The following is a 70,587-nucleotide window of genomic DNA, read 5'->3' as shown; positions in this document are numbered from 1 at the left end:
ATCAAATTAAGGAAGATCTTGATTGTTTTGTACTTGAGAATACCATGCAGATGAACAGGTTACATGCTATACCAGAAACAATGTCACCGTGTTTTTTTTTTTTTGGGTTGGAAAAATCATTCAACGAAGTTTTTTGACAAGCCATGTTTCTTGTAAAGTATTTTAACTCAGCTAATTTGACATCAATAGTTTTTACTACACAGCTCAAAGAATTTTGTCTTTTTGAATGAATTTAGCCTTTTTCTGATAAATATGGTTGGAGAGAGAGAGAGATTTCCATCCTAGTGGGGATTGATCTTTGCAATCTTTGAAATGTGTCTTTTTGAAGAGGAGAATTAGTAACCTTCATACTTCTAATATTTTAATTTACACAACCTACTCCTCTACTAGCCTAGATCTTTTGTCACAAGGTTTGAAATATGCTCAATTCAATAAAACAGCCTCTTCTCTTTTATCATACTCCCCCGTCATCCCCACCATCTCCATCATCTGCATCACCTTTATCATCTCCACCTACTGACCCTTCACCAGCTCTCAGAGTTTCTACTAGAAATAAAGTTCCTCCTCCTTATTTGCAAGATTATATTTGCAATATTCCTGCCAATTCACATGTTAATAAAAGTCATGTTCAATATCCTATTTCTAATTTTCTTTCTCATACACACTTGTCTAACCCTCATTCCATTTTTGCTATGTCTCTGCTGTCCTACACTGAACCTAAATTATATGCTGAGGCTATCAAACATGACTGCTGGAAACAAGCGATGCAAAATGAACTTATTGCTATTAATCAAACTGGCACTTGGAAAATAGTGGATCTCCCACCATCAATCAAACCTATAGGGTGCAGATGGGTTTATAAGGTTATGCATAATGCTGATGGCTCAATTGAGAGGTACAAAGCTCGTTTGGTTGCAAAAGGTTACAACCAAATTGAAGGTTTGGATTACTTTGACACATTTTCATCAGTTGCCAAGGTCACCACAGTCAGATTAGTTATAGCTCTTGCATCTATACATCACTGGTTTATACATCAATTGGATGTAAACAATGCTTTTCTTCATGGAGATCTTCATGAAGATGTTTACATGACAATTCCTCCAGGAGTTTCTACTTCCAAACCAAACCAAGTTTGCAAGCTATCTAAGTCTCTCTATGGGCTCAAGCAGGGCCAGTAGGAAATGGTATGATAAGCTCACTGGCCTCCTCATCACAAATGGCTATCAACAGGCAGCTTCAGATGCTTCCATGTTCACCAAGCAAGCTTCTGACAGTTTTACTGTGTTGCTAGTTTATGTTGATGACATCATCCTCATTGGTGATTCACTCTCTGAGATATCTTTCACCAAAAATGTGCTGCATCAGGCTTTTAAAATCAAAGATCTTGGCACTCTCAAATACTTCTTAGGTCTTGAAGTTGCTCATTCTCAAAGTCGAATTTCTTTATGCCAAAGAAAATATTGTCTGGATTTGTTGAATGATTCAGGTCTTCTTTGTTCCAAACCAGTTTCCACTCCTTCTGATCCATCCATTAAGTTACATAGTGATAGTTCAGCTGCTTTCACTGATGTTTCTACTTATAGAAGGTTGATAGGAAGACTAATTTACTTGAATACTACCAGACTAGACATCACTTTCATCACACAACAACTCAGTCAATTCTTGAGCAAGCCTACACAAACTCATTACAATGCTGCTATAAGAGTGCTCAAGTATCTTAAAGGTTCACCAGGTCGTGGCAGGGCTACACAGATGCTGACTGGGCAGGGTGTAAAGACACCAGGTGCTCTATTTCAGGTCATTGTTTCTTTTTGGGGCAATCACTCATTTCATGGAGAACTAAGAAACAACCCACTGTGTCAAGATCTTCCTCTGAAGCTGAATACAGAGCTATGGCCTCTGCCACTTGTGAACTTCAATGGCTCCTCTATCTTCTCAGAGATCTTAATATCCATTGTGTTCAGTTGCCAGTTTTATATTGTGACAATCAAAGCGCTGTACATATTGCAGCTAACCTTGTTTTTCATGAGAGGACAAAACACGTTGAAATTGATTGCCTCATTGTGAGGGAAAAGCTTCAGGCTGGCCTCTTCAAGCTCTTGCCAGTTAATACTCATGATCAGTTAGCAGATTTTTTTACAAAGTCTCTGTTTCCACAACCTTTTACTCATCTACTATCCAAGTTGGGCTTGTTAGACATCTACCACTCTCCAACTTGTGGGGGGCTATTACATAGTGATAGTTCAGAGTGCAATAAACAAAACTAGAAGCTTTCTTGTACTTCAAGTTCAGTTTGAGAATTGTACTACCCTTCTAAGTATAGTACAATAAGGGATAGTATATATACTCTCTTGTACACTCTTTCACTATTAATGAATCATTTTCTCTTTTCCATTAGATTCTTAATATTTATCATTGAACAAGCTTTAGATTTTTACTATTAAGAGTAAACTACATAATGCATATCATAAATATTGCAATGATTTTCAAGGCAACCATAGTAAACCATTACTCTAATTGTAATGAACATAAATTTCACTTTGTACAACTGTTATAAAAAAGTAGAAACAATTGTACATACTGGATTTGTACAAGTCCATAAATAAATTAAATATATGGACATAGATTGCAGATATTATTTATAAACAGAAAATTACATATTAAAACACCATAAGCTAATTACATCACATCACTTATGTTATTTTCAATCTACATTTTCTCTCCTTCACCAGAAGACAAGATCAGTAACAACACTCTCTAAACACAGGATCTATGTTGCTTCCCCACTTGTTATTGTACATCTCCAAAAGCTTTTCAGCTGGTGTCATACCTGGCCACAGTTTCATCTCATGAAAGGTTTCTTTGAAAAAGATAGAAATGAAGTTAAAAGTAAACTAACTTAGATACCTGTTCCAACCACTTCAATCAATGGATCCAGAAAAATGGTTTCATTTAAGCATCTTCTGTCCAAACCATCCTACAAAAAAAGATTGATTGAATTAGACTTCTAGATAATAAAATCAGAATAACAATTAGCATTGACCTTAAAGATACCTTTGCCCACTTCAACACATCTTCAGCAACATGTTGTAACATTCTACCTTGAAATGGAGTCTTTAATCCGGTAAAAGGAACCTAAACATTAAAATAGAATGATTGAAGTCCCTAAGGTCCTAGAAATTTTAAAAAACAAGAATACAAATCTTTGAATTGGTTGTTTTTCATTACCTGATTTCTCAAATACTGTCTGTCATCATCGGTCCAATCAGCAATCATATCTAGAACATTATGTAGTGAAACCTCATCATAGAGTAGACCGACCTGACATAGGAAAGATTACCATAATAAACCAAGGTTAAATTAATCAAAATAACAACATTAATTGTGTGAATTAATTAGGACTAAAGTTAAACTCCGACCACATGCCTTGTTCACCAAGGCAATTAAGTTTCACAACCTTTGATCCTTAACTCAAGTTATATGCACTATAATTCTAAAGACAAATTAAACCCAATTTTACAATGTATATATTCGATAATGCTGTGTAAATAGAGATGAATTACCCAAAAAGCAGGCAAAGCACATAACATGTTCAAAGGCCCCCCATCAGCACCTCTCATTTCCATGTATTTCTTTAGCCTGACCTGCATCAAATTTAACACGTACAAACAACTTAACTTAGTCTTATGGTGTCGACATTGAGTGATTACATTCAATTACTTCTATTTTAGATAGTATCAATGTTGTGTCCAATGTCCATATCTATGTCAATGTTTCATAGATTGATAGTGATATGCAAATGTCTTAATAACCTCGGGAAATATTGTTGTGAGGTGATTTTCCCAATCACTGATTGTTGGCACTTGACCTCGAATGGCAGGGAGTTTACCAGCCATGAAGTCCTGCACAAAACAATAGTACAACATTGATTAAGTACAATTAATCATTCTTCAAAAATTAATCACAAACAGCATTAAAGGAAAAGATTACATGTAATGGATAGATAGTTTAAGAAATAAAAGATAATAACCCGGAATGACATGCCACCACATGGAATATATTTATTTTTTCGATACGCAAATATCATCGGTACATCAAGAGCATAATCAACAAACTGCTCAAACCTGTTGCAAAAACACACACCAAATCAAACCACACTTCTTGCATTTGAACTTTATTTAAAACTTGGAAAAGTATAGATTAACATACCCAAAAGTATCATAAAAAACAAACGGGAGCATTCCAGTACGACGTTTATCAACCTGACCATTCACATGGCTGTTTGAACAAGCAATGGAAAAAATTAAATTAAAATTCATAACAGAAAACAGTTAATTAAGGTGCCTAAATAATTAAAACAGTTATACACCTTCTAAAGCTGACGTAACCGTTTGGAGCTCCTTGCTTGAAAGGTGAATTTGAAAATAAGGCTGTTGCTAACTGGTTTATTTAATTGTTGTACAAGTAAGATTAGATACATTAAGAATCAGAAAATTTTCAGTAACATTGGAATGGAACGAACGGACATTATTAAATTAAATTTCTCACCGGCTGCAAAGCTAGACTCGCGCGCATTTTCTTGATCATGTCTGCTTCTGAACCGAAGTCCAAATTTACCTAAATCCGCAGATGATTTGTATCTGTTAGTATTAAATTTTGTCTCTGTAATTTAAATAATAAAAGAGATAAATGTGTCACAAACTATGTGTTGTAATTAAAATATAAAATTGAACTCACCTGAACTGAGCATGTCATTAATAATGATTGAACACCAAGTAACCCAAATTTACTGAAGTAATTTTGCATAATGTTGTAACGTACCTAGAAGAGATCAATGTACAAGTGAAGTATTGAAAAAGGAGAAATTAATCAAGTGAAACCAAATATCAGCAACCATTCCAATAATCAGAATCTTAAGAAGCATTTACTCTATTAGGATGAACAATAGCTTATATAAATGGTGGAAGTTTTGTGCATTCCAATCTTATTTTAACAAGTCCATCCAGCTAACTATGCATTCAAATATTGATAAGTAAATCACCACATAAATATTATTTACCTTTGGCACTCTAGGTATGTCTTCTAGTCTCCATTTAGGCTGAAAACCTAATCCCATAAATCCAATTCCCATTTCCTCTGCAACAGTTTTAGCCTATCAAACATGAGATCAAAATAAAACAAATTGTGTTGCAGTTTACATTCTCATAGTCACTGCCTTCAAAATATGATGTTGCATTGCAGTCCATGATACATATGGTAATAGGAAATATTATATTTGAAGCGTATCCATATTTTGGAGCCGGAGTTCATAATTTAAATTCCATAAAATGCAAATACTAACCTGATAGAGGTGCAAGTTAATCTCATCATAAGTCTCATGCAATGTTTTGAATGGTGCACCACTAAGCTCAATTTGTCCACCAGGCTCCAATGATATGCTTTGCTTCCCCTAGGTACAAATGATCAATTTAGCCTAAATTTTTTCATAAAGAAAAAATGAATCAAAATATTATATATATGGTCTTACAGTTTTGAGTCCTATGATGTTGTCACCTTCCATAATTTTATCCCAATGAAACCTTTCAGCAATGCCATTAAGTAAAGGTGATATTTGTTTGTATTTGATTGGACGTAAAGTATCAAACTCAAAACCAAACTTCTCATGTTCTGTGCCTATTCTGCAGTCACACATTCATAAATTTGACATTAAATTCCATACACAAGATTAAAAAATGGTAAATATTGGTGAATTAATGTTGATTTTTTTTTCTACCTCCATTTTGCCTTAGGCTTGCAACCAGATGCCATGTAATCAATTAAATCATCCTTTGTTAATGGCTCAGTGGCAATAACTGGAGCCTCTATGGCTGGTCCAGTGGCAACAATAACACTTCTCCCTTTTCTGCATTTTAATATCTCTCTATCTTTGTACAAAAACTTATAATGGACTGAACCACTACATAGGGAAGATAATTTAAAATATGCACCTTCCCTTCGGTTGTTTGAATCAACTTTCCCTAAAACCATGGATGATGATCCTAATGTCCCTTTAAGGCTAAGGAGTCCCATTCTGCCTCACTGAAATTAACAACATATATAATTTAATCAAATATAGGTGTTTGTATATAATTTATTTTTATGAGACATAAAACAAAACTGTTTTATATAAATTAAAAGTTATTTTTATATATAAGCTACCCTAAAAATGATTAAACTCTTTATATACATGTCATAATTTTTGTTTCATAAATTCTATTAAGCAAGCGTAAAGAAAGTTCTAATAAACAATTTCACATGTGTTATTTTATAAATGAACACACGTAAATTGAAGCAAAGCAAGTTTAATATTAATATTGATCAAAACAGCTTGCTTAATTTGAATATGACTAATATTATAACATAGAGACTACACGTGATGAACTATATATAGCTAAATGCATGCATTGATATTATTTTTTGACTAACAAGTACACGAAACAAACATTTTCAGCAGATTGCAATTAACTGATGAAATGAAAAGTTAAGTTACCAGGTAGCTAGAATTAATTGGATTGGATTATTCAAATGTGATTGTGAAAGGAGTGATCATAGATGTTACTAAAATGGTTACCAAGTACAGTTCTAATCAAAACAATTAAAATTGAACAATTTATACATAGGAATGGTACGGATTGTTTGGTCTTGGTTGTGCAACACGTGTCACTTGACTGACACGTCAGCTAGCTAGTTTGGCTTATGTTATCAACGGTGCCCCCCACCTTTGCTTGACAAGTGTTATGTTCTTCTCACTTTGGGATATACAGTGAATCCCTTTTGGTCGGCTATCGGTGAGACTCACACTATTTTATTCTATTTTAAAGATAAATCAATTTAGCTAGATATGTGAGATTGAAAACATATACCGTCCCGTCAGTTGCTAAAGACAATACATAATATATACAAAGTTTGGGATTCGAACCTAGACACCGCAGCCAATTAAAAAAAAAAAAAACCTAGACACCGCAGAAAAAGAAGATTGAAAACATATACTTACTTGCATGATGGAAGAGTAATCTACTCTGCAACTTAAAAGAGGTTAAAGATTTTTTTTTTTTTTGGGTTAAATATGTTTTTAGTCCTTATAAATATGTCAACTTTTCGTTTTAGTCCCTCTAAAATTTTCATTCGACTTTTAGTTCCTATAAAATTTTGAATCACTACTTTTGGTCCTTATTTTTAATTTCATTTTTGTATTTTTTAATGAAATTGTGCAGAAATGCGTAAAGTATTCTAAAAAAATTTCCTAAAAAAAATTAGAATTTTTTAACATAACACAAATTAAATATGAATTTTTAACCGTAAAAAATATAAAAATTCATATTAAATTCATGTTTTGTTAAAAAATTCTGAATTTTTTTTGGAGTGATTCTTATAATAATTTGAATTTTTCTGGAAAATTTTATTAAATAATATGAATTCTACATATGATTTTACTTTAAAAGAGGGACCAAAAGTGAAGATTGAAAATTTTATAGGGACTAAAAGTTGAAGGAAAATTTTAGAGGGACTAAAACGAAAATTTGACATATTTATAGGGACCAAAATCATATTTAACCCTTTTTTTCGTGAGTATGACTCAGCTGTTCAAATTCCGAATAAAAAAACTTTTTCTTATTTATTTAAGGAATTAAAATAGATAACTTGTTAAAAAAACACTCTTGTACATTCTTTTAAAAAAAACTTTAGTATATTTTTTTGTTGATTAAGATAACTTTAGTTCACAAAAGTTTTGTATTTATTATTTTGACAAAAAATTGACTTATATTTCTAAAAAATATTCTTCATATGTGTAGTGAATTCAGACAAAACTCACACTATTAATTTGAGGTGTTGAACAAAATTTAACAACAATCAAAGTTAAGTGATCAAAGAATAACATACAATAAAAGAAAGGTAAAGGAGAAGAATGAAAAAACACCGAAACTTATTCACCAAGATTCAACTGATAATAATTATTTGATACTTAATTATTCATTGATAATAATTATTTGATAAAAAAAATTATTCATTAATAATTATTCTTGTTTCAATTTAATTAAATTTAAATTTTTGGGTCCGTTTGAATTGACTTATTTTCAAGCTTATGAAAAATTGTTTATGCAAATAAATAAGTTTTTATGTTATTCATAAATTCTCAATAGCGAATTATTGTATTTCAATAATCAGTTTTTTCATAAATTATCTTGACAAACTTATGAATAATACATAAAATATTGTTTATTTGCATAAGCTAAAAAATAAGTGAATCGAAACAGACCTCCTCATCCGAAATCCCAATTTTTAATTTTTACCTGCTTGACCAACTCTTAATTACCTTTTTTAAGCCTAAGGATCTGAAGAAGGAAAAATCCTTTAGAACTAATCCCATAGGATCCATGGAAATATGGGTACCTAAGTCTGGAATTTTTTATGCTTTAGATATGATTTATGGGAGAATCAAAGCTCCAGTCATGGTACGTGGACAATGGATGCTCACGACATATGACAGGAGAAAATGATATGCTCCGAACCCTAACCTTGAAAGATGGAGGAACCGTGGGATTCAAAGGAAACAAGAAAGGCAAGATTATTGGTATGGATACTATAAAAATGTTTGTCATTTTTCCATTCGGTACCATTCGTTCATGATTCAACTGTGGGTTTTCAATTTTCCAATCCATTCGATAGAATTGTTTTTTCTTTATGGGTTATGAAGAGAAAAAAAGAAAAAAAAAACTAACGACGAATAAACTTTACACCCAAAGCATCCGTTAGGAGAATGGGGTATAGATCAAAAGAGGGTCCGGTAAAACAACAAGTCTTGAATAGGCTAAAACACCTAACTTAACCAAATAATCTGCTGCAAAATTTCCTTCACGTAAAGTATGAGTCAACCCGACATCTCAATCCAAAAGAAGAAGATGCTTAGTTGTGCGACAATTGTTTAACAGAAGGATCAAGAAAAAACATTTTAATTCATATTTGTTTACTCAAGGCAAGATTTTCTTTTTTTTTACTAAACTCAACGCGAGATTGTTAATGCGTATAGTTTATATTTTCCTTTTTTATTTATTTAATTTCTTTTTCGTTTTTAATGGAAATTACGTGATGAACATAGGTCTCGAATTACATTAACTGGAACTCATAAATTACATAACTTAATCCACACGTTATATCTCGATTGATAAAAAAATGTCGAAATTGTTAGGTAGACTCCGTGATCAGGGTTTAAACCTTGATTTCTCAACTTATTTATGTAGTTTTCAATTATGTCATTTCGTCTATCGTCCAAAATAAAATAAAATTTCATTAGCTCAAATAGTTTTAAAGAGGTTCATCTCAAATCTTCTTCGATGAAACATCTAGAAATGCAGACTTTACAATATTTCCCAAGTTGTCTTAAACACAATTCTTCATTGTTTATTATCTTCGCACTTCATAACATCCATATATAAGAGTACCAATCTTGATTGATCAACCCGACTTATCAATATAAAATGACAAGCTAGTTTAACTTTTCTTAAAGTCTTGAATCTTCCTAGTGTCAATTTCGAGGGATTTTGTTTTATTTTGAGCTAAGTAAATGGGTTTAGATCTCTTCTTCATTTAATGTAGATGACAGTTACTAATTTACCCTTGGGTCAGGGTCTCAATCTAACTTTGAGACACACGTTACTTGTTTGCAACATAACCTGTCGTGAGTCAAATTCCGTGTTCATTGTTTGTGAATTGTAACAGTGAGAACAATTCAAAGCGGTTGTGTGAGAAATGGTGAATCGGCGCTTCACTCAGGTGGCCACAAGTGATGACGAAGAAGACGAAGCACCACCGCCACCTCAGCATTCAAAGCTTCGCAAACGAAAGAAGATGAAGCTTATAGACGAAGAAGAAGATGAAGAATCCAACGACAATAGCAATAACGATAGCGATGCGAAGGAAGAAGAGAAAAAGGATTCGCCTCAAACTCCAGAGGATGCAAAGCCGATTGGTGAACCCCTTAGGGTTTCGGGAAAAGGAAGAGGGAGGAAGAGACATTACGAATCGTTTGAGTTTGATGGAAATCAATATTCTCTTGTAAGTTTCGTAACGTTTTTTTCCGTGATTTGATTTCGTGATTCAAATGCTATAACGCAAATTGTTGTTTTTTGTAGGAGGATCCTGTAATGCTTGTGCCTGAGGATAAAGAACAAAAACCATATGTTGCTATAATCAAGGTAATTAATTAATATGCCTAATTGTGATTTAGAATTAGGGTTGAAAGATTGAACATTTTGATCAGTTTTTGATGAAGGTAACTAGCTTATAGAATGATTGAACATTTGGATCCTCCTTTCATGCATTCTAAACCCTAAAATGTTGTTGAGGGTGCAGAGAAAAATTATAGGAAGGATCTAAACCCTATCAAAAATTTGTTTGCTAACTTAGTAGATACACAACTCTAGCTGACATGTTATTGTTATGCGACATTGTTTACGTTGTTAAGTTTTTCCGTTTCCATTGTCATGCTTTGGATTTAGCATTAGGATATTGAAGCTAATTTGGTTTTTAAGTGGAAATTTTTATTCTGTTTGATTAATTACGTGTTGATATTGATATCTGATCCATCAGGACCACCACCAGTAGTCAAGTACAATATCTGTAACTCTGGTATAGGAAAAGATTAATAATGCAGAGCTGTGATATAATTTAGGAAAGGCATAATGTAATAATGTCGTACAATTACTTTAGTTTGTGTTACGTTGATGTTGTAAAGGGTTTCCCTCCCCTTATCAGCTCCATCTAACAAACGCTCCATTTAGTCCATTTATGTTCTTGGGTGAAAGCCATGTGGCAAAAAATAATTTAAGGGCTGAGATTTATTTTAAGTTAAAAAATTTAACATTTGTTTTTATTAAATCAAAACCAAATATGTTTCCTCTTCCGTCGCTGCCCATCGCCGCCAACCTCCTCTCACTGTGTTGCGCTTTCTCTCCTCTTCTCATCTTTGTCTCGCCGCTGCCATCACAAACGAATCCATAGCTCTGTCGCCGCTCTCCCCTCTTTAATTATCGGGGATCTCCTGGATTTTTCTCCGATGAAAGTAACGATGTTGGGCTGTGAAAAATAGATCTGATTTGTATGGTCAAGTTGGAATTAGTGATTTGATTTTCGATTTGTATTATTGGGAATCTCAGGTTATCAGTTTCGAATTCGATATCGAATCTCAGGTTATCTGTTTCCAAGCGTTGCTGGACTGATAATTCAAATGCGAATGATTTGAATCAAAAAGATGTGCCACATTGGGAGGTTCAAGGCGGCGGGAGGAGGTTCAAGGCGGTGGGCTACGGTGGAAGAAAAAGAGTGATCATAAGAGAGAAGAGGAAGATATTGTTTTTATTGTTTTACTAAGCAAATGTTAATTTATTAACTTAAAATCTCAGCCCTCAAATTTTTTTTTTTTGCCACATGTCTTCCATCAAGACCCTAAATGGACTAAATGGAGCATTGGCTAAATGGAGCATACCTGAACTCCTTATCAATATTTATTTTTTACTCCTTTCTGCTTTTCTTGATTTTCTGGATTAATACATCCTTTCAATCTGAGTGTTTTGATATTGCTTTTCTGTCAGGACATTATACAGTACTTTAGTGGCAGCATAATGGTGGCTGGACAGTGGTTTTATCGTCCTGAAGAAGCTGAAAAAAAAGGCGGTGGAAGCTGGAAATCGTGTGATACAAGGGAGCTTTTTTATAGTTTTCACCGTGATGAGGTTCCTGCAGAGTCTGTTATGCATAAGTGTGTGGTGCATTTTGTGCCCTTGAACAAACAGTTTCCGAAACGTAAGCAACATCCTGGCTTCATCGTACAAAGGGTGTATGACACTTTGGAAAGGAAACTCTGGAAGCTGACTGATAAGGACTATGAGGATGTTAACCAGCAAGAAATTGACGAGCTTGTTCAGAAAACTATGAAACGCATCGGTGATCTACTCGACATTGAGCCTGAAGAAGCCCCTCCTGCTGTTCAGGAGGACATGACAAAAAATAAAAGAAGCTTAAGGAGAAAGAGCATTTCTCCCATTGATGTTTCAAGGGAGGAGGAAGGAGTTTCTAAGAGTGACCAACATTCCAAGCCTGAAACACCTGGGAGTTGTGTTAATAATGACTCAGAGCATCATCGCATATTAGTAAATTTCAATGCACTAACTGGAAACATTCATCGTGACAAATGGTTGGAGAGGTTGCTTCAACACATTCAGTACATGTGTAATAATGATGATAGTACAGAAAAGGAAAAAGGATCAGGAAATGCCGAGTCTGATGCAATCAAGAATAAAAGCAATGATAGAACTTCAGAAATAGCAAATGACTCTCAGGACAAGGGTCAGAAGGTATAAAATTTATGTTTTATTTGGGTTATCAATTATTTATTTTCTCATCCTGTTCTTACTTCCCTTTCCTTAAGGAGTATATGAATTCTGTCTTTTTTTCTCTTTACAGAGTTCCGAGTCTTTTGTGTGGCCAGATGCTGCTGTTTCAGCCATAGTTGCTCTTGAAAAAACTTCCCATGAGGCTTTTTCAACAGATTTTCAGAAGTATAACCAAAAGTTGCGGCAATTAGATTTTAATCTCAAGGTCAGAAGCTGGCATTCTGCATATATAAATTATACCCTTGAAATAATTATAATTATTATATTTGAGTCATTGAAAAAATTCATATTGTTGCTACATTTTAAGGTGTGGGTTTCAATGTATTGATTTCTGTTCTTATTATCTTATAAATTTATATTTATCTCTAGGAGGTTAAAAGCTCGAGATAAAAGTATTGTCTTTCTATTCATAACATAATGAGAAACAATGAGTTGGAATGTTGGATGATCATGCTGTAGCATACTAAGTAATTATATGTTTACAAAGCACACAGTAATGTTATGTGCATTATCTCTTAATGTCATTGAAAAGAAAGGGAAAAAGAAGCTAGCTGTAAATTTTCTCAACCTACCTCTTATTTATAACTTTACCATTGTCACATCCAATCCTCTTGCGGTGTTTTTGGCTTGCGAAATCAATGTGGCAGCACCATGGTTATAACGACGTTTTTGGCTTGAGAATTAATATTTTTTTCTTATACATGTCATTTTTTCTCCGCAGTGGTAATGATGAACTGAATATTTTATTCCATTTTTGTGTTCTTTGCAGAACAATGCATTGCTAGCACGCCGTCTGTTAAATGGAGAGTTGAAACCTTCTAAAATTTTGAATATGACACCCATTGAATTAAAGGTACGAGATTGTCTAGATGTGGTATTTTCTAAAATGTTCAATGGAACTTATGACCTGTCAGCTGAATGAAATGAAGTTGCTTAGTAGATTTTTGACTACTATTTTCCAATTTAAGCTAGCAGCATTCAGTTTTTTGTTTATATCACTGAATTTCTATTAATTCGACCTTCTACAATAGTCTCCAAAATGTTATGCTCCTTTGATTATTTCTTTATCCTACTAAAAGAAATGAATATACAAGAAGCAAGAAAATTTGATTGCTCAAGACTTTTATTTTAGAAAATATTAAGTTGGAGCATTTGGAACTTTTTCTAGGGGGAAGTGGATGATTACAAACCTCTTCCCTTGTATCCTTGAAAAATGTCGACCACCCTCCCCCCTTTTTGTTGCATTTTTGTAGACTGTCCTTATTGGGTTAAATGACTATAACATTGCATAGTATTATTGTTGGTTGGAGATGAACTTTCAGCCTTGCAGAAAACATTCACGTAGAAACTGTAATCCTCTTCGATGCTTGTTTTGTATGGAATTGCTTTTGTAGGTTGATTCTATTTAAAACAATGGTGTAGTTAATATAAAATAGATAAACTCTCAGAACACTGGAAATGGCTCATGCTTTCAAACGGTGCTTGAAATCTTTTTTTTTTTTCCTTTCATTTAAACAGCAAGTAATCATTTTCATTTAAACAGCAAGAAATAATTTTTTCTTTCATTTAAAGCTATTTGCGCTTTTTCTTTGATCTAAACAGCAAGTAATGCATGCACTTCATAAACAACTATTAATTGAAATAATAGTGCTTCCTGTCCTCAATAAAAGATGCTTTTGAAAAGGTTAAACTGCATATTGATTGTTTGGTTTCGTATGGTCATCTACTAAATATGAACTTCAGGAGGGTTTGACTGCTGAGGAAAAAACCAAGAAGGAGCCTGATGAGAAACAACACATGCAAGTAAGTTTTCCTTCCTTTCTCCCACTACAATTTTTTCTCTGTTGTGTGAAAATCTGCTGACTTCAGCTTTCCCTTTCCCTCAAATAGATGACAGATGCCCGCTGTTCAAGATGCACAGATTCTAAGGTGGGCTTGAGGGAGATTATCCATGCTGGACATGATGACCGTTACCAGGTTTGCATTTTTTACTTGAAGTCAAAATTCCAAACGGACCAATGTGTCCTATAGCTTTAGAGCTTGGTTTGATTGCTTGCTGTTCTGCCTTTTCTTCAGCTGGAATGTGTTGCCTGTGGTAATTCCTGGTATGCCTCCCGTGATGAGGTGTCTGCACTGACCATAGATGCATTGGATTCAAAGAGAAGCATGAGCACAACACCATCTTCCACTGCAAAATTTGAAGATGTTCAGAAGAAGCTGGTGAGCCCCCGTGGCTCTGAAAACTCAGCTGATGACCTCTCTAAGAAAACAGGTGAACCATCTATTCCTGATTTGGCCGCCCAGAAGTCATTTGGCAAGCCCAAGAAAGATGACAATGTTGAGGCCAAAAGACAGGCTGATAAGGAATGATTTATGTTGTGCTCTTTAGACGTTGCAATTTGTTTACTTTGAGGCTGAAACCAGCAAAAGTTGTGTATGTAGAGTTCTGCTGTTTCATCACTTGCAGACAGTGATCTTTTGGTCCTAAAGGGTAGTGTTAATTGCATCATAGCAATATTTATTTGAGTTTACTTTGAGTCTGTAGTTGTAAACCTTTTGAAATCGTTAATAAACAAAATAGAAAATTTCAATAAATAAAACTCGATGTTCTTTTCACATGCTCTGTACTTATTTGACTTCATCAAGTAGATGCATTACAACATCCCAGCGAGCTTGGTTCCCTACACTTGAGCATACACTATGTTTGGATATCTGAAGTAGAAGAAAATGGAATGGGATAGTCTTAGAACTTTGGCTTATGGCCTAGTTGATTACCACAAAAACATGTAAGGTAAGGGCTATCTCCCTATGTCTAGATGACCCCCACCCTGACACAACACACTAAAGGTGTAATAGTGTTGTGAAGGTTGGCAAAGTGGCTCAATCGAGAGAGTTAGACACATCTGATAGGTAAGTGGGATCCACTAAAACACTAATATATTTTTCATGTATGTCTCATGTGTGAACAATGAATGAATCAAATACGAACTCAATAAAAGACCGTAGATGTTGTCGGACTAAGGTGAACTCAACTCATTAAAAGTTGTTACATTTCTCCATCTATCCCTTATTATAACCAATTTCATGAATCTTATTACTTTTTTAGGTGTTTCTTATGAAATCTTATTAAAGTTGGTAAGGAATAATAGGAGCGAAATTTCCCTCTCATGTTAGGGGCAATTTAGGAAGTTTGTGCTTTCTAATCCCGCTTAATCCTCTTTAAGCCCGCCTAAATCCACTGTTTAACCACTTGACCTTTCCTTTTTACGGTTAGCCCAATTTACTTCGTTTTAGTGGCAACATCACGGGTCTTTTGTCGCTCTCAATATCCTCTTAAATCATCAAATTAACCAGGCTTAAATATGTTAATTGTCTTTGTATGTTTGCGTATTTTTTGTTTTCGTCTCTATATCTTTTTTTTTTGTCTAAAACAAACCTTGTAAGTTATAAATGTTTTGGTTTTGGTTCATGTTGTCATCATTTGTTACAAAAACTTGTAAGTGAAAAACGAAGGATGACGTGGTGGTGTGTGACGTGACAAAACCAAAAGGCAAAAAACAATGTGAAGTGGATGATGAGTCACATAGTGAGAGATCGACCAAAACAACAAACAAAAAATTCGTAGAGGAACCAAAACCCAAAAAACAAAATTCATAGAGGGACCAAAACCAAAAAACGAGAAGACGAAAATTCAAATTTAATAACCTAGTTCTTCCATCTTCTTCTTGTTTTTCTTCCTCCATTTCCAGTGGAGATGTGTAAAGAAAATGTGCATATGCTTACATTGGTTCCCCAGGCAATTATTAAGGATAAATTGCTGAATGCAGGGTAAAGGGCTTAAAATATGACATCTTACGGTTTTGTTAATAGAAAATGAAGTTCACGGCTTAAAAATTTTGTATTAAACTATTATAGTTATCTTATTCTAATCATTGAATTATATAAGAGTGGAGAAACACATATAATCATCCAGTTGTTGACACGTGCACTGCAGATTGCCAATGAATCAAAAGATGGTGATTTTACTGTCAGGTGCTGCTATAACTCAATTCTAGGCACTGCAGAGGTAAGAGATAATGTTAAAGCTAATGATGCTAGTTATCACTCTATTATTGATAGACTATACAAAGGGAGAACAAGAAGTGTTGTTATGATTAAGATTATACAAAATGTGGATGAGTTGCATGTTGAACATTATAATCTTGTTACGAATAAATAATTAAACAACAACAAACTATTTAAAGTGGACTTGTTTGGTGAAGCATTTACGTTATCCAAAGACAATCGTTGGTTTGGTTTGGTTTCATTCCTGATGATGATATGGTATTGTAACTTTCAGAACAATAAGGCGCAAACTCTCTATGTAAGATATATAGAAATAAGCTAGGATAGTGCACAAAAAAAAAAAAAATGCTTTTGTAGAATGTAGATTATATGCTCTCTAGTTTTCTACTTAAAAGACCGTGTGTGAGAAAAGGGTCAAAATCCTCTCCATAACTTTTTGCAATTTGAAGAGAGATAGACACATAAAAAATAATGATGGTGGGATTCACTTAGTGATAGGACCCACCACTTATTTTTTTGTGTCTATCTCTCTCCAAATTGCAACAAATGGAAAAAGTTACAAATGGAGAGGATATATGCAGGTTGTTGAAAAAATGCGATTAATTACATTTGATAATTTGGTAGATAGTTATTGATTTTAATAAAGGAAATATTAACGACTGCCTCTAAAACACTTTTTAAGAATCTTAAATCATAAGTTTTTAATTCAGTGCATCAAAAATTAAAATGTTTGATTTTATTGAATAATCCAGGGCCGTTCCTATGAAATAGGAGGCTCGGCTTTCTATTTAAAATAGGCCCTCGGTAAAATAAAAATGCAAATTTTTTTGTGTAGCTAAGCTTCATTAAAAAAAAAATCTGAATGAGAAGAACTTCTAAACATGAAAGGAAATAAAAAAAATTAAGTGAAAGAGAGGTGAAATTTACCTAATAGTGTCGTTTGGATTTGTCACTCCTCCGTTGTGGAAAGGAGAAAATGAATGGTTTATGCAAAAAAGAAATGATTTAGATGATTCTTTCAATGAAATAGTTTTTCAAATTGATTGATTAAGTGATTATACAAATTGGGGGTGGTTTGATAGCACCAAATTTATGTCCAGAAAGGAGAACTGGAGTGTAGAAAAATCTCAAACATGTACTGAAGAAAGAAAAGAAAGTAACATATATTTTTTTTTATTTAAGTAGGGGTGAGTATTAGACTTAAATTTATTTTTTGAGACCCATAACATTTGGAAGGCCCGGCTTAGTTGAGCACCTTGCACTCCTAAAGGTTCGGCCCTGAAAGAATCATTACTTAAATTAAAATGCTTAAAGAGTGTCATGGAGACACTCTAAACAAAACCCTTTTAATAAAATATCAATTTTATAAGATAAATAAAGGAGTTTGCAAGTACAAATTACATGGTAGTTGCAAGACCTCTAAGATGTTGGAGGTGTATTTACTATTTAGAGTGATTTTAACTCTTTCAAACCAAAATAAATAAATAAATAAAGTAAGTCAGTCATTTATCTTACCCCAGGAACATAGTGAACAACCTTTTAGTTCAGTTGGTAGGGACAATGCATAATATATGCAAGTTTCGGGGTTCAAACTCATGTGACCATAAAAAAAAGTCTGTCCAAAGTTGTTTGTTACTATTATGGTTGGGTGGCTGGCATGGATGAGTGGTCCTACCCATATGGTGAGGTAGACAAAAATAAAGGTAAATAATAGAAGAGACAAAAGAAACACTATGATGGTGCTTGTAATGAAAAAAAGACATATATATGTAGCTTTTGTTTTTTAACCGGAGACATGTGCACAAGATCATCACTGCGCTGTCTCTTGTTTTTCTCATGTGTGAGAGAATTTTCAGTCCTTCTCTCTTGTCTCTACCTTCTTTTGGCGGCACTTTTATTTTGTATAACTGCTTATTCTTTAATACCTTCAAATTCAGTTCAACTTTGAAGATAAACAATGAATGTGTAGTGCAGTGCAGTGTATTCACATTGCTTTTCTTGTTTCTAGTTCACTTCTCCAAGATTCATTTCAGTAAGCTCTTTTCCTTTTCCTTTTCCTTTTTCCTCTTTTTTCACTGTTATTACGATTTGATATCAAAGAAACTTTACTACTGTTACTATACTCATCATTTGCACTACAATTATCATCACTTTCCAAAAACATATCTGCGTTACATAGTTCATCCAGCATTTTTATTTTTCTGTTTTCTTTGCAATTTCCTCAATATAGTATATCATAGGTTCTTTTTACTCCATCTTAAATTGTTATTTTCATGTTTTTCTGTGATTTTTCTGTTTATGCTGAATGAGAAGCTGAGCTAAATATATGTGCATTATTTTACTTGTAATAGTACCTTAGTAAGATTTAAAGTATGTTGAATGATAAACTGTTGCTGTTCAATTTTACTCACCCTTGAAAAAAACTAATATCTTTCCTCTTTTTTTTACTATTGTTTTTCCTTTATATAATAGTATAATTACAGGACTCTGGAATTATTGATGGGACAAGAGTTGGATCTCAATGACAAGTCTTCTGTGAGTCTCAGTCCAAATTCTGTTCTTCCATCTCATCAAAACTGTTCGAATGTGAAGACGGAGAAAGCATGTAGAAATGGGAAATTCAAAGAGGACTTTGCTGAGATCAATTCTTCATGCAAGAGCCTTCCATTTAGATCTCATAAACAAGAAGGGAATATAGAAAACAGAAAAGGTTCCATTTATCATAGTTCAAATCAGAAGAAAATGGCCACAATTCATGAAAGGAAGAAGATAGAAATTTCAAGTAGGACTAGTGACAACTCTTATTCTGGTAGCATTTTTTATGCATTGTGTGGTTCAGATGATGAAGGTTCTGTTGAGGTTGAGACACCTTCTTCAGTAATATCTCAGGATTCAGAATTGAGTTCTCAATCTCCATCTGTTTCTTGTTCCTGTGCTTGTATGGAACACAGCATATCAAGTAGTTTTATTGAATTGTGCATAAATTCAGGTGTTTGTGATAAAAAATCTAGTATAGTAGAAGTAACAGGTTCTGTAAATTCAAAGATTAGAAGTAATAAGGTTAATGATTCTCTTGTAATTGGTAATAATTCTCCTCTTAAAAAAGTGGAAATCTCCAATTCTCACCAACCATATCCATCAGAAAGTGATTGTTCATCAAGAGTGAGTTCAAAAGTCCCATTCACTCCAATCAGAAAAAGGCTAAATCCTTTCACAAAGTCAAAAAAAGTTGCAAGAAACATGGCTTGTCAAAAATCTTTGTTGAATGACTTCTCCAACACAACAAAAGATGCTGGCATTGTTTCTGAATTTATCAATAGAGAAATTAAGGATTCTAGTCTAGCATGCTCACCTGTTCATTTGCATGGTAATCTCAAGTTGAAAAACAAACAAGGACATCCTTATTTTGAGTTTAAGGTAAATTCCCCTGAACATGCCTTTGTTGCAAAGACATGGAGAGTAGGTAATGCTTTAAATTGGGTATATACATTTCACTCTGTTGATACTAGAACGAAGAATAATGCAGGCTTGGGAACTCAACATTGTGACAAAGATTCATCATCAATGGTAGCACAGATGCTAGTTTCTTGTAGTTTATGTTCTGCATTAGAAGATGGAGTAATTGGAAACTATATGGTTACAGAATTTGTGTTGTATGATTTTACTCATTCAAGAAAAAGTGTTATACCAAAGAAAAAGTCTTATAGCCAACAAGATGCTTCGAAAACTCTGAATGCTTCTAGCCTTGAAAGTGCTGCTATTGTTTTGCGAATACCGTTTCATAAGAGAGAAAGCTTGAAATACAAAAGAGGTGATAGAATGAAAACTAAAGCATATTCCAAACCAAGTGCTATCTCTTCACTAGTAGAGCAAGTGAAGGTGGTATTACCAATTGGAAACCATGGTTTGCCGAGTGCTGAAAGTGAGGGTCCTTCATCGTTACTTGATCGATGGAAACGTGGTGGAGGTTGCGACTGTGGTGGCTGGGACATGGCCTGCCCTCTTATTATTTTAGGCAATCCTAGTGTTCAATTTCATGAAGATCGCCCTCTTGTGGAGAAATATCAACCACTGGAACTTTTCTCTCAGCCTCAGGTAAAACATGAAATTCATATGAAGTCTTAATATTTTGAATGCGTTTTTGGGTGAACATTTGACGAATGTGATTTTGAGTGGATTTGATTTTATAAAATTGATTTGGTTAAATGTGTGTTTTCATTTGAACTGATCAAATAACATGTTTTATAGAAGCATGCTATTAGTTTCCCTGCATCGATTTTTTGGGCGATTTAAAAGCATGTTTGGTTAAGCACTTTTGTTCGAATTGGTTAAGCTTAAATAAACAGGTACTAAATCGTCATAATGCAAATTTTTTGCTTCTCTACTCTTACGATAATAACGTGTTTTATAGACAATTGATCGGTCAGCACAGAATAATGGAGCCACAGTAGTCAGAACATTCTTTAAATTAGCTTGGAGAATTCTATCATGTTACTTGTCTTTAGCTAGTATTTGGTATAAAGATAAAATGCATATACAATTGGATAAAAAGCAAAAAGATATTGGACAACAAGCTAATTCCATGAGACCAATGTACATACTATATAAGATTGTATGCTACAACAATGTGTTTTTGATTGGATCTTTCACTGTTTCATTCAGTTTTTCAGTAACATGCTTCAATTACGAGCCTCTTTGATTGTTTTTTCTTGTACTTACATTTTATCTATTTTTGGAGCACAGGGAACCAAAGAAAGTACTCCTACCTTTGGCATGACATTAGTTGAAGAGGGTCTATATGCAGTTGATTTCCATGCAAAATTATCTTCATTACAAGTTTTCTCCATTTGTGTCGCCATTTTGCATGGCACCTCTGCCTTTAGCGCTAAGGCAGAAGACGCGAAAAATCAACGGTTATCTCAATGCAGTTCATTAAATACACTAATTGAAGAAGAAGTAGAATTATTCATCAAATCAGTCATAACAGAGGAGAAGACGACAGTGTCTAATATTCACAAGGGAATTCATCGACCCTCTATGCTGAACCCGCCTTTTTCTCCTATTGGGCGAGTATGAAGTGTAGTTTACAGCTCACACTTGAATTCCAACATAGCCTGATTGAAGGCCGCAACTCGAGCGAAAATGGTTATTGCCAGCTATGAGTCCATATTGTATGCAATTGTTGGTAGAACCTGAAACATAGTCACAGAATTCGTTACCCTAACAAGGAACCGCGAATTGGTTCGTACGTACCGGTTCGCGGTACTTTTGCGAACCGGTTCGTCCAAATTCGTGTGGAATTCGCGGAAAACAGCGTACCAGCAAGATTGAAGAGAGATCCCGTAAAAAATCTCAGTTTTTTTCATTTTGCAGATTTGAACCCCAAATTAGGGTGAAGGAAAGGGTGAAGGAAAGGGTGAATTTGATGCTCAGTTTCACCCTTTATGTGATTAATTGCAAGTTGGTAGTGAGAATTAGTGGAGAAAGAAAAACTGAAAAGAGATGAACAAGAAGATGAACAGGGCAATTCTTTTTTCACAGAGAAGAAGATAACGGGTCAAGAAAGAGAAAGATTTATCTTTTTTTTTTTATTTAAAAAAAAATAAAAAAATTGGGTTCAATTAAGTATCATTACTATTCACCTAAACAAAAACCACGTTTACACCTTCTCAGTTTACAAGGAAGCCTTTCACTAGTCACAACAAGTCAAGAACTATTTATTATTTAATTTAACTACATTTCTTCAAAAGAAAATTAATTTAACTACATGTGGATTGGTAAAAAAAAAAACATTTCGTATGGTTCTTTAATTTTTATTAATGAAATTAATATTTTCTAATATATTTTTAAAACTAATTAGTTTTATTAATTTACCATATTCAATGTTTTACCTGAACGTACCAAATAGCGAACCGGCTCTGTATACCCCCCGCGTACCGAATTCTTTGACAGTTGGCGTACCGCGTACCCGAATTCGTACCACGTACCAAAGAGAACCGCGAATTGTGTGACTATGACCTGAAATTTGGTTAGAAGTGAACATGGTGAGGATGAAATTCACATCAATATAAGTAGAAGATGCTCTAGTTCTTTCTTATTTGAACATAGACTGGTTTATTAGGATTACTCATCATGTCAATAGAATAAGAATATATATTGCTAGATAGAAGAGTGAATACTCAGCTCTCATGGAGAAAATGTGGAGTGTCTAGTGGTGATGCCCAGGAGGGAATTGTGTGGGAAAAAAAGCCTCTCATTTTTAGAAGCATTTTTTTTATTAAAAGAAAATAAGAATAAAAAGACCATTAACTTATTTATCTTGGATAATAGTCGATGTTGTTACAACCTAGTGGTTTGGATGTGATGATATTTTATGTGGAATTTTGGGTTCGAATTTAGATCATCAGATTCTCTCCCTCCCTCCCTCCCTCTCTCTCTCTTCCTTTTAAATTCAAGTTTTTCTATCCAATTCTAGCCGACTCAATGAATTAGTCTCTACAATTACCATTAGATGATACATGATTCAAAAAAAAAAGGAAAATAAAAGGAGACTTTTGTGTTTTCTTCATTTTAAGTCTTAAACGTAGAAAATAACCAGAGCCATTTTAATAACTCTTCACTTCGTTCCCTACATTACTTTGCCTTGCTCCTTTCCCTCGCACTCTCACATAAATTCTTGTTGTACAATACACATCACTTTGATGGAAGAAGAGAAGGGAGAGTTCATACACTTTTCTTCCAATTTCTTAGTTTGTTTACTTGATATTACATAGCTTCAATTTTAGTTTGCATAGAAAAGGAAATTATCTATTAAAAATTTGATCTTTTTCGGTCAAAGATATGAGTTCGGTTAAGTAGCAAAGAGAAAGAGAGAGGGCTAGGCAGCCTAGGCCAAACCAACTCAGAGACACAGTTTCCTTTTGTGTAACATTGAGGCGGGAATGTCACGCGACACTCTTCAACCACAATGTGACATGTGGCATCCTCATTTTAAAATAAAATAAAAAAACAAAAAAACATTGTAAAAGAGAGAGAAGAAAACAAAAAAAGGTTAAGCGTTACATTGTGGTTGAACAATATCATGTGATATTTCCGCACAATGTCACACAAGTGGAATCTCGATGATACGATCTTTATTGGGCTTGGCTAAACCAACTCACATCTTACACTCTAGCACAATCTAACCCAACCCAACCAAACATACTAGAGAATTGCTTTTTTGACATCCATTATTTCTTAGAAACACATGGAAATGACCAAAAACACCCCTAACTACCGCTGGCTTATAACTAGAAAACCGACGGTAGTTAACTACCGTTGGATTTTTTGGTCATTTTCATGTGTTTCTAGGAAACAATGGATATCAAAAAAGCAAGCCTCAACATACTAAATATTAATTGTAACCAACTCTCATGTCTTATTTCGCATAATAACTCTCAAACTTTCAAGTCTCGCACTAGGAACTTAGCTCTCCAACTCCAACTAAGGTTTCTTATCGGTATGAGAAATGATAACCGCATGAGTGATTGTGTTGTGGTGTGAAATGAGAACTAAGATAATCGGTTAGGAATTTATATTTAGTAAATTAGGGGTTGAGTTAGATTAGGCGTGATTGATAATGGTTGAGTTGGATCGACTTGGTTTAACCAAGCCATTATTGAAAGGAAAAAAAATAGTTAACTATTATTGTGGTTTAACCAAGCCATTATTGAAAGAAAAAAAAAATAGTTAACTATTATTGACGAAGTTGATATTTTTTTTGTTAACAAAATACTAGCAAACTGATATAATTAACAATTTTTGTGACGTATATCATGGACCGTTAGCAATAAAACATATAGGAATAGTGATTGTACCATTTCCATTATCTTTTATTAATTTATATTCATTTAATATGAATTTCTACTAGTATCTCCTCATGAATGCTTCTATGCTTGCTTTCTTGTTGATCATTATGATCTTCTTCCATATGATTCCATGATTCATAATAATAACCACCATACATAATAATTTGCTTTTGCATTGCAGCATGAGAGAGAGCGACGTGAGAAAGAGACCTCGCGGTGGCCGACCTTTTGACCGTTGGTAACCGCACCGGAGCTTATCTCCGATTGAGAGAAATATTGGGGGGGTAAGGGGTCCAGCCTGGGTGGCAGATATTGGGGGGGGGGGGGGGGGGGGGTAGGGGAGATTGGTCTGTAGTTAGGTCACGGAAGAGGAAAGCGATGCAAACGGAGGATCGACGACGGGACAGGTCAAGGGGTTCAGAGCGGCATGGAGGCATGGAGCAGGGAAAGGGTTTCGCAGGACAGTACTTTGGTAGGGATGAATGGGATTCTCGTCGGAATGCTAGGGTTTATGATGATCAGCAGCTTTCACGTGTTCAGGTTCATGGCAGAAAGGATAACACATCAGTAAAACGTGATTCTGAATTTGCTGATGATGGTTATCGCAACAGTGGGGACAAGGCTTCATTCTACTTCACCAATATTCCAAACCATTTTCCAGCATATCGGCTACGTCATTACTTTGAGGTATGTGGTATTCTTTCCGATGTTTATGTAGCCAGGAGACTTAATGCCCGCGGACAGGTTTATGGTTTTGTTAGATATATGAATGTGAAAAATAGAGACAAACTAGGGCAGGCTTTAAATAACATCTGGATTGATAATTATCGAGTCTGGGCTAGGGAAGCTAGGTTCGATAGGTTTGCGGATTTTGATGAGGATATTAGAGTTGCTAGGAGGGATGACGGTCTTGTTGTGAAGAATGTCGAGGTTAAGCCGGTTGTTATTACTCATGGAGCGGGGATTAGGAATGTGAGGATGAGGAAGGAGGAGTTGGTAGTGAAGGAGAAGGAAGAAGAAAAAACAGTGAAGGTTGGAAGGGTGGATGTTAAAATAGGGCAGCAGAAGAAAAAAAATAAGTCGAAAAATATTAATAAAAAAAAAAAAGAAAAGAAGTGTGAGGACGAGGGAGTTGTGAGGGAGGAGGAGGTTGACGTCAAGGATGATGGGAAAAAAGCAAGGTGTTGGAGGAAGGAAGGTTGGTGTGGGAGAAGAAAGTGAAGCAGGTAGAGGAGATTGTTGATGTACATGAAAAGCATCATGGCAGTCGTCTGTCTTATAATTCAAATCCGGAGGACTGTTTGTGGGCTAGTGGAGGTATGGTGGCTAGGGTGGTTCAGGAGATTCTTCATTATCTTTACAACAAAGGGTGGATGATGCAGGGTTTGCAAATGTTGTTGTAACACCAATGGGAAATGATAGGGTTTTTATTCATTGTGTGGGAGGTGAGGATATTTGGAAGGTGTTCAATGATGCTATACATTTTTTTGGTATGCTATTTGTGGACTTGCAAAAATGGTCGGCAGTTGATGTTATTTATGAAAGGGGTGCTTGGCTGCGGATTTATGGTACTCCCGTGCATGCTTGGAACACTTTGTTTTTCAAATTATGCGTGTCGGGGTGTGGAAGATTTATTCGATCGGATGAGTGTACGGTGGATAGGGCGAGAGGTTGGATTATGCCCGTGTTCTTATTTCGACATCTCTTGTAGAGGTTATTAATAATTCTTGTGAGATCGTTATAGATGGTGTTATTCATGTGATCAAATTGGTGGAGGAGTGGGGGTGTAATTTAGGAGAAGATGCATTTTTGTCGGAAGAGGATATGGATTCACCGCCGGAAGAGGTACCTAACATTCCTGATGCTGCTGGCCTGGAGGATTTTCAGGGAGATATTAATGATTTGGTGGATGATCTTAATGAAGACTGGATGAAGGGTAACGTTGAACATGATGGTAGTGTTAAGGAAGATGATGTGGATCCTTTAAGAAACAGCCAGGACCCTTTAACGCAGCAGGAGAAGACTGTGAAGGCCACGTTGGTGAAGGAACCATTTACGGTTCACATGAGCCCAGCAGAGAAAATTTTTGTTGTTGGTGCAAGTACGGTTCAACAAGGAAAGATAGTGACAGCAAGCTCTAAATCATTATCTAATTTGAAGCATGTGAAGGAACCACTCTCGGTTCACATGGGTCCAGCTGATAATTATGAAGTGAATCTTAATTTTGTTGATGTTTCAGGCTCGGTTCAGCAAGGTAAGAAAGTGGCAGCTAGCTCTAAGTCATCATCTAAGTCGAAACTAAAGAAAAATAAGCAGGTGGGGGTTGCTCTTAAACATTCCGCTGGTTTCATCAAAAGAATTGCTCGACTTCCTTCGAAAGATAGAAAGGAAATTCTGAAGGTGCTAAAGAAACAAGAACGCAAGAGACGTGCTTTGTCCAAGGCGTCAAAAGCGATGGCTAATTCAAATTCCACTTCTTCAAATACGTCGAATGCTTCGGTTAATAAAGACTTGGAGCATTGGGCTGTTCTTCATGATAAAAAGGAGACGGTAGCGGAGGATGTGAGGGATATAGGTTTGAAGTTGGGTGTTAATGTTATGGGTGTTAATCATAAAAGTTTTAATTTGTTGACTAAGGAGGGTAGGAGAGAGTTGAGGGCGGATAGAGGGTGTTCATTGGTGTCAGGGAAGGAGGAGGTTGGTGGGAGTGGTAAGGAAGGGTTGTAGGGGTCGGTGGAGGGGGTGGGGGTGGGGGTGGAGTGTGGTGGCAATGAAGATTATTTCTTATAATGTAAGGGGGTTGGGTGGTTTTGAGAAAAAGCGGAAGTGCGGCGGCTTGTTCAAGAAAAAAATCCATATGTGGTGTGTCTGCAAGAATCTAAGCTTGACTTGGTTGACGGGTTCACTGTGAAATCCTTGTGGGGCACTGATGGTTGTGGGTATTCTTTTCAAGCTTCGGTAGGGGCAGCTGGAGGTTTGATTACTATGTGGGATTCTTCTGTGGTGGAGGTTTGGTGTACTATGAGTTTCAGACATGTTTTGATTATTAAAGGGAAGGTTATTCTCTCAGGCGAAGAGTTTATTATTGCTAATGTTTATGCACCTTGTGATATTAGTGCGAAACGAGATCTTTGGAGGCGTCTATCTCAATTTGTTCTTAGTATTGGTGATGCGAACATTTGTGTTTGTGGGGACTTTAACTCTGTTAGAATGGCGGAGGAGAGGAGAGGTAGAAATTTGATATTTAGACAGGTGGATGCAGATATCTTTAACAATTTTATTGATGGTTGTTTTTTGCTCGATTTACCGATTTGTGGGAGATTATATACTTGGTATCGTGGCGATGGTATTTCGATGAGCAGAATTGATAGATTTCTGGTGTCCGCTAAGTGGTGTGAATCTTGGCCTAACTGTATTCAGGTTGCGCATCAGCGGGGCCTCTCCGATCATGTTCCCCTTGTTTTATACGTTGATGAGTCCAATTGGGGTCCTCGACCTCTTCGTTTGATGAAGTGTTGGTCTGAATATGTTGGTTACGGTGAGTTTGTTCGTGAAAAATTAAATAATTTCAGTTTGGAAGGGTGGGGCGGTCATGTGTTAAAAATGAAGCTCAAAATGATTAAATCTTGTCTCAAGGAGTGGCATCAAAAGCATTCCAAGAATATTGATGGTAAGATTTCTGAGGTAAAGAATAGAATTTCTCTCCTTGACACTAAAGGGGAGGAAAGCGAGCTGATGGAGGAAGAAACTACGGAGCTCCGAGAGTTGTCTGTTGAGTTGCACTCTATGTCTCGTGTGCTTACTAGTATGAATTGGCAGAAGGCGAGAATGAGTTGGGTGAGAGAAGGAGATGCTAATTCTAAATTTTTTTCATAATATGATGTCAAGAAGACAACGCCGGAATTCTTTACACGTGATTCATGTTGATGGAGTGAGTGTGGGAGGAGTTCAGAATATTCGGACGGCTGTTCTAAATCATTTTGCAAATCATTATCGCGCTCATGATGTAGTGAGGCCTGGAATTGATGGTTTAAATTTTCGTAAACTATCTGGTGCTCATGCTGGTAACTTGGTGCGTCCTTTTACAGTGGAGGAGGTAAAACAGGCTGTTTGGGATTGTGACAGTTTTAAGAGTCCCGGACCTGATGGTATCAATGTGGGGTTTATCAAAGATTTTTGGCATGAACTTAAAGATGATTTTTTGAGATTTTTTGTTGAATTCCATAGAAATGGGAAATTGACAAAGGGTGTTAATTGGACATTTATAGCTTTGATTCCGAAGGTGGATAGTCCTCAAAGGCTTGCTGATTTTCGACCAATTTCCCTAGTTGGTTGTATGTATAAAGTGTTGGCGAAGGTTCTGGCGAATCGCCTTCGGCATGTCTTAGATTTTGTGGTGTCAGATGCTCAGTCAGCCTTTGTTAGTGGTAAACAAATTCTTGATGGCATTCTCATTGCAAATGAGGTTGTTGACGAGGCTAGATGCTTGAACAAGGAACTATTATTATTTAAGGTAGATTTTGAAAAGGCCTACGACTCGATTGATCTTAATTATTTAAATTCGGTGATGGTGAATATGAACTTCCCAACACTTTGGAGAAAATGGATTATGGAGTGTGTTGGTACAGCTACCGCTGCAGTTCTTGTTAATGGTTGTCCGACAGAGGAGTTCCCTATACAGAGGGGTCTTCGTCAAGGGGACCCCCTCTCGCCATTTTTATTTTTACTGGTTGCAGAGGGTTTTGATATTCTAATGAAGGCGTCGGTGTCCAATAATATTTTCCAGCCGTATTGTGTAGGGCCTCAAGGGGAGGTCAAGTTGTCTCATCTTCAATTTGCTGATGATACCCTCATTCTTGGTGTTAAGAGTTGGATGAATGTGCGTACGATTCGGGCTGTGTTGTTACTTTTGGAGGATGTATCGGGGTTGAAGGTGAATTTTAATAAAAGCATGTTGACGGGTGTTAACATTTCTTCATCTTGGTTAACAGAAGCAGCTGCTGTTTTGAATTGTAAAACTGGTTCTTTTCCCTTTGTGTACTTGGGGTTACCGATTGGAGGTGATAGTAGGAAACTTAATTTTTGGAAACCTGTGTTGGATCGTATTACCGCTAGATTGTCGTCTTGGAATAATAGATACTTGTCTTTTGGTGGTCGCCTGGTTCTTCTGAAGTCTATCCTGTCCTCTCTCCCGGTTTACTTTCTTTCCTTCTTCAAGGCCCCTTCAGGTATAATTTCCTCTATCGAATCTATTTTTAAAAAATTTTTTTGGGGTGGGTGTGAGGTCTCTAAAAAAATTGCTTGGATTAAATGGGATTCTGTTTGTTTACATGTGATTCGAGGTGGTTTGGGGGTTAGGAGGTTAGGGGAATTTAATTTGTCTTTATTAGGTAAATGGTGTTGGAGGATGATGGTGGATAAGGAAGGGTTGTGGTATCGTGTCTTAAGGGCGCGGTATGGGGAGATAGGAGGTCGGTTACAGGAGGGAGGTCGTTTTGCATCTAGGTGGTGGCGGACGATTTGTAATGTGAGGGAAGGAAGTGGGTTGGTGGTAGGAAGGTGGTTTGATGACAATATTAGAAGGGTGGTAGGTAACGGTCGTAACACATTCTTTTGGACAGATAACTGGCTGGGTGGGGTTCCTTTAAAACTTCAGTTCAGTCGTCTTTATGATTTAGCTGTCCATAAGGAATGTTCGGTGGAAGATATGGCGAGAGCGGGTTGGGAGGAGGGTGGAGATGGTTGGGTGTGGAGGCGTCGTTTACTGGCGTGGGAGGAGGATAGTGTGAGGGAGTGTGTCATTCTGTTAAATAACATTGTTTTGCAGGAAAATATTCAGGACCAGTGGAGGTGGTTACTTGATCCGATTCACGGCTATACGGTTAAGGGGACATATTGTTTCCTAACTAATTTAGAGGCTCAAGTAAATGGCGGCACTGATCTTGAGGTGTGGCACAAATTGGTTCCTTCAAAGGTTTCGGTGTTTGCTTGGCGTCTTCTCCAAGATAGAGTTCCAACTAGAGTTAATTTGGTGCGTCGACAAGTTATTCTACCTACTGACAACTTATGTGTTAGCGGATGCGGCTTCCCTGAGACGGTGGATCATCTATTTATTGGGTGTAATCTTTATAGGAGTGTTTGGTACCGGGTTTGTTGTTGGCTTGGCGTCCCTTGTGTTTTTTCAGGATCGGTTAAACAACATTTTGTTCAGTTTATGCATCTGGCAGGTATGCCGCGTGCTTCTCATGTTTACTTCAAGGTTATTTGGATGGCTTGTATTTGATCAATATGGAAGGAGAGAAATAACTGTGTTTTTAATAATGTGGTTAGCGATCCTTTCAATATTGTGGAAAAAGTGAAGCTAAACTCTTTCCTTTGGCTTTCTTCAAATGTTGTCCCTATTTCTTTTGGTTTTCATGACTGGTGGAGATATCCTCTTTTGTGTATGGGTATCATGTAATTTTTCTTCTTTTTTTTTGGTGCGGGCACCGTTGTTAGGTGCTCGTTGTGTGTATCAGACTTTGGGTGGTTCATCACTTTAGCACACCTTGTGCGGGGTGAATCACCTTGCTTTTGAGCAATATAATCCATTTTGATTTGTTCAAAAAAAAAAAAATAATAACCACCATACATCATATATTATTTTTTGGTGTTAACTCTCACAAAAAAATGTTTTACCTATAAATTTGTTTTTATTCATGTTTTACTGTTATTAATTTTAAAGGGTTAAATATGTTTTTGGTCCCTATAAATATACCAATTTTTTGTTTTAGTTCCTCTAAAATTTTCATTCAACTTTTAGTCCCTAAAAAATTTTCCATCTTCACTTTTGGTCCCTCTTTTAAAGTAAACTCATATGTAGAATTCATATTTCTGAATAAATTTTGCATAAAAATTCATAATATTATAACAATATCTCCCAAAAAAAAATTAGATTTTTTAACAAAACATGAATTTAATATGATTTTTTATATTCTTTACGGTTAAAAATTCATATTTAATTTATGTTTTGTTAAAAAATTCTAATTTTTTTGGGGAATTTTTTTTACAATATTATACACGTTTCTGCATAATTTCATTAAAAAATACAAAAATTAACTTAAAAATAGGGACCAAAAGTAGTGATTGAAAATTTTATAGGAACTAAAAGTTGAAGGAAAATTTTAGAGGGACTAAAACGGAAAGTTAATATATTTATAGGGACCAAAAACACATTTAACCCTATTTTAAAAACTATAAAAGCATCGCCTCCTTTTTTTCTATAAGGTCGTGTATGATATCTGTCTTTTTGTATAGCAATTCTCTTTTGTAAATTGCGAGAACTAGCTGATAATCAAAAGCAACGAGTCACTCTTTTTTTGTTTGGGTTAACAGTGTTCATCCCATCATTTAGACGAGTTTTGGTTTAACACCCTATAAAACAAAAAGTTTGAGATTACTCTTTGCCATTTGAAGATTCTTTAATTTTAAACCGTACGAAAATAATGATGTGGCACGCTGAGTTGGATATGACTGTGTATAATTGATGACATGGCAGTAGTCTTTTTAAAATTCTTTTTCATTTAATTTTTTCTGGCTGTTTTTTTATTAATTGCGATGATTTCAAAAAACAATTACATATTAAAATCAAATTAAAAAAAGAAAACCACGTAAAACAAAATAAAAATTATATCTCCATCATAAAATCTTCACATTCATCATTAAATTCTTCATCTTCGTCATCTAATTCAACCAATCATCATCGTATAAATTCTCATCATCCTCAATTACATGTCATTATTTAAAACAAAAAATTTTGGATAAAAAGAACAACATTCCAAAATAATCTTTGACTGTACACTCTGTTAGTCAGAATAGTCTATGACGCTAAAATAATCCATCAATGCTCACAATAACTCTTTTCATATAAGGGCTAAAATTACAATAAGTAAGTACTTATAAGAACTGATATGACAATAAATAAGTATAATGAATGACTAATGTGACAATATTAATGAAACATTTTAACATCAGAGACTATTTTGACTAACAAATTGCATAATTCAGAACTAATTTAAAAAATTTATACATTGAAGGACTATTATGATTATTCATGCAGGACCAAAATGGTTATTATTTATTACCCTTTATAGTATTCCACATCTCTCCCTTCCTTCATACGTCACTTAGCACTTTATAGAGCGGTTAAAAAGGACCGACCCGTATGGACAGACCATTTAGGCCGATTAATTATAGAGTTTGAGCCATAAATATTGATCCCGAATTTTTATAGGGTTTTTTAGCCCGCCCTAAAAAGCCTAGTGCCCGCTAGGGCTAGCCCGAACGGGCCGCAGGTAGCCTGTTAGCCCGCATAACAAAAATTTTTATGAAGTGTTTGGTTCAATTTGAAGTGTTTGGTTCAATTTTTAGAAGGGGAGGGGAGAGGAGCAAATTTTATTGCACTGTCAAAATTATCCTTATATTAATTTAAAATCTCAATATTATCCTTGTAATAACATTTGTTATTATTATGTTATATTATCCTTGAAACAACCTTTACTATTGTTAGGTTATATGTTATATTATTTTGTAACAACTTTTATTCCATAATACTCCCTCAAAAAAAAAACTTTTATTCCATATTATTAACAATTTTTTCTTGTAACAACTTTTATTCCATATTATTAACAATTTTTCCTTGTAACAACTTTTATTACTCCTTGTAACAACCCTATTACCAATCCATTATTCCATCGTCTAAATCATGTTATCGATTACATCGTTATTGTTTCGTTACTTTATTATCCTTATTTAATTAAGTTTAAGGGTAAAACAGTAAAATAATTTTAAAATCTCTCCCCTCCCCTTGTGAACCAAACACTTTTAATTAAAGTATCTTCCCTCCCCTCCCCTCCCCTCCGTTAAAATTCCTCCCCTCCACTCCCCTCCTAATTCTTGAACCAAACGGACCTTAAGGTCGGTCTTAAACAGGCCGAATAGCTCGTTTTGACAGCTGATAAGTGGCCAGTGAATAAACTCAACACGCACATCAAACAAACACAAGAGGAGACAAAAGCAACACAAAAACACACCACTACCCGTAATTAAAAACCGGAAGAAAAAACCCGACCCCCTCTCCCTTTTACAACTCTTTTCCTCCATTGAACAATTGGTAAGCTTCTTTCTGATTCAACCACTTACATTGCAGAAACCTTTTTTTTTCTTCATTAAGCCATGAAAATGGGTTTAGCAATTTTAATGAATTGTGAAAACAACACATCAATGGGTTTAGATTTGAAAATAGGTTTAGGTTGGAATTTGGGAGGATCGGTGATGAAGCCATAAACTTTGATTGAAAAATCTAGGTTTAAATACATTTTTGACGCCTTAACTTTTAAAAAATTGCAATTTTGACCCCTAACAAACAAATAACATTTTTCCCTCTATATTTATGGAAATATATTATTTTGACCCTCTATCTTTTGAAAAATATGTTATTTTAGCCCTCTATCTTTAGGGAAATATGCTATTTTGACGTTTTATCTTTACAAAAAGTTGTGATTTTGGTCTTCTGTTTTGTGACATGCGGGGTCTTCTCAGCAGTTTTGCAAGGTTTTGTAAAGTTACGGTAAAATTGTTATTTGTTATTTTTCACCTCTAACTCACACCTCACATTCTGCACTCTAGCACAATCTAAACCAACCCAATCAAAAATTTGTGTTTTGTTTTTATTTGCTTTGGCACACCTTATACTCTCCTTGAACACATCTACAAGGGTTAAAGATGTGTCAAAGCAATGTTATCAATGAAACGTTAAATATATTAAATTTGATTACAACATTTTTAGGTTTTTCAATAATAGATACATAAATCAAGGTCAAATGCAACATTATTTTGTTTTAATTTTTTTAATGAAATAAATTGCTCAATTTTGATGCCTGTGTATATATTTAGATTTTCAATTTGATTTTTTTATAAATAATATTAATATTTTGTCAGTGTCATATGTTTTTTATATTGGCGGTGTCGACGTGTCTATATCAACGTCAAGTGTATGTGTCAGAGTCCTCGTAGATCACATCCAATTCATCACAAAACAATGGTTAAATATGTTTTTGGTCCCTAAAAATATACAAACTTTTTGTTCTCTAAAAAATTTGTTAGACTTTTAGATCATAAAAAAATTTCATCATTATTTTCTGTCCCTACATTTTAGTTAACTCATGTTTAGCCTTCATATTTTTAATGAAATTTTCCATAAATGTATAGAGTATTATGAAAATTTCCCCCAAAAAAATTAGAATTTTTTAACAATACACGAATTAAATACAAATTTTTATGGAACGAAAAAGTATGGACTAAAAGCGGTGGTGAAAAACTTTTGTGGAACTAAAAGTCTACCAAATTTTTTTGAAAGACTAAAACAAAATGTTGATATATTTACAGGGACCAAAAACATATTTAACTCCAAAAATAAAATAAAATTGTTAATTAACTAAATAAAAGAAAATGCATGTAAACAATATAAAGGAATAAAATGAGACTTTTGAGTTATCTAAGAAAAAGAGTGACGGTTACGAGAAAGCAAACGTGCGAGATATTTGTTGATGTTGTTTTTGGTTTCTCTGCCGGTGGGGGTTGAAAAGTACACCATCCGGTAACTATTATAAGCAAAAATATATTTTTTAGGTTCATTCAATAAATGATGTATGTAGTCCATTAAATAGAACCTAAAAAATATATTTGCTACGATAGTCGATAATTTTTGGGATAATATTTTTCTTATCTTTTATTGGGAAAAAAAATAAATAAATAAAGAGTGAGAAAGGGAGAGAGACTTTTTTTTTTGGGATAATATTGTTCTTACCAACCGAGTTAAGCTCATTGACACAAAAGAAAGAGACTATTAATACAATGAGAGTATATGAAATGAAGTGTTTCAAAAAATTGTCACAAAGTTTACAAATATCATTTCTCCGGTGACTATGTGATGGGGTGTTGGATTTTCAGGAATGGTTGTTGTTTGGGATTTATTGATGTTGAAGATGATTCGTGATTCCTCGTTTTCTTCCTTGTGGAGAGATTGCTTTGTGGGATTTAGTTAAGAAGAATGGAAAAAATGTTTTTTAGAGGGCTAAGGTAATGGTGAAGTAGTTATCTCATTTTGTACATTTTTATATCATTTTGCTCTCTTCCCCTCCTTTGACCTATGACCAACTTGTCTCCAACTATTGAGAATTTGTCACTGTTGGATCTCCCCTTCTCTCCTCCAACACAATCTGGACCATTAGAATGATTAACAATCCAAGTGAAATTAGTTCCACCAACAGCAATTTGGCATGTGTCAAGATCTGATTCGTCCACTACGTTTAAGGTACAGTACTACATATGCTGCATGTTGTCTGTTTTCTAATTCTGGATTGATTTTTTGTTATTTGATTCTCTGTGTGCAATGCTGGTTACATATGAAACCAAGGCAAAGGCTACGGTAGGAGACCTTTATGGGTCTCCTACCGTAGGAGACTTGAGTTTTTTTTTTATTTTGTTTGTAAAATGAATGTCCACCATTAGATCTACTTAAAAAATTTTAAATGGCTGAGATTTACAGGTTATGTAACCCACTAGAATTGTACTTTTTAAATATATATTGATTTTAAAAAAAGGCTATTGATTTTGGATTCACATTTAACAAAAGGGTGTTTTTGGCATTTTTGGAAATTCCAACAAGCATTGTTTATTCTCTCTAGCTGAAATGCAATTGATTTTGTTTAATACATACGTGCCTTGTTTATATGTTTATATATATATATATATATATATATATATATATATATATATATATTAATTTTAAAAACTGCAACTGATTTTGTTTAATTCTTACGTGCTTGTTTATTCTCTCTAGGTGAAAATCCAGCAAACATTGCTTATATATGAAAAACATTATTTATTTAATGAGTAGAGAAAGATTAACCTTGTTGGGCAAAGAATTGTTTTTATGCGTAAAAAAAATGCTAGTTAACGAAGCAATATTTTAGGATTAATTAAAATACGATATATAAAGAATATGTGTGGGATGTTTATTTTCTTTTAAATATATAAACCCATAATAAGAAAAAAAAATCTGCCCTTAATTATGATGAAAAATATTTTTCTACCCTATTTGAAATGGTGTGAGAAAATGCAGATACGGTTAATTAGATACAAACATTAAATTTGTATCTCTAACATGTTTTGATTTTTAATATAGATGTATTGTGTAAATTTTAGAAATTAGACTTGATTTATGACCAAAACTTTTGTTATTCTACCTCTCTATGAAAATGAAAATGAAAATATGAACATTATTGAGTAAATGAGTTTATTGGGTCTATGTTTGGTTTTACCCAAAAACCCGTTATTTTTTATGGATTTTTCATTTTTTAAAACCATATCCACTCAACTCAACCTACTTTTTTGGTTTTTTTGGGTGGGTTTGTCGGGTTTTTTGGGCTGACATAACCCATGTACACTCCTAGGATCACGGGTCGAAACAACTGTTGAGGCAAAATCCCTAATTAATTTTAAAGATAATAAATTTAATGATTAAGGAATTAATGGACTTTGATATAGGTATTTAATTTCTTTGATTAATTTCTTGGTATTTAAACTTCATTGTTGTTTCACTCTTAGGATTTGATTACATCAAATGGAAGTCTTACAAATCATCCTAAGTGAAACAAAAGGAACATTCTGATGATGATGATCAGAATGTTCAGCTCAACACATGCTTTAACCGTGAATAGTACAGTTGGTGAAAATTGAAAGCAAAAGCAAAAAGTGAAGATCTTGTCTCTTTCAATCAGAACTAGACACATATGGAATTTGGTACTGTACATGGAGGAACAATGTCATTTCTTGTTAACTAGGTTACCAGATGGATAGTCTAGGTGGATAAAGTACAGTGAAGATCCCGATCTTCAAAAACTGAGTTTCTTCTTCATTCTCATTTCAACTAGAACATATCCAACGGTCTGAACGATGTTCACCATCACCAAAAGTCGATTGAAACTGTTTCAATTGAAGGAGCAATGTTCTTTCTTGTTATATAGTTTATCAGACAGAACGTCGGGTGAAAATAATATATAATTATAAAATACTCTAAATAATGTTAACCAAAAATATATAATTATAATAATAATTAATGATTAAATACAGTAATATTTTTTCAATTATTGAATATAATAATTATTGTGAATTACTTTTCCTACCACCACTAAATTATTTAACACCTAATATAGTAAATTATTATAGGAAATTAATGGACAAATTACACTCTACAATACATGAATTAATGTAGTAGAACGTGAACAGCCAAAGAGCACGTTGATATTAAATTAATCAATATGAAATTCCGAAATTGTCCCAGTAATATTTGTACCAACAAATATGTAAAAAAATTATCAAAAGAAATACATTGGGTAAGGAATAGTATAACAACCTGCAAAACCAGTACTTGTCAACAAAAAAAACCTGCAAAACCAATAAAGTTACCTCTCCTACCATACATGACCTATATTGCCCTCGCACGCTAGACGGCACCTGAAACCAAATTGTACAAGCACTCATGTGTTGTTTGTACTATTTTTAGAGATTAGAAAGAAAGAAAGCCCCCGGAAGACAAATAACTTGAAAGTAAAGTAACACATAGCTAAAGTTATTAAAAGATGAGGAGGAAAGTGCAATTGATCTACATGAAAGAAAGTAAGATGATATTCAATATTACCTACCCAAGGCTTTAATTAGTAACAAACGACTTTTCTCGTGGGTAATGATATAGTATAATTTGTAGCCTTGTAGGATCCTGAGTTTCATCAGAAAATTATGAACCCTAGCTAAATCAGTTTAAGAGTCTTGGAAAAAGATAAATATCACGTAAGCATGGGATTTAATGTCAAATTCACCACTTATGAAAACTAACTAACCAACAAAAAAAAAAGACCAAAACGAATGAAAAAAATATACACTCTTCGATCATTATTATAAGCAAAACTTTGCATTTTATATTCATTCATTAAATGATGTATGTGGTCTATAATAAAGACTATATACATCATTAATTGAATGAATCTAAAATGTAAAGTTTTGCTTATAATAGTGACCGGAGGGTGTATAAAAGAAAGAGAAAGAAAAACCAATATTAGATAAAAGATAAAAAAGAAAAATGTATTTTAGCAAAGAAAAGATCAAATTAATCTTTGATTCATCATAACACAGAGACTAGTATGTCACCAATTTTAAAATTTCAAGAACTAGTTTGATATTATTTTTTATCGGAATTAAATTGGACCACGAGAAAAATGTCGCAGATTAAATTGAGTTTTCACTTTAAGAAGCATTAACACAATAGATACCACTATATATTTATTCTTGAAATTTCGTCAAATCAACTATTTTTTTCTTCTGTTAAGTGTATGTTTGATTTCACTTTATGTCAAAATTAATCTTGTCATCATAAATTTTTTTTATTACATTTTGCAATCGCAGTTGCTTCTAGTTTGAAGTGAGGATTTGTAACTAAACATTTTAAAATTGATTTTTACACTCAAATTTACAGTTAAACTCACTTTTATATAAATATATTATTTAAATATAAATCATTTTACCTTTAATTCAATTTTAAACATAATTAAATTTTAGATAATTCATTCGAAATCAGTAGTTATTCTCACAGACAAAAAGAACCGTTACCTTATCCACGTGGTTGGTGGGGACCTTCACTCCCAACAGTCACCAAACGACTCAATCTTCTGCCTCTGACTTTCCAATTCTACCGTTAATCACTTTGCCCTTTTTCATCCTTCTCAATGGAAGCCAGCTCCCCATTTTACTTTTCTTTTCCTCACATTACTTTACGGAGTCCTAACCAACTGAGTTAAGCTCACGAAACTCTAATAGTATTTGAAGAATTTACTGAAGTTTTTTTTTTCCGAAGAAATTAAGCTCAAGTAGTTAAGAAACTTCAGTAAAAGATAGATCTTTTTTTTAAGAAAATTTAAACTCGATTTTTGTGTGAAACAATTCTTATTCAAATTTTCCTTACCTTCAAACCAAATTTCATATTATTAGGGGTCATTCCCTTTGTAATTTGAATGGTTAACAAAAAAAATATAACAAATGCTCACATAACTACATGAATGCTATCATCAAAATAAAAACATATTGTCACAATTTGTTCATGCCACACTCACAACATAGTTTTTGTTATTCTTATACTTCATCCAATCTTAAATATAAGCAAAATTTAGTCAAACAAATTTGATTCAAATTTTAGAGCAATTATACGAATTTTTTTAATCAATTTTTCCTTATATTTGAAACCATGGAGAGTAGTGTTATTATTATGTACCGATTCAATATTCAATGCTGCCTAATCAATGTATAAAAAATCATATCAAGCCGCTAAATCATGAATCCAACACTATTTATAGTTCAATTATTTGAGTTGTTTGATTGCAGTTTCGTTCTAATTTGAACGATTTAAAACACTTGAACTATATCTTGCAAGTACAATTCATATACTCCCTCCGTCCCTATATGTAACCACTCTTTCCCTCTAATAAAATGGTGTTTACATATAGGGACGGAGGGAGTAGTAGTTATAAGAGCCTTTAATATGTTGGGGCGCATATTGTAACGACAATTATTCATCTCTCAACATTTACCGACGGACGGTTGTTAGACTCTTTTTAAAAGTCTCTGTGAGCTTAGTTCAGTTGATAGAGATAATGTATAATATATGCAAATTCCGAGTTCAAACCTCCTCGGCCACCACAAAAAAAAAACTCTTTCAAACAAAAAAAACACTTGGCACTAACTTTTTTTTCACCAAGGAATCCCATGACTCTAAACAGCTAGTTACACAAAACAAAAAGAATCCAATGACTCTAAACAACTAATCACAGAACATATAAAATCCAAAACAAAAAGCATTGAACACTCTGTTAAGATAAGAACAACATAAAAGATACCAAACAGAACCTATCAACATCTACTAGTCGTTTCCAGAATCATCCACCTAAACATTATTTATTAATTAATTTAATATCTTAACCTCAAATTAATGTCTTGTTTTAAAATTCTACTAGAATGGTCCCTATACAACTCAAAAAAGTGCCCCACTCTATCCTAAAAGAAAAAAAGTAAAGTTGTTACCGTTATTATTAGCCAGCAAAGCAAATAAACAATGAACTTTAACTTTTTTTCCAAATTCCCACTATATAAATTATAACCACTAATATTATAAACTTCAATCAAAGACAGAACTCAGAAGTGATTAGTATTGGGTTAGCCAAAAAGAGAGAGAAAAAAAAATATGGAGAGGGAGGAAGATGTTAAGGTTGGAGCAAACAAGTTCTCAGAAAAGAATGCATTGGGCACAGGAGCTCAGAGTGATAGCAAGGACTACAAGGAAGCACCACCAGCACCTTTGTTTGAGCCAGGAGAGTTGAAGTCATGGTCATTTTATAGAGCTGGGATTGCTGAGTTTGTTGCAACTTTCTTGTTCCTTTACATCACTGTCTTAACTGTGATGGGTGTGAATAGGTCACCCTCTAAGTGTGCCTCTGTTGGTATTCAAGGAATTGCTTGGGCTTTTGGTGGTATGATCTTTGCCCTTGTCTATTGCACTGCTGGAATTTCAGGTAACTTCATTTTCTTTTCTTTACTTTTTTACTTGCTCCACAATTTTATGAATCATGAGACTTACACCCAATACGACACTAATACTGACACGTCGACATCAATAATAATATGAAAATGAGTAATTTAATGTAATCGCATGTTTCAATCTGTCACATAAACACCGGACAAGTCTTTAATCTGAAATGGTGGTTTGGTATGTAGATTCATCGTAAAATATTATAAATAGTATATGATATTTTGTAAATTTAAGAGATTAATATGATGTGAGGGACTAAATTAGGGACTCCACAATTTCAAGATGGTGATGCACTATAAATTATTATTTTGCTTTGAACAAAACTAACGAGATGGTTGGGAACAGGTGGGCACATAAATCCAGCGGTGACATTCGGTTTGTTTTTGGCTAGGAAGCTGTCCTTGACAAGAGCAGTATTCTACATAATAATGCAGTGTCTTGGAGCTATCTGTGGTGCTGGTGTAGTGAAAGGTTTTGAGGGTAATGCTCGTTATGAGTTGTATAAAGGTGGAGCAAATGTTGTGAATCCTGGTTACACCAAGGGTGATGGTCTTGGAGCTGAGATTGTTGGTACTTTTGTTCTTGTCTACACTGTCTTCTCTGCCACTGATGCCAAGAGAAATGCAAGAGACTCTCACGTTCCGGTACGTGTAAATGAATTTCAACTAATAAAAATAGTGTCGTAAGATGAATATTTGTTTATAATGAAAAGTGTGTTAAAGAGTTGTATTTCTAGCATCTCTATGATATATGCTTCATTTTTGTGGACTAAGGAGTAATGTGATGTTTGTATTTGTAGATTTTGGCACCTCTTCCAATTGGGTTTGCTGTGTTTTTGGTTCACTTGGCTACAATTCCCATTACTGGAACTGGCATTAACCCAGCTAGGAGTCTTGGTGCTGCCATAATATACAACAGAGACCATGCTTGGGATGACCATGTATGTCCTTCCACTTTGTTATGCTGTTGTGGCCTTCAATTTATTTTTTGTTCTGCTTAAGTGACTTGTTTAATGTTTGAGTTTTGTGGCAAATTAAACAGTGGATTTTCTGGGTTGGACCTTTCATTGGAGCTGCACTTGCTGCATTATATCACCAGATAGTGATCCGAGCAATTCCTTTCAAGGCAAGGGAATAATTAATCCATCATCATCGGCATGTGTGCTTGTTTTTTTTTTTTTGTGTCTATTTTGGCCAAATCATATATTCATATGTATGTGTAAATTATGAACTACTGTATGTTACTACTTCATGTTCGTGAACTGAACACATTGAATGGTCTGTGGAGTGTGGAGATTGTTATTTATCATGCTTCTTATATACCTAGTTCTTTTGAGTTTTTCTTCTTTATTTCTTCAAAAGCAGACTATAGAAATATTGATTTGATACCACCAAAAAGAAAAAGTAATATATCTTACTATTAACAATTTATGGTTGATATAAACATCATCAAAATTTAAAATTAGTTTCTACTCTTGGTTCATTCGGGGTGGCCCTTGGATTCCATTTTGCACATTCTGTTGCCCAGGAACTAAGCTATTTCATATGCAATCAGCATGACTCAGATTTGTCAAATTAAACAACCATAAGAGAATGTTCGGGGTGGCTCTGTTAATTGGTCATAACAAAGACCGATTGTATTCTTCATTCGAAAAAGCGAAAAAACAAACACAGGCATTCTCGTCATAACAAAGACCGATTGTTGTTTTCAATTCAACGATTTTAAGTGATAGAAATCATTATTCTCATAAATTATATATTTTTGTTATAATGATATATTATACTGCATTATATTTGTGTGCAACAAAGTCCTACACATTATATCCTCTCACCTAAATAACTTATTCATTTTTCTACAGGAGCAAATAAGAATTTTCTTATATAATTTAGCATCTTCATATTAGCTAATACTGATTATATAAAACATACTACACAAAAATGAACATTTAACATAAAATAATAGGAAAAATATATAAGCTACTAATAATACAAAAGGATGAATATTTCACATCAGGGATACAGGGATATAGAAATACATAAAAACTTGTTCATACATTTGACCTATAGAGGTAACAATTAAGGCACATGAGAAAATATATAAATAACTGACTCTGACAAGCATCATGGAAACGATGTGGGTATATCTTAGCTCTTCTAAGTTATGTCAATGATATCTATGCCGATCTTTCTCTCTTGACGAGTAAGACGAACTGTAGTAATCACGGTCACGGTCTGAAATATGAAAATGTGTTAAAGAGTTAAGACATAGTAAAAGGGGAAAGGAAAAAACTGCAAACTCACAAAGACAAATAGATTCATACCATGCGATGAATGGCGCTTTGACTTATCTGAATGTCCTGCATCCAATACAAAAACTAAATCTTAACCTGAATAACAAACAACAAGACAATAATCACAAATAAAATCTATAAAAGTACCTGAATCCTTTGCTCTCTCCCTAGAACGATGACCACGATCCTTGAGTCTGACCCTCTCAGCTTCGTCGCGCTCCCGTTCTTTATCAGAATCCCTTCCCCGATCACGGTCCCTTGATTTTAATCTGTCCCTCTCTCTGTCCCGGTCCCTGTGTGAGTCCCCACTGGCATCCATTTTACGGTCTGGTTTAGACTTCAATGTGGGTTCATCTTTTACATCTCTCTCAACAGCCATGCCTTTGGAATCATCATCAGACTTCCTAGCATCGTTCAGCTTATCACTAGCTTGCTTTACCAAAGCACTACCAGTCAAGTCAATGTTAGTTTCTCCGTGAGCTCCCTTTAGCGCTGACGTTTCAGTATTCATCGGGGAGCTACTTTGTGGAGCATCCTACAGAGTAGCAATCATTTCAAATTCGTTTGATCAAAACCATATCTTACTTGTCAATAATACAGGTTTACAAAAACAAGATTGACCATTACCTTTGCAGTTGAATGAGACTTTGATTCCAATGATCTGTTGGAGAATGTAAATGAGTCCCACTCCTTGCAAATTGGTAAATATTGTGCCTTGGGAAGGCTATAAAGGTGAGCCAAAACCCTGCAGACTTCATCAATCCCAGACTTTTCTGCATCAAATGCCTTCCACCATGGTGGGTTCTCAGGAAGGGGTACTTGAAATCTACGGGCTGCAGCATATACAACGCCACATGCCACAACCTCACTCTTAAATCTAACACACAATGTAGTGCGCAAACTGCATAAAGAATATAGTTAGGTAGGCATATAATTAAGAAACAGTAAACGCGGTGTTCTAGTAAAACCATTGAATATAAGTCGTAATAAAAAATGCAAGCACAACTTTTGGTCGGCAATTAAATGAGTAGATAAATTGTGTAGTCCACTACGCTTTGATATGATCAGATGTTTGTCACACAAGATTATAGGAAGCATCAAGTGTTTGCTTATTATAGCAACACAAGTAAAACAGGTCCAACATCGTAATAAGTTGTTGAATGAGAGACAAATAAAGGCATGAGATGGTGAAACACGTGATTACACTACACACGGAGACTATTATATAGGCTCTGAAATCAACATAGAATCACAACGTCAATTACATAATAACTACGATATCAAATCAGTATAAATATACTGTTATGCAAGTAAATACTCTTCAAAACATCCACTCATTTGATAACAGCCACAAGATCAACAATATCACAAAAATGTAAAAGCTTAGTACCATAATACAATCATACTTGCTGCCTAGTCTGTGCAATATTCTTCAAAACATCAATTCATTTGTTTTGTATCTTAGGTTTTTCACTTAAAGTTTAACACTGCCCACAAAGGACGATTTTACATTATCAGGTTGTGAACAAAAATGTCATGGAAAGACTTGTCAAGATTTTTTTTACTTCATTAAATGTGCTAAGGGGATCAGTCCATCACTTGACACTGTATGTTGCATCCAGCTTCCAAGAATAAATGACCTTGATAACTATTCAAACAGGAGACTAAAACTTCTATAGAAGCAAACCTTAAAAATTTAACAAAACAAAATATACAATCTAATTCAGGGATCTCTTGGGACTCTAGGTACGTAAAGTGTCAACTGGAACACAAGAATATACACAAACACAATAACAATAACAATAATAATAATAATAATATCTACAGTTATGTACCTATCGTTAGCCAGATTCCAAGCTTCTTGCCTCAACTCTGGAGGTGTTTCAAGGGTAGCAAGGTAATTTGAAATAAACTTGTGAGGATGTTCAACATGACAAATGAATCCCATTTCTTTCAAAATATGTCTCTCAGTTCTACTCAGCTCTGTTTTTAAGTCAACGTATTTCTGTACAGTAAAAAAGAAAACAAAATCATACAAATGACAATTATAGAAATAATACTCGTTGCATGTATGTGATAGAGCAGCAAAATGATAACAACAACAATCAAGCCTTATCCCACTAAGTAGGGCCGGCTACATGGATCAAGCAATGCTAATGTTTTATCATATACCATATTTCTATCCAACTCATAGAACAGCAAAATGACTAATGGGAAAAATTCAGAAAACGATAATATCGATCATCCTAAAGAGACTGAACTCTCTCATACGAGATAAACCAGAGCCAAGCTCCTCAAAGAAGGGGAAACACACTATCTCTGCCTAATTGCAAGGGTCCCAACAGAAAATTGTTGAATAATGCCAATCCCACTACCCTTAATTAGTTCATTGGAACATCCTAACTAACTGCCGGGTCAGCAGATTTCTAATTCTCTCCCTTCTGCTTTTTTCTTTTTCTTATGTTCATACACACCTTTCATATGATGCGCATGTCATTTGTTCAACCCATTAAGCCATCTGCTTCATACTCTCATAGATTGAGCCTAAATCCATGATTCTACCAGTATGTGTGCTAGAAAAATTAAAGGGGCAAAACAGGAGCTGCAAACCTTGGAATACAAGTCTAAATGATCGATGGGCAAGTTCTCCCTCCTGCATTCCATCCTGTGAAAAATAATGAGTACTTGTCTGGCTTTTCTTGTGTTTTCCTCCAGTTTTGAAGCCAGCCACACACAGCTTGCAGCAACTTTCTGCAGAAAGAGATTCAATGAGTATTTTGATTTGTCATGCACGAGAGGAAAAGGAGAAGATAATAAATATATCATAAGACCTTGACATTGAACCGTGCAAATGACTTCTTGCAATAGAAACGATGAAATAGAACCTGACCAGTGGCCATGACCGCTTGTGGTCTGCAATACAGTTAAGGTAACAAACTAAAATGAATAAATTAAAGATGATTGAATTGAAAATGAAAATAATACTAATAATAAAAAGGATACAATCTAAGCAAAATTCCACTTTCTTGGATGAGATCACAGCCATAGATTCTAAGGGTTGTTTCCGTGGCTTCATCTATACCATCTTTTCTGGAGGGTGAATTTGTTAGCTGCTCATCCGTGAGGTAAAATGTGTCAATTGCTGTGTAGATCATCTCTTTTATGCTCCCTTAACCTTAACACAAACATAATAAAGCTTCATGAAATTTCAAGGGAAAAAAGGAGGAACTTGAACTTTTGTAGTAAGCAAATAATCGATATTAGAAGAGATTATTGACACCAAAAGATTAAACACGAAATGAATTAAGTAAAAAACCAAAATTCATTGAATTCTAAGTAAAAAACCAAAATAATCAGAATCACTGTTCAAATCTAAAATGAATTAAACACGAAATTGTTATTGTAGTAAAATCCTTATCACCGTGCAATTTTTGAGAGAATTTAGAGCTTGAACACTTAAGAAACCATGATTTTAGGTTAGAAATTATTTCAGAATAAACCAATTCAACGGCGCACAGTAATCAAGAAAATTAATATTTGATTCAAATCAAAGATAACCTGGAAAGCTTTTCTGACTGTTTCCGACGGCCGGCAAATAACTCCGGCGGTGTTTCCCGGCGAGTTGAGTTCAGTGCGACACGTACTTGACGGAGCTGCTTAGTTTTGTTTTTTTATTTTTTATGTTTTATTATAGAGTGCTTATTTTTTACTTTAGTAAATGATGATGGGCTTTTCAAAGGGAACATATGTTTGGGCTTGTGAAATTCTTTTCCCGCCCCTCATATCTCTCTCGCGCCCTAGGAAAACACAAAAAATGTCGCTTGATTTTTGGATTCTATAATCTGAATCGTGTTTTCCGGAAATCTAAAGGGGAAGAAAACATGTGTTGTAGATTTTTTGCTTTACAAGTATATGTCTTTGTTTTCTTGTGAAGAGAGAGTTGAAGAACATTATGATATTTTTATCACAATGTCATCATAATGTTATGTTTAATTTCTTAATGGCATTCGCGAAGTATAAGTCTCCTCGTTTGATTCTTGTTGGTCCAAAAAAAAAAACTTGAATAATACTACGTGTTATTGGATCATGCTTTATCTTTTTCTGGTAGATTATATTATATACTTTGAATTGTTAGAATGCTCTGTTGATTGTTCTTCAAGCACTTTCTTCCGTAAATGACTCAACAAATATTTAAATATTTAAATGATTTCTTGTTAAAATAATATATTAAAATGATTTCATTTATAAAGTTCTTTTTCTTACAACAAAGGATTTACCTAAACCCGTAAAAGGAAAACTACACATAAGTTACAAAAGTGATAATGATCCTCATTATACCAGCTAACAACAAATGATTGCATTGAGATGGACATAGCTTTTTTTTTTTGAACAACAAATATTATTAATGACGAACGGGTGCAAGGCGCACAAACGCGATCGCGATCAAACCAAAAGGCCAAAACCAATACATACACGGTGCCGAATATAGGCGGAACACCGCAACCCCAACCAAACCCAAAAAAACAACACCTCCTAAGGCAGCCACCACTAACAAAAACAGAATTGATGCCGGATTATACACACACTACAAGCAGCCGGATATAAGCCAGAACTGCCATAGCTTGCGCATACCCTTGCATCAGAACCAAAGCACCGCAGCCTACACCAAAAAGGACAGCAATAGCATTATAGCAATACAGAAAACACCAAAAGGGCCAAAAAAACCACTGCAGCAACCGGTAACAGAGCCGCTGATCTGCGCACAACAGCAACAGGAAAAGCAAAAAACCTGCTACAAAGCCGCTGCCAACAGCCCAAAAACAGGCACACACAGTCCCACCATCTGACAACCAACTGCAGCAACCAACGCGTTAACGGAGGATACAATCTCTCGGGTTCCACGACCATTCGAAGAACATACACGGAGGCATATGTAACCTGTACATAGCCCACCGCCACGACCAAACTTTAATCTCTTCCACCAAACTGTCCTCAGAAACTACACCTTCATTAAAAATTCTATCGTTCCTCGCCTTCCACAATACCCAAATCGACGTGTGCCACACCTGGCCCAACCCCTTCTTTAATCTCTTCCTACTTTCGACACTGCTCCAACACGCCCAGTGGATAAACAGATTAGGAGGAATAAGGAGACTAATATTCCACCATCTCATAACTTGCAACCACACCCCTTTAGCCAAATCACAATGCAGAAGGATGTGCATAGTTGTCTCCACCGAATTACCACACCCGTCACATAGGACCGACGTCTCGGTAGGCAAGACATCTCTAATGCCAAGATTATATTTAGAAGGAATACGATCTTGGAGTGCCTTCCACGAAAACACAACGACTTTCAATGGAGCCGGACTCTTCCAAATGCTTCCAAACACTTTCCTTTCCTCTTCGTGCCACCTATCCTCCACCAACATCACCTCTAACAATTTGTCGTAAGTAGATTTTACCGTAAAAGGCCCATCCTCCGATAACTTCCATCTCCACCTATCTTCCTCTCTGGGTGTCCAAACAAACCCCTCCAAATCCTCTAACAACACAAGAAGCATTTGTTCCTCCCATTGAAATAACTGACGCCTCCAACCAAACACCCACTCACCACTACTACCCAAATCCGACACCGAAGCCTCCTTTTGGTTTGAAATTGAAAAGAGTCTAGGATATTTGAGTCGAAACACTATCTCCCCCCTCCAAGCCACACTCCAAATGTAACGCCCTCCTTTTTATTTAATTATTTTTATTAAGTTAGAGTCTATTTATGTGATTTATTTATTTATATGAGGTGTTAGTATTTTATTATGTGGCATTATTCTATTATTTATTAGAATATGAGAATTATTAGAGTAAGTAGATTTGGAGGTAGTTTTGAGATTAGATGTCTTTTTATGATTTAGTCGATTTATTTTGATGAGTGATATTTTGTTATGTTATATGTTGGTATTTACTAGAATAATATATTTGTTATTTGTTAGAGATATATTTGTTATTTGGTGTAGAAATATATTTTTTATTTGTGAGAGATATATTTAATTTAGAAATAAATAAGATTATGAGGATTATTAGTGTGAGCGGAATTGAGGGTTAGAATAGAAAGAAGAATAAGTTGTTGGGCCTAAATAGATTTGGGAAGAATATTTTAGTATTATAAATAGAGAAGCTTAGGTTAGAAAAAGTTTACCTAAAACCGCTTTTTGGAAAAGAGGAGAACAAGAAAGAAGAGAAGAGAAGAGAAAAGTCAAGAGAAGAGGGGAAGACCTTAGGAAAGAAGAACGCTGCTGCTGATTCAAGAATTAATCTAATGTAAGGGTGAGACTATCTTGCATTAATATTAAGTTGTTAAATCATTAGATTACATCTAACAAGTTGGGGAGAGTTTGTGAGAATTTGAGAATTAGGGTTTTGAGAGAGATTTGATGATTAGATGATGAAAACTTGCTGAATTGATGTAGAAATTGTGTATAGACCTTAGATAATCCATAAGATGATTATTGGAAGTAGTTTTGAGGTTAGAACCATGAGATTATATGAAACTTGGAGAAAATCTGCATTCTGCCTGAATTTTGATATTAAAACTGGTATTGATCGGTGTGGAATTGGTCTTAGGTGTAAACACGAAAGTTGTAGGTATGGATGTTAGCTTTCTAATGCCGTTGGTCTCACGTCAAAACGATTTATAGAACTTGAGTTATGGTCAAATTACTGCACGTAGGTCACAGTGAATTTTTATGGACTTTCAGCACAACTTTTCCGAATTTAAAATGAAAAATGGTATTGATCGGTACAGAATTGGTCTTAGGCGTAAACATGAAAGTTTTAGATAATTTTGTTAGCTTTCTAGTGGCTTTAGTTTGACATGAAAATGATGTTTGGTCATTGAGTTATGAAGAAAATACTACAGGGAGGTCTTAGCGAAATTGTACGGTGACAGCATTCTCTGTTTCATGTTTTTGCGTTTTGTTCATATGTTTCTGTTTTGAATTGATCTTTGTTGTAAACATGAAAGTTGTTGATATTTGTGATATCTTTCCAGTAGCTTTGGTTTGACATGAAAATATGTTGTGGATAATTTATTATGTTTTTACAAAATACATAGTGATTTATTGTTGATGTTTAAATACGATGTTATATGATGTTGTTTATGATTGATGAATATGATGTTTTAAGATGTTGTTTATTATCATTTGATATTGTTATATTATGATATGATATGAATTATTTATGTGATCCATATGTTGTCAAGATGCTAAGATGTTAAGATGTTAAGACGTTAAGATGATAAGGGTTGTATAAGTCGGACTAAGTTGTAAAGATTTAAGAAGTTGTCCATGATAATGAAATTATAAGAGATGTTCATAAAGTTGTCTAAGTTGTAGGAAGCTGAGTCCATTGCATACTCATTCAAGTTGGTTGGGGGCTTGATGCCCTGGAATGCTTAGTCATTCCCACGATGGGTGAGGGCTTGATGCCCTGGAGGTTTTGCTCACTATGTTGGGGGCTTGATGCCCTGAAGAGCCTATTTACGCTCATATAAGTTGGTTGGGGGCTTGATGCTCTGTATTGGTACCACATGCATATTATCAAAATGTTTAAGATGATTTAAGATGTTAAGATGTCAAGTTGTCAAGTTGCCAAGTTGTTAAGATGTTAAGATGTCAAGTTGATAAGTTATTAATGAAGTGCTATGATGAATGAAGACGAATGATTATGATGTTTATGTTGATGATTGATTATGATGTTATATGATTTATGATAAGATGTTACGTGAGTTATGATATGATGATATGTGATGTTTTATGAATATATTTATGATGATACATGATAACGTTGTGGTTGTACTTAGGATGCTATAAGATGAAGTTTATAATTATGTTGATATATGAAGTTGATTACGAATTTGATTATGAAGTTGTTTTGGTAATGCTATGTTTTGATAATAATACTTATGTGAATTACATGATGATGCTTATGATTATATTTGATATTAGATGTTGATGATTATAAATAATGTTTGATGAAATGTGATGACGTTTGTGATTAACATTGATGCTATGTGATAATTGTTGGTGACTATTATTGATGTTATAGGATGATGTTTAAGATTAGTAATTGATGATATATGAAGATGTTTATGATTAGTGTTATGATAGTTTATGACTAATGTAGGAAGATTAATGATACTAGTTAAAGAAGTTAAGTTGTTAGATATAATTAATGAATTATATGATGTATATGTTGTTAAATGTAGTTTATGAGTTACCTGCTTAATATTTTTGTTTGAGAAATCTCACCCCTTTGCTTGAAAATGTTGCTCTTCGTATGGGTAACTTGCAGGTAACCAAGATTAGTTGCGGTCATGAGTGGACTCCTCACAAGTGTGTGTCTTAGGTGCTCTGATATGTAACAGGATGGGATTATGTCTTTACTTTCTGTTCCTTACGTATTACTTTATGAATCTTTCAAGAATTGATGTTGAACTAAGTTTTATGAAATTTTATATTGAGGCCCTTGTGCCAAAGATTATTTAAGTTGTCAAACTATTCCGCTGCGAAGTTTTAAAGATTATGTTGTTATATTTTTGAAGGATAAATTATTATTCCATTTACGTTTTTTAAGAAATGTGACATTCCGTTTTATGATGAAAAACTCTGATTTTATTTAAGAAATTTTTACGTTGGGAAAACGGGGTGTTACACCAAAAGCTAGTATTGACTCCATTTCCCACCTTTCTTGTGACTTCGTTATTAAACCAACTAGGAGCGTCACCCCACCCTAACTTCGCTAAACCCTTCCACCAACTAGAGGAGTATCTTGGCAAAACGGCGGCCGCATCCACGACAATATTACCCACGCCATCCCTGTATTTCTCCTTAAGAACAACTTTCCAAAGAGAGTTCTCCCCTCCCAAAAGCCTCCATCTCCACTTCGCCAAAAGACTCAAGTTCACCAACCTAATATCTCTCACACCCAACCCTCCCTTTGATTTAGATTGACAAACCGATTTCCACCTCACCCAAGATACTTTCCTACCACCATTCACTCCTCCCCAAAGGAACTCTCTTTGAATACACACAATTTTCTTCCACACAATCCCCGACAACTTCAAAAAAGAAAGGTAGAAAATCGGGATGGAATTAAGCACGACATTAGGAGCACCACTCTTCCACCAAGACTAATGAATTCGTGACCCCAAGAGTTTAACCTCCGCCTAAGATGCTAAAGAAGAGGTTCCCAAGTCGTTAATCTTTTTGGATTTGCACCCACCGGAAGCCCCAAATATTTGAAAGGAATGGAACCTTGCGTACAATTCAAAAAATCACACACCATATCTATAAAATTGGAAGGAACATTCACACCAATCAAACAACTTTTGAAAAAAATTAACCTTCAATCCGGAGGCCATCTTAAACCCTCTCAACACCGCCTTTAAAGTCCAAAGGTTCTCAACCGTCGGTTTCCCAATGCATAGCGTATTGTCGGCGTATAGGAGATGGGACACCACCAACCCCCCATTATTGAATCGGAAACCTTCAAAAAGCTCAAGAGCCACCGCATTCCTCATCAAACCACTAAAACCTTCCGCCACTAAAAGAAACAAGAAGGGGGCCAACGGGTCTCCTTGTTTCAACCCTCTTTGGATATTAATTTCCTCCGCTGGGCTTCCGTTTACAAGGACCGACATACTACCTCCACAAACACAAGCCTTCATCCATCTTACCCACTTCTCTTCAAAACCTACTCTTCTCAACATGTACACCAAGAAACCCCAATCCACCGAGTCATAAGCCTTCTCAAAGTCCACCTTAAGAATCAAACATTGACGGTTTGTTTTCTTAACAAAGTCAACAAGCTCATTTACCGCTAGCACTCCATCCACCAAATTTCTCCCTTTAAGGAATGCCGATTGAGAGGGAGATATAATCGAATCCATGACACCCGCCAATCTCCTATCTAGTACCTTAGCAAGTAACTTATAAAGACAACCCAAAAAAGAAATCGGCCTAAAGTCCTTCAACGACAAAGGGGAAGACACTTTGGGGATCAAGGTAACAAAATAAGCTAACATACTTCTAGGAACCACTCCATTTCCATGAAATTGGTCAAACATAATACGTACCTCATCCTTCATCAAGTACCAAAAATCTTTGATATAAGCGAAGTTAAAACCATCTGGGCCCGAACTCTTGTTCCCATCACTTTCTTTCACAACCATCTCAATTTCTTCCATTGAAAAAGGCGCCACCAATTTATCATTATCCATTAACGAAATTCTCGAAAACGGAACCCCATCAAGGTTTGGTCTATCCTCCCCCCTCCTCGCCACATGGTTTGAAAAAAAATCTACCACGACATTCCTTATGTCATAATATTAAAATTCAAAGAACACCTAAAATTTGCAAACGCATCAACACATTAGTTAGCTTCACGATAAAAGAGTTGAATCGTAACTTCCCAATCTAATTCAATAAGATGGACATATCCTCCCTTTTCCAACATTGTCATCACAATAGCTGAACCCACATGAAGCACAACATGAGTGAGATACAAACTTCTAACATACTTTAGACCTTGAAAACACTACAGATCTCCATATAAGCACTACACATCTCCAAAACACTTAAAAAATCCACCAATCTACTTACCTCTAATCTCTAATAACACCTCCACAACCAACATAAAACATAATTTAATGTAATTCGATCAAAATGATGACTTCAACATGAGAACAATCTCCTCTAGAAAAACATAAGAACAATATTTACTCATAGTTTAAGAATGTTTAGGAATATGTGCATTTTTTCTTATGGCAAGTAACTTTGTGCGGATCAACAATGCAACATGTCTAAAAATCAATACACTAAAGAGCGCACGTTAATGAAAAATAAGATCAAATCCATATTTAAAAATACAACTAAGATGTTCTTTTTTTGTTTTTTACTGGAATATTTGTTGTTTTTAAAACATCAAATTGTGTCTTTCAAAAGAAAAAAAAATTGTGATTATGCCTCGATGAAAATGTCTTCTGAAAAATATCAAACCAAGAAAAGGGGAAAAAATGTATAAATCACAACTCAATTTTCAAATATCACATTCCCTCGTAGTCTCTAGAATGTACGAAAATAAAAGTAGTATATCTACTTGTATTGTTTAGACGGGCAATGTCCGTATGTCCATTCCTTTTTATTGCACTAATATGCATAAATTATGAACAATAATCTATATAAAATTTTAATTAAAATTATAAGTATAAATATACTGTGCTTTTATATTGTAACAAATTATATTCAAATTTTTCAAAAATATCAACGATTAACAAATTTAATATAAATTCTTTTTTTTTAGTGACATCAAAGCCTTACAGACAAACTTATTTAAAGATATAATATAAAGTGAAAAAACATTATCAAATTTTTATTTTTTTTGTCAAGTAGCCTAATGGTTAGTGCTCTCACAGTTTAATTGTGGAGAAGTGGGGTGCCCGAGGTTCGAACCTCGGCCATGGATATAATATGTAATATCTGTACCAACTGAGATAAGCTCACAGGGATAATATGTCCATTATCAAAATTATTTATTCTCATATTTATTTACTTGAATATAACTGAATACTGAGTATCTTTGGTTTTTACTCAAAAAAAAAAAAAACTTTGGTTCAGTCCATAAAAATAAAAAAGAGATGTCTTTTGCAGATAGTAAGAATTATACTTTCTCAACCTTCCTTCAAAAAAAAAAACTTTCTCAACTAAGAATTTTAGTACGAAGTTACGTAAGGCGTGTTAAAAAGACACAATTTCATATAAAGGAAAAAAAAACATGCCCTCACGCAGGAAAAAAAAATACTGTGCTTTTACATTGTAACAAATTATATTCAAATTTTTCAAAAATATCAACGATTAACAAATTAATATAAATTCTTATTTTTTTTTAGTGACATCAAAGCCTTACAGACAAACTTATTTAAAGATATAATATAAAGTGAAAAAACATTATCAAATTTTTATTTTTTTTGTCAAGTAACCTAATGGTTAGTGCTCTCACAATTTAATTGTGGAGAAGTGGGGTGTCCGAGGTTCGAACCTCGGCCATGGATATAATATGTAATATTTGTACCAACTGAGATAAGCTCACAAGGATAATATGTCCATTGTCAAAATTATTTATTCTCATATTTATTTACTTGAATATAACTGAATACTGAGTATCTTTGGTTTTTACTAAAAAAAAAATGTTTGGTTCAGTACATAAAAATAAAAAAGAGATGCCTTTTGCAGGGATGCGGATCCCCTCCTGCAGCATCTCTCCAGCCATCTCTCCAGCCATCAATCCAACGGTGAGAATTACAAAGAGAAAATTAATTGAAAAATAGCACTATTGAAGAGAGAGAAACAAAACGTGGGTATAAGTAAATGCAAAATTTTAGCGGGAATTTTTTGTTACAACTTCCAGTGCAAGTGCTTGTTTCAACTTCCAATATTTTCAATTTAGCTTTCAATTACACAATCTCCACTACCATTTAGAAAGTAATCACCATAGCATTTTTACGGATTTCTCTTCAAGTGGCTTCAACATTGTTTATCAACAAAAAAATTGTGGCTCTACCATTGTCATTCTGTGTGTACAAGGTTAGTATTTATCTGCTTTGTTCTGCTGAAGGCATGATAGTTAGTTATAGTAAGGTTATCAAACATTGTTTTTACGGATTTTTACAGATTTCTCTTCAAGTGGTTTCACCATTGTTTTTATCTGCTTTGTTTTTCTGTGAACGAATTGTCGAAATCGCGGTGTTGTTACAATATATATTGCTGCTGGTATATATATTGTCGTACAATATGTATTGCTGCTGAAGTAATATATATTGCTGCGGAAGTAATATATATATTGTTTCTGAAGTCGTACAACTTTGAACGAATTGACGAAATCGCGGCGTTGTTTTTTTTTTTTTTTTGAAATTGCGGCGTTGTTACAATATATATATTGTTGCTGGTATATATATTGTCGTACATATATATTGTTGTACAATATATATTGTTACTAAAGTAATATATATTGTTTCTGAAGTCGTACAACTTTGAACGAATTGTCGAAATCGCGGCGTTGTTATTAAACAGATTTTTGTATTTGCAGAGTCGTTCTCTGCGACATGTTTTGATTTTCATACACTGTTAAAAAAAGTGCAGTTTTTTTTTTATAGAAAATGGAAGAAGATTGGAAACCAAAGTTGGAAATGATTTTTGATAGCGTTGAAGATGCTTGGAAATTTTACAATGATTATGGCGGAAGAGTTGGATTTGGGGTGCGGAAACAATATTCACACAAGAACAAAAATGGTATAATTACCTCTTACATGTTTGTTTGTTCTAAAGAAGGTCTGCGAAAACCGGATAAACGGGATTATAAAACCATCAATCCGAGACAGGAGACTAGGACAAATTGTAAAGCAAAGTTGAACATTAAGAATATGGGTGGAAAATTTATGGTGGTTGATTTTGTGGAGGAACATAACCATGATTTACATACACGAGAAACAACTCATATGTTGCCATCTCAAAGAAAAATATCTCAAATTCAATGTCAGCAAATTGATTTAGCTGATGATGCTGGACTACAACAGAGAAAGTCATTTGACTTAATGAGCAAAGAAGTGGGAGGTAGTACTAACTTGGGATTTACTCGTGTTGATCAAAAGAATTATCTCCGGAAGAAAAGGGAGAGGGGTATGGTAGGTGGGGAAGTCGGTTATCTGTTGCAATACTTTCAGAAAAAATTGGTGGAAAATCCAACTTTCTATCATGCATATCAAATGGATACTGAAGACCAAATCACCAATGTGTTCTGGGCAGATGCAGGTATGCTCATTGATTATGAGTGTTTTGGTGATGTGATTTCTCTTGATTCAACATATTGCACAAATAGTTCACATAGACCACTTGCAGTGTTCTCGGGATTTAACCACCATCGAGGAGCAGTGATTTTTGGGGCTGCATTGTTGTATGACGAAACATCTGAGACATATAAATGGCTCTTTGAGACATTTTTAGAGGCTCATAAGCAGAAAATGCCTCAAACAGTTTTTACTGATCAAGATCAATCAATGGCAAACGCATTGAATGAGGTTATGCCTGGAGTTTACCATGGCTTATGCACATGGCACTTGATGCAGAATGGCATCAAACACTTAGGAAATTTAATGAAAGGTGGGTCATGTTTTCTTAGTGACTTTAAGAAGTGCATGTATGACTATGAAAATGAAGAACAATTTGAAGAAGAATGGAGAACTCTCCTTGTGAAGTATGGGGAAATGGAAAAGGAGAAGGAAAAAAATAGTTGGCTGCAAAGAATGTACTCTATAAAGGAGAAATGGGCATCATGTTACATGAAGAAAGCTTTTACATTAGGCATGCGAAGTACTCAACTAAGTGAAAGTGTGAATGCAGATATTAAAAGTTTTATCAATGTCAAGTTGAATATTATCAAGTTCTTTAAGCGCTTTGAGGATGTGGTACAACAAAAGCGAAAAAATGAATTGAAGTGTGAATATGAAGCACGCCAAAAGATTCCGAGACTAAAGAACTCATATTCACATATCTTGCAGCAAGTGTCTAAGCTTTACACTCCCACTATTTTCGATCAATTCCAACATGAGTATGAGTTGTTTGAAGCATATTTTGTGAAAAACATTAACACACAAGCAACCTTAATTGATTGTGTTATTTCTAGGGAGAGTGATTTGCAAGAGTGGAGAGTGTCATATGATTTGGATAATAATTCCATTTCCTGCTCCTGTCGTAAGTTTGAGAGTTTTGGCATACTTTGTTGTCACTGTTTACGATTATTTATTCATATGAATGTCAGATCAGTTCCAGAGCAATATATCTTAAAAAGGTGGACAAATTTAGCAAGAAGTGAGAGTTTATCTAATGTTGGTGTTAGTAATGTGGTAGAAGATGTTGATCTATCCCCAGTGCAACGCTACAATCAGATTTGCCCCCACCTTATTAGGATAGCTGCTGAAGCATGTAGAAATCCAGAAACATTCACTCTCCTTTGCAAAGTTTCTAATGAATTGAATAGGCATTTGGTAGAGTTTCAACACAATCCAACAAGTATTTGCAAAGTGAATGAGTTTGTTGCTAAAGTTAAAGAGATTGGAAGTAGCAGTGATGGTTCGTCAAAAGCAAAAGGCTTCAAAAAAAAAGAAGGCACAAGACGTACAAAGCGTTTTAAAAGTTGTTTGGAGCGGGAACTTCCCAAAAACAAGAAAAATGATGGCTCAAAAGCTTCAAAAGTTCAGGTAGTTTTAAATTACTGAATATTCATATTGTCTTTTTTCCAACTACATGTAGTATTAAATTTTTCTTCTTGTATGGCATGTAGAACTCTAAAAAGCATACACAAGACCATGTCCAATATGAGGTATACAATGTTGCATACAATGATGACAGAGGTGATTCACAAAGGCAAGTCCAATATGAGTTATACAATGTTGCATACAATGGTGACAGAGGTGATTCACAAAGCCAAACCCAATATGAGTTATACAATGGTACATACAATGGTGATTCACAAAGCCAAGTCAATGTGGTAAGCCAATAACAGTATGAGTATGTGAATGTACAAAAAATAAATTTAGTGATTAAATGATTTTATCTTTTATGCAGGATAATAATGACACTCTAAATCAATTTGGTGTTACTAGTTTTACTAGACTATTGATGGTAAGTTTTAGCAACTATATAATTTCCAATTTCTAATGACGTGATTTATCTTAATATCTACACTTATTAACTTATGTCTCTGCAATTGTAGGAGGAGGATGTCACAACATTGAACAACTCATAAGGATGTGAATCAAATATCCTGAATACAGTGTCACAACATTGACCAACTCATAAGGATGTGAATCACCTATGTTATTTTGAGATTGTACTTAATTTAGATAGAGGAACGCCAACTATTTAGAGAAGTATTATGAGAGCAATTATGTAGCAAGTACTTCTGATTTTCCATGTTCTTTTTTGGGTTTTTATGTGAGCTGAAGCAACTAGTTTAGCAAGTACTTCTGATTTTCCATGTTCTTTTTTGGGTTTTTATGTGAGCTGAAGCAACTAGTTTATGACATTGTTATGATAACAAGTTTATGCAGATGAACAAGTTTGTTGAATTGATTATTTTTCTCTCATGATACACACAAAGTCTAGCAAAACAAGTGTTTTAAATGTTTCCTAAAATGAGGAAAGTGATATAGTAAGAGTTTGCAGCAACAATGAAACATTCTTTCATTAAGAGAGAAAGAAATCCCTGCCCTGAGCCTCTTGCTGCTGTTGAAGTCGTTAAGCTTTGAAATTGTCGAAATCGCGGCGTTGTTATTAAACATTTTTGAAATTGTAGAATTGTCAAAATCGCGGCGTTGTTATTAAACAGATTTTTTAAATTGTCCAATTGTTGAAATTGCGGCGTTGTTTTTAAACAGATTTTTTAAATTGTTGAATTGTCAAAATCGCGGCGTTGTTATTAAACAGATTTTGTAGTTGCAAAGTTGTTCTCAGCAACAGGTTTGAAGATGGTGTGTGATATGCTTTCAACAGGATCTTTAAGTTGTTAAGTGTATCTATCACTCTGCTTATGAGTTATTAACAAAAAGAAAAAAAAAAACTGATTCCAAAAAAATTGTTTTAACCACGTTTTGTTTTCTCTCTCTTCAATAATGCCATTTTCTTATTAATTTTCTCTTAGCAATTCTCAACCATTGGATTGAAGGCTGGAGAGATGGCAGGAGGTATAATGCAGGAGGGGATCCACATCCCTTTTGCAGATAGTAAGAATTAAACTTTCTCAACCTTCCTTCAAAAAAAAAAAAAAAAACTTTCTCAACTAAGAATTTTAGTACGAAGTTTCGTAAGGCGTGTTAAAAAGACACAATTTCATATAAAGGAAAAAAAAAACATGCCCTCACGCAGGATAGGCGCTCTACCACTGAGCTATAAGGGCTACTTGTTTTTTTTACCTATTAAAGATTATTATTCGAACAAGAAAGACGATGAGTCAGTTTCTAGTAAGAGAATGTATTCATACTATAAAAACTTTTTTTTTGAGGGAACGTACTATAAAAACTTAAAAGAGTTCCCATGGTTATTTTTTGACATAAAATCTCATAAGGTTGAATTAGATTTTTATAGTAAATGTTTTAATACTTTTCGATTGTTTTACTTATTTTAATAATAATTCTATTAAAAGTAGTTGATTTTCAAGAGTTCATGTCTAACATTTTTGCGTGAAAGTAAATTTTCCTACAGATCACTTGGTTAAGCAGGAAACTACACATTTGATATTTACAGTCATTTAATAAATCACTTTTTTAATTTTTTTTACAAGAAATCACTTTTTTAAATTTGTTAAAATAAATTACTTTTCTTTGAAAGATATTCGATAAATCATTTGCTCCTTAATTAGTTTTTTCTTTTGACATTAGGAACCTAATTTTTTTTATCCTTATCAGTTAATTATCACATCACAGTAGGAAGTAGGAACCTAAGACCATCTCCAATGGGAGGGTCTCAACCATTTAAGACCCAATACCTATTAGGTATCCCCATTGGGAGAATCTTTTCCAGAATCTTATAAGATCTGGGGTCTTATTTAAGACCCCCATTTTTAAGCGGGAGCTTCACTATAATACTTTTTTTATAAACACTTCGTAAAAATACTTTTTTGTATATTTTTTTTCTTGCAAACAGATATATGTTGAAATACATTTTTTTTTTAAAGAATATGTTGAAATACATAAAAATAATAAATAAATAAATGTTAGCTTTGCACACATAAAACACCCACATCATACCACATCACATAAGACACAATGCACTTTTAAAGTAAAACGCTATTACAAGTTAGTATCATAGATAGCGCTTTAGTGTGAAAAGCACTATCAAAAGGGCGCCATTTTTTCCACATTTTGGTGTAGTGAAATCTGCCAAAATAAAAACATCTTCAAACACTGTTCTGTTGAATGTTTTTCCAAAGGTAGGAGACCAGTTTTCCCAAATGCTAGTTTCAACAACACCAGATCTCCCATTATATGAATGCACATCCTTCTCGAGTGAAAAGGACGCCACTTCAGCAAACGGTGAATTGGATATGAAACTCAAACTAGAACATATTTGTGCTCGAGTGTCATCTTGCAGAGGATTCATAAATTACGTAAAATATTGATGACCAGAACTGAACGAGTCCTTAATATGGTTCACCTACATACAAGGAAAAATAGTGTATAAAGTTGTGATTAATACATACAAACACATATTTAAATTTACTTTAAACAGAGAAAGAAAAAAAACAGAATCATAAAAACACATCAACAAAATCAAGATTATAAAGACTTCAAATAGAGCAAGAAAAAAACAGATCATAGAATAGAAAAGCAAAACTCAAACATTGCTAACTTTGTCCTAAATGCAGTAAAAAAAAATACATCATATCAGCTTAAACACTTAAACATTTGTAGCAAACTAAATCAATTGGTTAATCTTACTATAAATACAATACACTACATACCTTCTTCGCGTAAAGATCTCCATTAACTAGGTCGTTAATGGGCCAAGAAAAAATTGTTTCTTTGAACTCCATTTAAACTGCTCAACCTAGTAGAAGTTCATAATCTTGAAATGAAGTTGAAAATAAAAGAAAAGTGAAAACTTGGGAAAAGATTTAAGTTGATGTAGTTGAAAATGTGAGAGCTTGAAAAAGGATTGAAGTTGAAAATGGAAGAAAGGTGAGACCTTGAAAAAGGATTAAGTTGAAAATGGAAGAAAGGTGAGAACTTGAAAAAGGATTTAAGTTGATAAAGTTGAAAATGGAAGAACGGAAGAATGTAAGAATGAAATCACAACACCCATAAAATGCAATACCATCATCAACATTCCTATATGCAAATATTATTGTTTGCCATATTGTATCGGTTGGAATTCTCCAACCAACTACCCTAGTTGGAATCCACCAAAATAATCTCGTAAAATGAGAATATCTACCAATCCACCTTTTTACCATCAAGCCTCGACAATCTCCTTTTCAAAATGCTTTAGCTTCCTTCGATCTAATAATCAACAACCTTGCTAAATGCAGCTATGTGCTTCTGAATCCGATTCTAATAATCAACTCATATATATCATGTTTATATACAATCTTAAAATACATAAACCTACTAAAAAGCTTCTCAAACATATTATTCATTTAAACTACGTTCGTTAACATTTTAACCTCATAGTTTAGCCATTATTCATTTAAGAGGGGTAACTTTTTAAATTATATATATAATAATTTTTTTTTATATAAAGTTATACCAACATATTTTCTAACATAATTCTTCTATTTGATTAACATTCAAATGATTTGAGTAAATTATGTACATCTCACATGAATTTATATTATGCAAAACAATTTTAAGGTTTTCTAACATTGCAACATTACATTATATTAAAGAAAACTTGCTAATGTTATGCTTTAATTCTTTTTAATTTCATACCCTAATTTTCTACAATAAGCGCTATATACAATTAATCTGGAAATTTTGCTTATATTTAATGTTTTTTAATGAACCTATGATAGCACTTTTAAAGTAAAACACTATTACAAGTTAGTATCATAGATATCGCTTTTTGAAAAAAGCGCTATTTATAACCTCCATGTTATTATTTATAGCTCTTTAGTGTGAAAAACGCTATCAAAAGGGCGCCATTTTTTCCACATTTTGGTGTAGTGTTTACAATCAGAAGCATCTCTTTGTTTGTGACACTTCATTGTTTAAGTAGAGAATCTGTAAAAAGCAGTCTTGTCTTGGTATCATGTCTTCTATATATCTTATAAGAGTTATGTTTTTTTTATTCATTTTACAATAATATCAAGCGACAACATCAATACATCATGCAAAGAGACCGAACTTCTTTCCATTTTTCATATGAATTAATATAGTGTAAGTATCTTTGTGATCAGGGGCGAATCCTTTCAATGGGATGGGGTAGCTTTGGCTACCCCAAAAATTTATTTTTATTGAGTCATTAGGTATATTTATATGGTTAGCTACCCCAATAATATAATTTTAGCTACCTCAAACAAATTCATTTGCACAAAAGTAGCATAAATTAAAAGATTAACAAATTATTACTTGATTAATAAACTTATTTGTTTTATTTCGACATTTCGATCTCTATAACAACTATAGAGAAAGCATTTTTAGAAATATAAATTATCAACAGTGAAACATAATAGACGATAATTTAATACAAATAGCTTATTTGTCTACGTTGAAAAAAAATTGTTAATCTATTTAGCAAATATTCAATTATAAATATATTTGACTTCTTCCCTCAAAAAGATATTCGACTTCTCAAAACCTAATTTTATAGAGATTAAACATATCTGACCTTTAAATTTAATATATAATATTTTAAAATATATAATTTTTCCTTGATCAAAAAAATTATTTGTATTTGGCCCCCTCGTAAAAAATTTCCTAACTTCGCCGTTGTTTGTGATGTTGAACATTGATGCTAAAATGGTTGCTAAACATATGGTACTTCGCATTATGCCATCTTTCTTTTACTATTATATAGGATAAAGCTCATAGCATAATAACAAGAATTTTTTTTTATTCGTAGCTAATTTGTGTCTTAATGAAGTTAGGAGCCAAAATATTCAATTTTTCATGTTTTTGTCATGTAATCCTTCAAGTAATTTTTCTTAGGCGTTTTGGACAATAATGTGAGTACCACTTTCAATGGAATTTAAACTATGATTCATCGCGTTGTAGGAGTTTAACCTCTTCCGCTAAACTTAATTGATGTTGATTAATTTCTTGTTCAAAAGAACTATAGTTGATTTATTTGTCATGCTTTATTATTATTTGGGTCATGTTAACCAGTGCCTCCGGAGCACTAGTTAAGAAAACCATAAAGAGAAAGTTTTAAATTAAAAAAGACACTTTATTGACTTTTAAGATATTGACAACACAATTTTCAATGCAATATATACCATATTTGGTTCTTAACTAGTGCCCCGGAGACACTGGTTAACATTACCCTTATTATTATTATTTTCTGAATTGCATTACCTTTAATTTGTCTTTACTCTAGAACAAGTTTTATGAAATTTGATACTCTTTTAGAAGGAACTAGTTAGAGTAAGGTTACTACTACTTAATGCAAGAGTCGAAGTATCAACCTAACAAATCCCAGTCAGGCCCGACCCTGGGTGAGACTCCTAAAGTAAGGGTTTTAGGCCTCATCCAAAAAAAACATAGTACTCCCTCCGTCCCTATATGTAAGCACCATTTGCCTCTAATAAAAGGATGCTTACATATAGGGACGAAAGAAGTATAATATAGGCCTCTTTTACGGTTAAAAAGGTAAAGTTCTTTCATTTTCATATTACAACAAGATAAGTTAAATAGTTAATTAAGTATTTAAGTGCATTATAGGCCGATAAGATTTAAAATTGTATTTTGAAATTGAAGCTAAGTTATAGCTAGCCTACTACTACTAGAACTTAAATATTGAGATTGCTCATTGCTGCGTGCTAAATAATGAAGGGTTTGACAACAAAAGAAGTGCAAACATCCCACAAACTACTGATTAACCGTTCCTTTATCCTTGGAATTTATTTGACCAACTTTGATTGGAAAACACAAATTCCACTCGACAAAATTGTCATTTTGAATTAGTTAATGCATCAATAGTACTATACACCCTCTAAACGAATGATTACTTTTATTAATTGATGCTTCCTTTTCTTTTTATATGCCCTCTAAACTTCGGTTACTAAGCTTTTTTTAGTTATACCATTCAAAGAATGAATGTGGACTTAATTTGGCTAGTTAGTCCATTTTTTTTTTGAAAGGGAACCAACCCAACCTGTCATCCTCTGTTAAAATTGGAAGTTATGTGGAGTTAGTTAAGGTAGTTAGACTAGAGTTAGTAATCAACTATAGTTAGTTGATAAGTAAACTAGAGTTAGTAGCCTGGTTAGAAGTTAGTTAGAGTTAATTACTCAAACTAATCTCTATATATAGGAACACTATTGTACTCATTTATTATCTTTTTTCAATCTATTCATTCTATAATGAGTTTCTTATTGAGTATCTCCCACACGAGCACTCCTATGCTTGCTATCTTGCTTACATCTATGATCTTTTTCCCTATGATTCCATGATTCTCAACATGGTATCAGAGCAAATCTGATATCCACCTTGAAGGATATTTTCCGCTGCATTTTCTTGAGAAAATTCAATTTTCTCATCTTCCTTTCTTCTTTATCATTTTCGTTTTCTTTTCTCTAACTCAAATTTTCTTGAGAAAATGAGTCATCTATTTTAAAGCTCACTAGCTGGTAGTAAAATGTTATTTAACAAGAAAAGTTTACATGATTGTGGAACATCTACATGGTTATATACATTGAAAATTCTCTAATGACGGGTCCCAAAAATTTTGAAAATTTACTTAGTTTTTTAATTGAAACTTCAAAAAAAAAAAAAAAAAAAATTAAAGCTCACTAGCTGGTAGTAAAATGTTATTTGACAAGAAAAGTTTACATGATTGTGGAACATCTTGCATGGTTATATACATTGAACAGATCAAAACTAGTGATATATACAAAAGAGAAATCGAAATCGAATACAAGTAAGCAAAAAGTTGATTCCAACCACCCAACTTATGTTTGACCTCTGGGGCATCTCACTATTCAAATTAATATATGATGACTTTATTCACTGAATTGAAAAAGATTAAAATTGAGAAGCCTTTTTGTTTTTTTCTTTTGGCTCACAAAGGTAAATTCTTAGTCAACACAATGATATTGTTACACTTATAATTTCCTAATCTTCATTGATCACGTACATCACTTTCTCTATTTTTTTTCCTCTTTCATAGTGTATATGAATGTCCAAATAACACTTATCATTTGAGGAACTACACATATTGTTGTTGTGATCTTAATAGAGGAGCTCGTCATTTAACCCTTCAATGAAATCAACCTAAATAAAAACCTCAATAATATTAACACCACATTGATGCAAGTATTAAACAGTTTAATTTAGTTAATATTAATTACATAATAATGTAAATGTTAAGATTCAATACATAAAATCGTACTTACCCAGAACTCGTCTTCATGATGATATTTTTCTGTTTTTGAACACACAGGTTTTGGAATCTCGTTGGTTTTGTCGTTACTTGCGAATCTGCCACGTATGCGTGTTCGATTGTCGGCTAGTGTCTTTCGGCATGCATACTGTTGTGGTACCACAATTAAAAACAACAAAAGAAACCACATATTTAGAAACAAAAAATATGTGGAATCTTTAATAAACTAATACATCATTCTCGTCCTTCAATTATTACTAGTAAAGTTGATATATTTGACAAAATTTCGTTCAAATATAAATATTTTGTTGACAAAACATTTTTTTTTTTACTTCCGAGGGAACAACTTTCTTTTGTATATAACATGTTAATGAGTTCAGATATACCCCTTTCAGGTAATGTTGGAGCATACGCAAACTCGCAGTAGTTAATTAGTGTTATACCTTAATAATCTTGTTGAACTTCCTCCGGCTTCTCTTGGCTCTATATCTAGAGATTTTTTCTTTTCGTTCTTCCAAATTGTAACGCCCTACTTTGAAGTTTACTTCATCCGTTTGAGACCCAGGTGTTGCCATGTTCTGATCAATAAACAGCATACCTTTAATACAGATAAAATTAAATAAATAAACCATCTACTATCAAATAATAGACATAAACACGGAGATCAAACCCTACATTTAAAAAATGAAAATGATTAAATTAATACGTATCGGACACCATATACATTTTTTAATCTGAAGTGTGGATGCTCAAAAATATATATGGTAAGCCACGGTGTTAATTAGGTTATTTTAACCTGCAAATCTCCTGCACTGCACGCCCTTCTTATTTGTCCGGTGAAGAAACTATTTTCGGGGGAGCTCAATTCATGCCATTGGAAATTTGGGGAGTCCATCTGTGTGTTATGGTAAGCTTCAGAAGGAAAATCAGGTTTCTCATGAAAATTGTTACAATTATAGCTCCTCTGCATTAACTTTTGGTAGTAGGAGTAATCTACACCCATTTGACATTCCTCAGTTTTCAAACGAGACCCATCCAAAGTAGAGAAATTTCCAAGCTCACTGGTTGGAGAAGAAAAAGAAAAGAAGGAAGAGGAAAATGAGTCAAGAGAATTGTTCAAATCCTCTTGAACTGTTTCAATGTAATTGAAAGGGTAATGAGGATCATAAGAGACTTTGTTTGGGCTTGAATGTTTATGGAAAGAAATATCAATAGTATAGATATCACTATCAGAAGACATTTTGAAACAGAATTCAAAATATTATTGAATTCCTCTTGATACACTACAATTGAAGTTGGGGTGTGTGATTTATATAAAGGAAAGGGTGGATTAACAAGGCAATTCCAAACTAATTACTAACTCCTTCTTGCTCTTTCTCTTAAATGGCGCACCAAATGAAGAGAGAGTGAGTGCGTTTTTCCTATTCTTCATACTATGCTATATAAAAAAGTCAATTTTCCAAAATTTGCCTTTTTTTCCTCCGTATATTTTTAATTAAAACTCTCAAGTTGCAACTTTTTTCTTCTTTATATTTTTAATTAAAAATCTCAAGTTGTTTCTTGCCTCATGGGATATATTTCTATTATTAACTAGTGCTGTACCCGTGCATACGCACGGGTTGCGCCGTTGGCGCATTTTTTTTTGCCATTGTTTATATTTTAATTCTAGAGTTTTTTAAAAATGCTAATTTTTTTAAAAATAATTTTCTTTGGCAGTAATTCTATTTTGTTTTGGAATAAGTAAGATTTGGCTAACTTATAATTATCATAAATTCATATAAATGGTAGCTTGGTGAGGAAGTAATAGGAAGCAATGTTCCCATCGTAAGTTTTGACAAAGTAAATGGAAGGTATTATAAAATATATTCCCGAGTCAACATGGTACTTAGCATTAAGCAAGATTAGTAGTATTGGATAGATGATTTTAAATAGGTAGATTTATGGTAACACAAAGCAAAATGCAACTTCATTAATGAACATATTCGAATGTGGATTACACCACTTGCGGACGCACGGGTTGTACGGTTGGCGAATTTTTTTTCATCATTGTATAAATTAGATTAATGGAATAATAAGAATGTATAAGGACTTTGGACTATCTGTTTAGATTTTATTATAGATTAAGAATATAGAAGATTAACTTTTTGTAAATTGAGTATATAAATTTAGGACATGGATTCTCTAAAAAGCATGGATCCTAGCAATATCCATTGTTGAAAATTTTAAAGTGAATATCTTATTTTTGTAATAGATTTAATTTAAAATCAGTAACAACTTCTCCCGGGTATTTTAATTTTTTTTCAAATTGTAGTCAATGTCAACTTCTTTTGTGCTTTGTAGCAAAAGAGGGCTTAAGAGCAATGACTCTTTTGTGGAAAATTATTTTATCAATGACCACTCAACAAAAATTATTTTATCAGCGACAACTTGTCTCTTTTATCAAATTTAACTCCATTTGTGACAACTTATCGCGTATACTTGAGTTATTTCTAAGATTTTATAGGTGACAACTTGTTTAGCGTATTCCTAAAATAAACTTGTCTTATGTATGAAATTTAACTTTATTAGTGACAACTTATCACTTTTTTCTTTGTCAAAAAAAAAACTTATCACTTTTTTCATGCATTTTAGTTAAAGAGAGTTTAATATCGTTGTATAATAAAAGTTATGGTATAAATAATTAGTGAAAGAAGATACTCTACATTGAATCTTATTTAATATATCGATAACAAAGAGTATTTTATTAATGACCACTCAACAAAAATTATTTTATCAGTGACAACTTGTCTCTTTTATTAGAGTTAATTCCATTTGTGACAACTTATCATATACATTTGAGTTATTTCTAAGATTTTATAAGTGACAACTTGTTTAGCGTAATCGCTCTTAAAAAAAAGTTCTAATCTTATGAAATTTAATTTTAGTACTGATAACTTATCACATTTTTCATGCTTTTTAGTTAAAGGGAGTTTAATATCGTTTGTATAGTAAAAGTTTATCAGAGCAAATTTCATTTGTGACAACTTATTCCGTACATTTGAGCTATTTCTAAGATTTTATAAGTGACAACTTGTATTTTTTATCAAAGTTTTTTTCATTTGTGACAACTTATATTATACATTTGAGTTATTTATAAGATTTTATAAATGACAACTCATTTAGTGTGTTTACTCCTAAATAAAAACTTGTCTACCGTATGAAATTTAACTTTATTAGTGACAACTTATCACTTTTTTAATGCATTTTAGATAAAGAAGAGTTTTATATCGTTGTATAATAAATTCATGCATTTTAGATAAAAAAAAAGAGTTTTATATTGTTCTATAATAAAAGTTATGGTATAAATAATGAGAATTTCGTTATTGTGATATCATATTTTTTGATATATCAATAATAGAAGATACTTTGCATTGAATATTAAATAATATATCAATGAAAAATATTATTTTATCAATGACCACTCAACAAAAATTATTTTATCTATGACAGCTTGTCTCTTTTAACAGAATTAATTTTATTTGTGACAACTTATCCCTTTCATTTGAGTTATTTCTAAAATTTTATATGTGACAACTTGTCTAGCGTATTTTCTCTTAAAAAAACTTGTCTTATGTATGACATTTAACTTTATTATTGACAACTTATCACTTTTTTTAATGCATTTTAGTTAAAGATAGTTTATTATCGTTGTATAATAAAAGATATGGTATAAATAATTGGAACTTCATTACATTGATGTCATTTTTTTTACATATTTTTAAAATAAGACACTCTACGTGGAATATTATATAACGCATCGATGAAAAATATTATTTTCTGAATGACCACTTAAATTATTTTATCAATGTCAGCTTGTCTCTTTTATTAGAGTTAACTTAATTTGTGAGAACTTATCCCGTGCATTTTAGTTATTTCAAGGATTCTCGAGCGTATTTCCTCATAAAAAAAACTTGTCTTATGTATGGAATTTAACTTTATTAGTGACAACTTATCACTTTTTTTAATGAATTTTAGTTAATGACAGTTTATTATCGTTGTATAATAAAAGTTATGGTATAAATAATAGGAATTTCATTATAGTGATATCATATTTTTTATATATCAATAAAAGAAGATACTTTACATTGAATATTATATTATA

General features: G+C 33.7%; 7 protein-coding genes and 1 long non-coding RNA gene across 12 annotated transcripts; 4 read left to right on the top strand and 4 right to left on the bottom strand.

Annotated features, from left to right (window-relative positions):
- Positions 1-2,523: 2,523 nt before the first annotated feature.
- LOC146919236 (glutamate--cysteine ligase, chloroplastic-like) lies at positions 2,524-6,623 on the bottom strand. 3 transcript variants are annotated; one of them, XM_085712511.1, is made up of 16 exons: positions 6,530-6,623; positions 5,774-6,078; positions 5,528-5,678; positions 5,342-5,449; positions 5,060-5,152; positions 4,738-4,821; positions 4,549-4,617; positions 4,370-4,440; positions 4,210-4,278; positions 4,031-4,124; positions 3,813-3,902; positions 3,564-3,644; positions 3,229-3,321; positions 3,055-3,135; positions 2,908-2,977; positions 2,524-2,830 (listed from the first exon to the last, which is right to left on the bottom strand). In XM_085712511.1, the coding sequence occupies exons 2-16, from the start codon at positions 6,067-6,069 to the stop codon at positions 2,742-2,744; spliced, it is 1,539 nt and encodes a 512-aa protein (XP_085568637.1). In that variant the 5' UTR covers positions 6,070-6,078; positions 6,530-6,623; the 3' UTR covers positions 2,524-2,741. The 3 variants fall into 3 exon arrangements, with proteins under 3 accessions (XP_085568637.1, XP_085568638.1, XP_085568639.1); XM_085712512.1 differs by lacking the exon at positions 4,738-4,821; XM_085712513.1 differs by lacking the exon at positions 6,530-6,623 and having other exon boundaries at positions 5,554-5,678.
- Positions 6,624-9,735: 3,112 nt separating this feature from the next.
- LOC146919235 (ASI1-immunoprecipitated protein 3-like) lies at positions 9,736-15,044 on the top strand. Its single transcript, XM_085712509.1, has 8 exons — positions 9,736-10,092; positions 10,170-10,232; positions 11,628-12,389; positions 12,499-12,633; positions 13,198-13,281; positions 14,172-14,231; positions 14,319-14,405; positions 14,505-15,044. The coding sequence occupies exons 1-8, from the start codon at positions 9,787-9,789 to the stop codon at positions 14,796-14,798; spliced, it is 1,791 nt and encodes a 596-aa protein (XP_085568635.1). The 5' UTR covers positions 9,736-9,786; the 3' UTR covers positions 14,799-15,044.
- A 3,102-nt stretch (positions 15,045-18,146) lies between these two features.
- Positions 18,147-22,758, top strand: LOC146919233 (uncharacterized). 2 transcript variants are annotated; one of them, XM_085712507.1, is made up of 3 exons: positions 18,147-18,525; positions 18,977-20,588; positions 21,237-22,758. In XM_085712507.1, the coding sequence occupies exons 1-3, from the start codon at positions 18,455-18,457 to the stop codon at positions 21,567-21,569; spliced, it is 2,016 nt and encodes a 671-aa protein (XP_085568633.1). In that variant the 5' UTR covers positions 18,147-18,454; the 3' UTR covers positions 21,570-22,758. The 2 variants fall into 2 exon arrangements, with proteins under 2 accessions (XP_085568633.1, XP_085568634.1); XM_085712508.1 differs by having other exon boundaries at positions 18,148-18,525; positions 18,966-20,588.
- LOC146919234 (uncharacterized) lies at positions 18,684-22,647 on the bottom strand. The gene is made up of 2 exons (XR_015011385.1): positions 22,512-22,647; positions 18,684-21,685 (listed from the first exon to the last, which is right to left on the bottom strand). It is a non-coding gene; the product is annotated as an uncharacterized LOC146919234 (long non-coding RNA).
- Positions 22,759-40,606: 17,848 nt separating the features above from the next.
- Positions 40,607-42,334, top strand: LOC146919232 (putative aquaporin PIP1-2). Its single transcript, XM_085712506.1, has 4 exons — positions 40,607-40,998; positions 41,361-41,659; positions 41,815-41,955; positions 42,057-42,334. The coding sequence occupies exons 1-4, from the start codon at positions 40,671-40,673 to the stop codon at positions 42,150-42,152; spliced, it is 864 nt and encodes a 287-aa protein (XP_085568632.1). The 5' UTR covers positions 40,607-40,670; the 3' UTR covers positions 42,153-42,334.
- Positions 42,335-42,943: 609 nt separating this feature from the next.
- LOC146919231 (cyclin-L1-1-like) lies at positions 42,944-46,964 on the bottom strand. 2 transcript variants are annotated; one of them, XM_085712504.1, is made up of 9 exons: positions 46,864-46,964; positions 46,309-46,480; positions 46,137-46,218; positions 45,916-46,056; positions 45,141-45,310; positions 43,933-44,206; positions 43,453-43,840; positions 43,336-43,371; positions 42,944-43,246 (listed from the first exon to the last, which is right to left on the bottom strand). In XM_085712504.1, exons 2-9 carry the CDS (start codon positions 46,458-46,460, stop codon positions 43,179-43,181), a joined length of 1,311 nt encoding a protein of 436 aa, XP_085568630.1. In that variant the 5' UTR covers positions 46,461-46,480; positions 46,864-46,964; the 3' UTR covers positions 42,944-43,178. The 2 variants fall into 2 exon arrangements, with proteins under 2 accessions (XP_085568630.1, XP_085568631.1); XM_085712505.1 differs by having other exon boundaries at positions 46,882-46,964.
- Positions 46,965-56,372: 9,408 nt separating this feature from the next.
- LOC146919230 (protein FAR1-RELATED SEQUENCE 5-like) lies at positions 56,373-59,345 on the top strand. Its single transcript, XM_085712503.1, has 4 exons — positions 56,373-58,609; positions 58,693-58,899; positions 58,977-59,033; positions 59,125-59,345. The coding sequence occupies exons 1-4, from the start codon at positions 56,513-56,515 to the stop codon at positions 59,155-59,157; spliced, it is 2,394 nt and encodes a 797-aa protein (XP_085568629.1). The 5' UTR covers positions 56,373-56,512; the 3' UTR covers positions 59,158-59,345.
- Positions 59,346-65,862: 6,517 nt separating this feature from the next.
- Positions 65,863-67,858, bottom strand: LOC146919229 (uncharacterized). The gene is made up of 4 exons (XM_085710569.1): positions 67,243-67,858; positions 66,890-67,024; positions 66,460-66,594; positions 65,863-66,337 (listed from the first exon to the last, which is right to left on the bottom strand). Exons 1-4 carry the CDS (start codon positions 67,684-67,686, stop codon positions 66,296-66,298), a joined length of 756 nt encoding a protein of 251 aa, XP_085566695.1. The 5' UTR covers positions 67,687-67,858; the 3' UTR covers positions 65,863-66,295.
- Between the last annotated feature and the right edge of the window lie 2,729 nt (positions 67,859-70,587).

Source organism: Medicago sativa, chromosome 5, assembly GCF_051527215.1.
Source record: "Medicago sativa cultivar Bolivia chromosome 5, Bolivia_mono, whole genome shotgun sequence".
Classification (NCBI taxonomy): Eukaryota; Viridiplantae; Streptophyta; class Magnoliopsida; order Fabales; family Fabaceae; genus Medicago; species Medicago sativa.
This window is presented reverse-complemented; position numbering and strand designations above follow the sequence as displayed.

Coding starts and splice junctions, on each gene's coding strand:
- LOC146919231 (XM_085712504.1), bottom strand. CDS start 46,460: ATGATCTACACAGCAATTGACACATTTTACCTCACGGATGAGCAGCTA. Junction 45,311..45,915: donor ATTTAGACTTGTATTCCAAG/GTTTGCAGCTCC, acceptor TTTACTGTACAG/AAATACGTTGACTTAAAAAC. Junction 43,841..43,932: donor AGTCTCATTCAACTGCAAAG/GTAATGGTCAAT, acceptor GCTACTCTGTAG/GATGCTCCACAAAGTAGCTC.
- LOC146919236 (XM_085712511.1), bottom strand. CDS start 6,069: ATGGGACTCCTTAGCCTTAAAGGGACATTAGGATCATCATCCATGGTT. Junction 4,279..4,369: donor GGTTACGTCAGCTTTAGAAG/GTGTATAACTGT, acceptor TTGTTCAAACAG/CCATGTGAATGGTCAGGTTG. Junction 3,322..3,563: donor GTGCTTTGCCTGCTTTTTGG/GTAATTCATCTC, acceptor TTCCTATGTCAG/GTCGGTCTACTCTATGATGA.
- LOC146919233 (XM_085712507.1), top strand. CDS start 18,455: ATGTGTAGTGCAGTGCAGTGTATTCACATTGCTTTTCTTGTTTCTAGT. Junction 18,526..18,976: donor CTTCTCCAAGATTCATTTCA/GTAAGCTCTTTT, acceptor GTATAATTACAG/GACTCTGGAATTATTGATGG. Junction 20,589..21,236: donor AACTTTTCTCTCAGCCTCAG/GTAAAACATGAA, acceptor TTTGGAGCACAG/GGAACCAAAGAAAGTACTCC.
- LOC146919230 (XM_085712503.1), top strand. CDS start 56,513: ATGGAAGAAGATTGGAAACCAAAGTTGGAAATGATTTTTGATAGCGTT. Junction 58,610..58,692: donor CAAAAGCTTCAAAAGTTCAG/GTAGTTTTAAAT, acceptor TATGGCATGTAG/AACTCTAAAAAGCATACACA. Junction 59,034..59,124: donor GTTTTACTAGACTATTGATG/GTAAGTTTTAGC, acceptor CTGCAATTGTAG/GAGGAGGATGTCACAACATT.
- LOC146919235 (XM_085712509.1), top strand. CDS start 9,787: ATGGTGAATCGGCGCTTCACTCAGGTGGCCACAAGTGATGACGAAGAA. Junction 13,282..14,171: donor TGACACCCATTGAATTAAAG/GTACGAGATTGT, acceptor TATGAACTTCAG/GAGGGTTTGACTGCTGAGGA. Junction 14,406..14,504: donor GACATGATGACCGTTACCAG/GTTTGCATTTTT, acceptor CCTTTTCTTCAG/CTGGAATGTGTTGCCTGTGG.
- LOC146919232 (XM_085712506.1), top strand. CDS start 40,671: ATGGAGAGGGAGGAAGATGTTAAGGTTGGAGCAAACAAGTTCTCAGAA. Junction 41,660..41,814: donor CAAGAGACTCTCACGTTCCG/GTACGTGTAAAT, acceptor TTGTATTTGTAG/ATTTTGGCACCTCTTCCAAT. Junction 41,956..42,056: donor ACCATGCTTGGGATGACCAT/GTATGTCCTTCC, acceptor CAAATTAAACAG/TGGATTTTCTGGGTTGGACC.
- LOC146919229 (XM_085710569.1), bottom strand. CDS start 67,686: ATGTCTTCTGATAGTGATATCTATACTATTGATATTTCTTTCCATAAA. Junction 67,025..67,242: donor GCAGTGCAGGAGATTTGCAG/GTTAAAATAACC, acceptor TTTATTGATCAG/AACATGGCAACACCTGGGTC. Junction 66,338..66,459: donor ATCATGAAGACGAGTTCTGG/GTAAGTACGATT, acceptor GTTTTTATTTAG/GTTGATTTCATTGAAGGGTT.